General features: G+C 36.1%; 4 protein-coding genes across 4 annotated transcripts in view; 3 read left to right on the top strand and 1 right to left on the bottom strand.

Annotated features, from left to right (window-relative positions):
• The first annotated feature begins 8556 nt into the window (after positions 1-8556).
• LOC131607037 (mitochondrial import inner membrane translocase subunit Tim9-like) lies at positions 8557-11175 on the top strand. The gene is made up of 2 exons (XM_058879091.1): positions 8557-8776; positions 10791-11175. The coding sequence occupies exons 1-2, from the start codon at positions 8682-8684 to the stop codon at positions 10975-10977; spliced, it is 282 nt and encodes a 93-aa protein (XP_058735074.1). The 5' UTR covers positions 8557-8681; the 3' UTR covers positions 10978-11175.
• A 19359-nt stretch (positions 11176-30534) lies between these two features.
• LOC131602000 (probable serine/threonine-protein kinase PBL10) lies at positions 30535-33648 on the top strand. The gene is made up of 6 exons (XM_058873942.1): positions 30535-31209; positions 31307-31644; positions 32283-32418; positions 32536-32678; positions 32781-32898; positions 32994-33648. The coding sequence occupies exons 1-6, from the start codon at positions 31134-31136 to the stop codon at positions 33410-33412; spliced, it is 1230 nt and encodes a 409-aa protein (XP_058729925.1). The 5' UTR covers positions 30535-31133; the 3' UTR covers positions 33413-33648.
• Positions 33649-34031: 383 nt separating this feature from the next.
• On the bottom strand, positions 34032-37101 carry LOC131601998 (serine/threonine-protein kinase PCRK1-like). The gene is made up of 4 exons (XM_058873941.1): positions 36554-37101; positions 36116-36379; positions 35166-35288; positions 34032-34830 (listed from the first exon to the last, which is right to left on the bottom strand). The coding sequence occupies exons 1-4, from the start codon at positions 36941-36943 to the stop codon at positions 34258-34260; spliced, it is 1350 nt and encodes a 449-aa protein (XP_058729924.1). The 5' UTR covers positions 36944-37101; the 3' UTR covers positions 34032-34257.
• Positions 37102-70788: 33687 nt separating this feature from the next.
• The window catches only part of LOC131605160 (uncharacterized), a 1383-nt gene continuing 82 nt past the window's right edge, over positions 70789-72089 (top strand). Inside the window, exons 1-3 of the mRNA XM_058877551.1 lie at positions 70789-70930; positions 71117-71611; positions 71705-72089. The exon at positions 71705-72089 is cut by the window's right edge and continues 82 nt beyond it. Of these exons, the coding sequence (XP_058733534.1) occupies positions 70789-70930; positions 71117-71611; positions 71705-72089 (1022 nt within the window). The remainder of the gene's footprint in view (positions 70931-71116; positions 71612-71704) is intronic.

The following is a 72089-nucleotide window of genomic DNA, read 5'->3' on the forward strand; positions in this document are numbered from 1 at the left end:
CTCAGAACACAAATCACAATTGTGTTTATAACTCAGATCACAAATCACAACAACAAAAGATCCTATACAGAAAGTTGTATATGATGGAACCCTTTTGTTGAACTCACAGAAAAACTCATGACCAAAACAAATGACTTCCCCAGCCCATGTTTTTCTTTGTCTAGACAAACTTTGGCATAGGAACCCATCACAGTACCAAACCCGGTCACAGCTAATTTGAATACACACGAAGGACATATTGAGAGAATTTGATTTCTGCAATCTTGTGGAGACGCCAATTTATAGCCATTTGAGATCATAGGAAATAACGATGGTCTTAGTGTTGTTCAACGATCAAACAATTGATTAGGAAACAGTTCCAAAAGAAGTTACTCTTTCCAAAGCAGTTTTTGACTGTTTCTTTTGATAGGAGTTATCTTTAAAACCAGCACATGCATAGTCATTAATTGAACTTTACACCGTCCACTGATGTGAATAGATAGTATCAAGAAAAATTTCCTAGTTTGACTCAGCAGATACTATGTCTTTAAACATGTCATGACATCCTGTTAGACATTGTCACCTTTTATTGCTTATGCACACAAACCAATCTTCTTCAACTAACCTTGAGAAAACCATCCAAATAAATGACCGCCAAAAAGGACTAATAACTCCTCCTGTCCAAGATAACCTGTGCTTCTTTAAGCAAAAACTTGCATTAATGAATGGAAACATAAGACTCATCTTCATGTTTTCAAGAGCTCACTCTCTATTCAGCAAACCAGTTGAACACACTCATCGTTGCACTCTTTCACCTATTAACCACAGATGCTCTTCACACCCTCCTAAGGGATCTAACAATACAAGTAAGCTCCATATATTTAGATCATCACATCTTCCCTTGACATGAACAAACAATGTTCCTTCTGTAGATGATCACTTGACACCAAACTTTTGTCCAGACATTCATCAGCATCAGCTGAAGACTTCACCATGATAATCTGCCCATTCTCATCCACATTATGTCAAAACTGCCACTTTAGACAATAATGTTGCTTTTTCAACCTTCATATACACAGTCCCAGACATTCTTCCAGGATAATAACACACAGTGTTGTTGTTACATCATGTAGGACAATAGTTTCACATCATAGATAAAAGATCACACAGTCAGTTGATAAGGCCATTTCTGGTTGTCATTCTTTAGAGCACCACATTCAAACTTCTGGAGATGATGTTCCAACATCCCTTGGGACATCCAAACAAAGTACATCTGCCTGAGAAAATATACTACTTCTTTAAAAACTTCCATGTCTGCAGCAGTATACTTTTTCATCAGCTTTCTCCCCTTAACATTATCTGATGCACACGAGGAAGGAAATACAAGCCACTCCCCCTCAAACTGAAAGTTGTCACAACTTACACACCTGAATTATCCATTTTCAAGTATAGAGAACCAGATCTCTACATTGGATGACTAAGAAAACCAGTGTTCGGGACTCAAATACTATCCATAGAGATAACAATCCTCTATAGAATGACTTAGAACACAAGAAACAAATTGTGTTCATGACTCGAAACAAGACTAAAAAAAATATCTTTACAAAACAACTGAAAAGAATGACCTCTGACTAAACAATGTCTGAACACTACCCTTATACCCTATGCTTGTCACAATTTGACAAACATAACCTAGACTTTAGACTTAACTCATATCCGAAAGAAGAACATGAGAGACTCAAACAAGACTCAAAAAAATGAAACAGAAAAAACTCTAGAAACCTGAGCAATTTAAATAACATACCTGGACTTTAACAAATGTCTTGATCAAGAGATGTTATTTGAGAAAGAACTGCATCAGGTGGACTTGTGCAATGGTTGGAATATGCATTATATCAGAACAAGTGATATACACCATCAATACATGTTTTTAGATGATAATACAAAGAATGATCCTTGCTGGTTTTCAAGGATAAAACATGTCTTGAGTTATGTTCTGACATCTTGTATAACATTGTTCTTCTGGCTTAAAGATTAGTCTTTGAGAGACTTTCCATTTGATTAGAAGCAGAAGAACATTGTCCTTGTTGATCTTCATACTCTCTTACTCCCCCTGAGATATACAAATTTAGGACATCTTTGATGTTGGTCCTTGAAGCACCCTTCATTTGGAATTTGTCACAGTTTTCAAATTTAGAATCTTCAGTTTGCTTGCTACACAAGATTCAGATTGCCACACTCTGCAACTTGAAATAGAAGAAACTATAATTGTATAACCATAAATCAATCTTCAGCAGATAAGTCTGAACCTTATCTCTCTGGTGTCTTCAACAGTAGTGATGATGTATTTTCATGTAGAGCTTTTTCTTCATCACATACTTCTTCTCTTCATATAGTTATTGAAAATATCCAGCTCCCATCAAGATATTTAACAGTATCAGTATGCTTCACCAGATACCATTGCCAAACTTTCTAAACTTGTGAAGATAACATTGAACATTAACATTTAGTTCACACTAGTCCTTGAATACACAACTGGAACTTGTATTTGGGCTTCTTATCTATTAAGTACTAAGTCTCCCGTCAAAGTACTCATTAGTTACTCAGTAAGATTTACTACTCACACTAGTTCATCTTGACTGATTTCTTCTTCACAGTCTAGCATCCAGGTTCTACACCTAATAAGTACTAAGTCTCCCGTCAAAGTACTTATCAGTTAGTCAGTTAGAATTTACTACTCACACTAGAATATTCTGACTGATCACCTCCTTGCTTACTCTTGGCAATAAACACTTCAAAAAAACTGAAGACCTTGAGATGATATTGTAGCATCTGATATGACATCATCCTTCATGGTTCTTGGTTAACATCTCTAACATCTAATTCATAGCACTTGGGGTGGAAACAATAGAGTTTAATTATCAGCAACATCCAGACATATCAAGGAATAGAATAGCCAACATCTAAATAAGCTTTTCTTCAGGCTTTCATTCTGATTTTGAGATGATGGATGCCATAGTCTGTACCTATAGAGGAGATTCCCTCATTTAGGTTTCTGAAACAGACTCGGTTATGGCATAACACTGAATTAGTCAGATTCTTCTGAGCCATCTGACTTCCTTGATTCTAAATAATACTACCCTTTATGGATAACAACTAGGGCAATTAACATTCGTGACCATATTTCACTATGGTTGAGACACATTATTCAGCTCCAACAACTGCTCTATGGTTATGAATGAAAATCCACATATCTGGTTCCTTTGATCAGAAGAACCTACCAGATATAAACTCATCTTAATTTAAACATAAAGGATCAGAAAAGAATACCTTCATGAGTTTTCTTTAGCACTGAGCTTTTACTTCTAAACTCCCATAAATTAAGATTTGGAGTAGAAGTGCTTGTTGATCGTGTCCTGATCAACTTATAATCAGATGTCTCCTCTTCTAGGTCAGAAGTAGGTTCCAAACTAATGTACTCACACTACATTAGTTTAGCACCAGAACATTTGTTCTTCAACTGGTAGCTGCATACCGATACTCATGTCCCAACATCCAGTAGGACATCTGTTCCTCCTTCAAGGAACACTTCATCCTTGAAGCTCTTCCAGGTTCACACTTACATATGATTATGAATATCATTGATCAGTTGACATTCATCAACTCTAATAAACCATGTTATTATGAGTGGACTTGAGAGATTACTCAAGTATATTTGACACTTTAATTATAGCTGTAAGGTTCTGCCATACATTCTGTTGAATATAAATAACCCTAGAATCTTTCTTTTACAATAGGGGTTGAACCATAAGCTATGCACCAGAAAATAGCCATACATCAACAGAACTTACACAATGCTCACTCCATGAACCAATTGTAAGCATGACATCCAAGGATGGAATGTAACTCAACCCTGCAAAATGCTTGCTTCTGCACCAAACAACATACTAGACCTAACCAAAGTCCTGACCTGATTAAACAACATAGGCGCAAAGGTTACCTTATTAACATATTCACTCCCGCATGAAGGTTTTGATACTTTTCTTCTTTGTTCATAGATACAGGCTGAACAGTTCAATTCAAATTCTTCACTCCGGCATGAAGGATTTGGATTTAACTCTCTTTGTTCTAGCATCAATATCTCCTTTCATCAAGAAGCCATAACAACTCTGGTCGGGTTGGTCTAATCATCCATATATAGGTCCATCCTCCACTTCAAGGGACCATACAATCTGAACACTTCTTGTTCAGACAATCTTCTACCTCCAGCACAACCAGAACCCATGGATCTCATCCAGAGACAGACAGGATGCCTGCTCTGATACCAATTGAAATTCTGGTATGACAGACTCAGGATGTCACTCACGATGTCAAGACATTTGATCTGTTATCAGCTTAGCTAAGGAAGGATATAATGATCCCCAATTTTTGATTACTCCTTAAGAGGAAGGAGTCCATGAATATTGGGACCATGTTAGTTCAGTCAACATATCTAGATTGTAAACTTCATTGGTTCTGTAATAGAACCCTGAACCTGATGTTATACACGATGTTACGACATCCAAGACCGAACAGATAATACACTGTAGAAGATAAATAACATAATGAATTGTTAACCCAGTTCGATCAAACAACCTACTATGGGGGCTACCAAGCCAGGAAGAAGATTTCACTATCAGTAGTACTATTTTATGTAAACAACCTCTGGTTAACAGATGAACAACCTCTGGTTTACCTAGTCACTACCCAATGTAACCTTTATCTTAGAACTCCATCTAAGATAAGAGAACCTCTACTCACTCCCTAGTGATACCTAACTGTTATAACCCTGTAACATCTATTTAAACAACTACAAGAATACATACATGATATTGTTTCACAACTTCAATCAAGAACCAAAATACTCAACTCTTACCTATAGGTTTCGAGTGAGAACAATACTTCTCTTACCTACTGGTTTCGAGAAGAACATGGCAGCCGTCCCACAACCTGGGTGGTCTACCTTTACAAACCCTAAAGACTACATCTTTTCAATACTCGATTGCTTACAAAACTAGGTTAAAAAGGTTTCTTTTTATAACCTATTCCCAACTGGACGTGGGCTCACAATCGCAGCATTACTAGCTGTTACAAATCAGCAGATATCTTCGGCTAAAAGAAAGGTCTTCAATCATAAGTTTCCTAATTTATCTCCTAAATTAGAAACAGCTGAATCTTCAATGTTCTGATTTGATTCTTCAATATTCTGACTTGATTCTTTTGACCTTTAAATCTGCGCCACATAGGATTACATAATATTCCATAGAATATTCTATATCAGTTGAGTATCAGACTGAATCTTCATGTTCCAGTTCTGGAGGCCCAATGTCATGAGTTGATGTCATGACATTCCATATAACATCTTGCTTTTGTACCTGTTTTGTTCTTTAATATTTGCAAGACTTATACATTCTATTACATATTGTTGCTATTATATTTTAGCTAGACATAAATGCCAATCAGCCAATAAAAACATCAACGGGATACATTCAAGGGAATTCCAGTATACTATATTGTAGGCCTTCTGAAAATCAATTTGCATCATACATCTAGGGGTTCCACCCTTTCTAGCATAACCCTTCATTAATTCAAAAGCTAGAAGAATATGGTTTTGTATAACTTGGCCTGGAACAAATGCTGCCTGACTTTGGTGAATGGCATCTTGTAATACCTTGCCCAGCCTGTTAGTCATCACTTTAGACAAAATCTTATAGAAAGTAGTACAACTTGTAATAGGCCTATACTCCTTCAAAATTTTATCTTGATCAGTCTTTGGGATAAGTGTTACTACCGTGCCATTAAAAGCCCTGAAGAGATTCCCTTTTTCAAAGAATTCCCGTGCCGCAGCTATCACATCATCCTTTATTATGTGCCAACTGGACTTAAAGAATTTAGCCCCATATCCATCTATGCCAGGGGCTTTCAGATTACATATACCCTTCAAAGCAGTGTAAATATTCTCCTTAGTTACCTTTGCAATAAGAGTTTCTCCCTGAATCTTAGTGATTTGCTTCCCATTCCTCATAGCTTCAATGTCTACATGTTTGAGTGTTGAGGCAACAGTCCCCATAATACTCATGTAATAAGTCAGCACCTCTTTCTGAATATCTTCTTTATCAGTCAACACAGTTCCATCACTTTGGTGTAAAACCTGCATACTCTTGTTTTGGATCTTTGTTTTTATGGAGGCATAAAAGTAAGCATTATTACCATCTTGCATTCTCAGCCAGTCTATTTTTGTTCTTTGCTGCGTCATATTCTCTTCCAACTCATTCCACTTCATGACACTATTAGTATGTATCTTAACATTTTCAATAGCCTCAACATCCATCCTGTTTTGAATAAGATTCTTTTGTACTTTCTCTAACTCCTTTCTAGCTTTTTCCAACTCTTATGTTACATTAGAAAGAGATCTACTGAATTTGGTTAGCTCAGGTTTCAATCTCTGAAGCTTACTCCAAAGGACAAACATAGGCTCCCCTTGTAGAGGCTTATTCCAACTCTTTCTTACCACCTCCTCATAAACCAGTCATTCCAGCCAAGTAATTGTAGTATTTGAATCTTCAAATTACTTTACCTCTAGGCGTATTCTCATCCACACAAAGGAGAGTATGATCCGACACACTAGGAGGGAGAATCTTCAAAGTAATTGTGGTAAATAATTTATTAAAATATGAGACGCTTAATATTAATAAATTATTTAATTAAAATAGTTTTTTATATATATAAAGGGTTTGTTAGTGCATCAATAAAGTAAACGTGAGCAGTTAGTTAAGAAATGAGTAGTTAATTTTAAAAAAACATGGGTTATGCTTATTGTGTTTAGTACAAAAATATAATAAATGAATAAAAATAAAAAAATTCAAAAATAATTAAATAAATAAATAAATAAATAAATAAATTATAAATGAATATGTGAAAATACAAAAATATCATTCATTTTGGCGCCAAAAAGCTCCTTAAGAGACTTAACAACTTTAATTAATAAGATAATTATATCAACATCTAGATTTTTTCCCGTTTATAAGTGCTTTGAATCCGTGTGACCATTTATAAACAATATTTTTAACTTATTTCAGTAGTTGAGTTTTTATCGTTTATAAAAATATTGATAATATTTGCGTCTATAAAAATAATTGTAAAACTAAATATTTGTCATATCATCTTAAATTTACTTATTAAATAGCGATGAATACGTTTCTCATATTTAATTATGTTTATAAATAAATATCATTTAATAGTGATAAATATTGAATTCATTATTTTAATGTCTGGTTAATTTGCTGTCAAGTAAATAAATATTATAATTAATTAAAATAAATATTATATAAAAAATGTATTGTCAAACCTAAAAAAATAATAAGCCAATCCAAGCTGAATAAACAATCCAATCCAAGCATATCCCATGACATCAAAGAAAAAATAGATCTAAAGTTTAGCATCTTAATCTCAAAATGCAAAGAAAAAAATTCACAAACATCAAAATTCAGATTGTCGATTTATCAAAATAAAAGGTGATTGCTGATAGTGAGTTCTAAAATGGCATCGTCGATGAACTCAAAATGTTCATAATAAACAACTTCCATCTTTCATATCTTCTCTATGTATTGGAAAGTGATTATTTGAAAAGTGATTTAGAAATAAACAGAAACAAAGGCGAAAGAAGAAGATATCATGAAGCTTGATTCAAAATCTGAAACCCTCACCGTCGACGCTGTTTCATCCGGACTTACAATTAGAGTTCAGACTTGAAACTTGAAAATGAGAAGTTGTGGTTTTTATTGACATTGTTAGGGTTTTTATGGAAGATACCAAGCATAGAAAACAAAAATTTACAATAATGGTATTAAAATAGGAAGTTGTGTGGATTATCAGTTGTAAATGGCCTTTCAATATTCCTTAAACGAGTATACACAAATATGCACTAATATTCTGGTAATCCTTTAAAACTAATAACTTAAATTGGACCTACACCATTCACTAATTTTGTAGATTTCAAAACAGTTTAAAAATGTTCTATATACTACATCTTAGTATTATTGATTGTCAATCTAACTTTCCTTTAAAATCTGTTATACAAAAATAAAGTTTAATTTAAACAAAAATGGTAAGCATCACATATAAGCAGTATTAAATACCAAATGAACGAGGTTAAAATATGATGTTGATTAGTCATTTTTATCCATAGAATCATAAAAATTTAAATATTTTATCAAAATGGTATAATTGGATTTTTCAAATACTTTGATTTTTATAAATCTATATTTAATTTAATTAAAGCATGGTGTTGAATAGTCATTTTTATTCATGAAAAGTTTAAACATTTTATAAAAGGGTATACTTGATTTTTTCAAGTACTTTGATTTTTGTAAAGGATATTAGATAAAAAATCAAATTGCTGAATTTTAAAATAAAAACTAAATAATAAAAAAACCAAAATACTTACCTTGCTAAAAAATAAAAGTGTAAAAAAGTGTAACTAGAACAGTGGCACGTGCAGGTTTAATCTCCAACCAGCACCGTATAAAAGCCCCACACAAAACCATATGTGTAAAGTAGCGGCTGATAGCATTGCGATCTCATCTTCTTCCACACTCTATTAGGGTTTACTTCTAAAGCACAAAAAACCCATTCTCAAAACCCTAGACGGCGTTCGATCCATAATGGACCCAAACATGATTGCTGATATGGCTTCTCTTCCAGCGGAAGATCAACAGAGAATGACTGCCATGATTGATCAGCTCCAAGTCCGTGACAGGTTTTCGAAATCTAACCCCTTTTTCTATTGATGAAAAATTAATATTTATATTTGTTATATCTAGGGTTGCTTTCAATTTGTTCTTTTCTGTTGGTTTGTATTAGTAGCGTTTAGTGTCATGTGTTGAATTTCGCTTCATACTAGTAATTGGCAGCACAATAGTTGTGAATTTTGTGATTGCTTGTTCTGTGAAGCTATAGTGATGTTCTCCTTAAAACCAGTGTGACTCTTTTGAATGTTGCTTCTGGACGTTTTGGGAACTACATTTTTAAATCGGGGTTTATTTCTGTGATTTCTTGTTTAGTAATCAATCAATTGTAGCTGTCAAGTGTTAGTTGTTAGTCCATCTTATTAGAAGCTCTTTCCATATTCCAACTCTTAATATAAACATCACTTGCTATGATTTAAGCTCATGAGGAGAGTGCTACCCTAAAGACTAGTTCATTAGGTGGGTGGGAGAGCTTAATGCTTAATTACCATGTTGATTTTTTCCCCTACTGAATATGGTAACAGTAACATTGTCGCCTCTCAAAGAGTTCATACTCTATCTTGTTTTTCCCTTGTTGGTATCTCTTTTCCCTTTGGCAGGCTATGCACTCTAGTCTTTTTTTTTAAACCCTTCTCTTTTTTTTAAGGGTGCAAATGACAATTCGAAACCTTTTAAGAGTAATATTATATGCTTCATTTTGTTATGTTCTTGCTCACAAACAATCCTTATGTTCTTCCTACCTTTGGTTCAGTTCTGTTATGTTTTTCTTCTTTGTTAAGTTTTATTGCTATATACTTTAGGTTCTTTAATTATTAAGTTCAAGTCTCTAGTTTTTTTTCTTTCTATTTTCCTATTTTTTTTTTGAGTATTTATGTTTATTTTGCACACTGGTTTTTAGTCTTTGCAATAGCGACTATCCTGCTACATCAGTTTAGGGGTTTGGTGCTACACCATGCTATTTGTGATTAATAACATAGTTGCCAGCTTAATTAATCTATCATACGTGATGGTGTACATTAACCCCTTTTTCTTTTTGATAAAGTAATATTTATTTTCTGTTGCTTACGTTACTCCTCAAAGTTGTTACATGGGTTACTTTCAATTCGATTTTTTCTGTTGGTTTGGTTACTTTCAATTTGATTTTTTTCTGTTGGTTTGTATTATATTACTATCATGCGTTGAATTTCGCTTCATACTTCTTTTTAATTTATTGGAAGCACAGTAGTTGCAAATTTTGTGCTTACTTGTTCTATGAAGCCATAATGATGTTCTCCTTAAAACCACTGTGACTTTTGAATGTTGCTTTTGGACCTTTTGGGAACTACATTTTTACCAAGTGATTTATTTCTCTGCAATTTCTTGTTTTTGTAATCAATCACTTGTAGCTGTCATGTGTTAGTTGTTAGTTTCATGTTTGATATTTTAGCACCTCCGGCGAGCTTTGTCTAATGAAGATTGTTATGACCTAAGCTCATGAGAAAAATCTACCCCAAAAGATTAGTTCATTAGGCGGGAGGACCTCATGGCTTAATTACCATATTTATTTTTGTTATCTACTCAATGTGAGACTCGTAACATTTCCACCTCTTTAATAGCCAACATCTACAATGAGTCTCACTTGGTGGTATCTATTTCTTTGTTATCAGCTTTACTTATATTATGATTATTCGGTGATGTACCTTAATCCATCTTATTGGAAGCTCTTTCCATAAAAGCATCACTTTTTGTGATTTAAGCTCATGAGGAGAGTGCTACCCTATTTACTAGTTCATTAGGTGGGATAGATTAATGCTTATTACCATGTTGATTTTTCTTTTCTACTTAATATGGTACTCATGACATTTGTCACTCCCAAGTTGAAGTCTACAATGACTTTTGCCTGTTGGTATCCATTTGGCAGCTTTAATTGTAGTTTTACATGGGATAGCTTAATGTTGTATTTTTGATGTTTAATTATATGGATTGCATTGATTGTCATGTTGTAAGACGAGGTTACCTAATTATAATTTAAAAATTGCGTTGCAGCTTGAGAATGTATAATAACTTGGTGGAGAGATGCTTTCACGATTGTGTTGATACGTTTAAGCATAAATCCCTGCAAAAGCAGGAGGAAACATGTGTTCGAAGATGTGCAGAAAAATTTCTAAAGCACTCTATGCGTGTTGGTATGAGGTTTGCTGAACTCAACCAAGGAGCTGCAACTCAAGATTGAAGTCCTGCTAACATTGGGAAAAACTGTTTTATTTGTTTTCAATTTTTGTTTAGTTATAGTTTTGCTTTTTAAATGCAAGACATTGTAGAACATATATATTTCTTCATTGTTATGATCCACACAAAATTGATGCTAAAATCTAAATAAGTTTATGAAGTTGTATTCATTATGCCTTAGAACACTGATGCTTGATTGACATTATTCGGTATTAGTTATCGATTTTTGTTTGATAATGAGATACACGCCTTTTGGTGTAAATTCATCCTTGCTAATAAGGTCAGTCGCAGACCAAAACCTTCATTCTGTTTATTCTGCCAAGTTCTATGCACCAGAAGTCCTTTTATTTATCTAATTAGTCAGTTATTCTAAAAGTAAAGATCATTAATACCAGGTTACCAATGACTTGAATTACTCATTGAGTTGGGTGTTAACTGTTGAAGGCCTGGGTCATTTTTCACTACTCAAGCTAGGAGGTAACGTGAGCCTGAAGACACATGGCTTGTTAAGACAGACAGCTCTTTTAACTCTTTTAATAAAAGACACAGGTTAGGAGATCTTTGAAAAAATGTGTTTTATTACTTGGTCCATGTAGTTGGTTTGGGTTTCTGTTATTCTAAATTAAACACTAGGTTTCTAAATGTGTGGTGAGCTTATTGTATTTGGAGTACTTATTTTAAGGTGAGCTCCTCAACTTACTAATACAACAAATCTCCAAACTGTGCTATCATGTTCACCCTCAAATTACCAATATAATCAAAATAAATTTATAGTCAAATTAGGAATAAAATCAAAATAAATTAATCATTTTGAAATTAAGTTCACAATCATTTCAAACTTGAATCACCAATTTATCATCCTGAAATTGAAATAAACACAGATAGATAGAACGTAGAACACAATTTATTTTTAATTTTTATAGATCAAATGAAATATAATCTCATCAGATCATGCTAACCCATCATTATGCATGACAACGAGGCCGAACGAAGACGAGTTTTACATTCTCTGTACCCAAGAACGAAGACGAGTTTTACATTCTCTGTACCCAAATTCAAATCTCAGTTAAATACATATTTCCCGACCTAGACCTAAACTCAAACATGAATAAAAATTGAATCCAAAACTACTCCATGGGTTTGGGTTTGGGTATCACCGTTTCTCCCCCGTCTCCGCACAAAAAACAAAATTTTAAATTATTAGTCAATTTTTTCAAATTCATAATTTGTCCCAAACTCTAACAAACATTAACATACTTTAGATAATAAATTAAAATAATCATAAAAAATTCCACACATATATTTCAAATATTTCAAATAACAAATTAAAAATTAAAATATTAATGTATTAATCAAATAATTAATTTTCTAAGTCATCAGAAATATTTTAAATTATCAACAGAGTGAGTTCCACTTACTCGTCTATGCTTGTTTTGACTTGTGTGAAAACAAGCATAAAGTGAGCACTGCAAACTTGTGTGAAAGACCCATAATGATATCCATTCAAAATTAGCATTGGTTCGTAACTCTCACTTCAGCTTCATCCTCCTTTCCTTTCATTTTTAGATGGCATAATGAGATAAGTAAGTTTCTGAAACATTTTATGAGTTGGTGTTGTTAGTGTTACATATAAAAGTTGTATGTTGTTTAAGGTTTATTATTGATGAATGTTGTTGTTAATATTTGTTTAAGATGAGTTTATTATGTGGTTTGAGTGTTTTCCCAACATCTTACACATTTAAATAACCGAGGTCTAAAGTGGTAGCTTTTCATGACGTCCTTCGTTACCTCGCTTCCATAGCCGAGGTTAAATGCATTTCGCGTCTGACGTTAAATGTGATTTTTATAATAGTGAGCACGAAACTTGTAGTGGTGATGTGACTTAAAGAATATTTGATAGTTCATAATTCCTCAAACACGTACAAGTGAAGTGATTTAGAAAATACTTGATGGTTTAACTATCTTGCTATTGAAGTCGTTTAAATGCCTTTTCTTACTTGGCAACAACTTGTAGCATGAATATGTAGAGTTCCACCTTGTTGTCGCATCAAGCGTTATCATTGCCTTTAGGGCCGACCTTTAGGAGGCGCAACAAGAGCTGTAGCTCTGGGCCCCAAAATTTAAGGGGCCCATATATTTTTTTTAATTATAAATACAATACATTTTACACCTATTTCCTTAAATACAGGTATGAAGTAATTACTTTCAAAAACATTTTACACCTGATTTTTAAATTTAGGTGTAAAATCATGTTTTTTTTCAAAACTTCCAAAATCTTTTCAAATTTCTGTATAAAATTTTATTTTTTTTTGTCTATTTTTTAAAATTTAAAACAGGACCCCTAGATTGATTAGGCCGGCCTGATTGCCTTATTACCTATGTTACACACCTTTTAAAGGTAACTAATATAGATGAAGATGACTTAACAAACTTATAGATAATCCTTATTTTGCTAATAGATGTGTCAATTATTTTCAACTCATCATTGACAATCAAGTTTAAAATGTGTGTTGCACACCTCATATGAATGAGCATTACCTTAAAAAAGAGATTAGAAGAACGATGGTGGTGAGTTAGAATATTGGAGGTGATTGGAACAGAGGTACTGAACAACATAATGGTGGTGGCGACTAGATTAGGGGTTGCTTCAACTAGGAAAGATTCTGGTAATGATTCAAGAACGCATTCATACTATTTGTTTACAATGTTTTTTTCTTTCTAATTTCATATTTTTCTTGTGTTTGTAGTGTTTGGGTCAGCCTTCATGGATCATGCTAATGTTGTATTATATGTTGGCTTGCAAGCATGCAACACTTAATTAAACATATCGGTTCGGTTAATAATTCATCGATTTTTCAAAAATGAAAACTGATAGCTGAACAAAACCAATTCTTTTTTGTTGTTTCGATTCAATTTTTAAACCGCACTGGAAGTTTTTTTTAGTTTGATTTGAATTAATTTTTCAATTAAATTTATTTGTTTACACTCTATGATTCAGATTATAATACATTTTTGCAACATTTATTTATTTTTAAATATTTCATTCGACTTTATTTTAAGCTAAAATTTTAATTTTTTTTATCTAAAATGTAAATAAAACTCATCAAATCAACTCTATTTAAAAACAATTTTCAAAGCCCACTTATTAGTTCTTCTATACTTATTTTTCGTCTTAAAAATTCAATAGAGCTTCAATTATTATTATTGTCAATAAAAAAAATTCTATGCCATTCTCTGCTATATTGCGTTCCACTTCATTGTGTTTTGCCTTTGTTGGAAATAATAATTTAGCAAATAAATTATAGAATGGGAACAAAGGATAAGAAAAACGAGGTCTGCGCTCTTTCACCTTCACTTACGTATGTTGTCATCATGTTAAAAGCCAAAAAAGCCCAATAATGATCCACATGCATACAAATATGGAAGCTTACCACTTGCTATAGCCTACTTACTCCTCATCACTATTTATATAGGAATAGAATTAGAGTTTGAGGCTACTCATTTCTATACAATCGATTTGTAATGTTAGAAGTTTATATAATAATAAAATTAGAATTTATCCTCATTTATATAAAACGGATTTGTAAGGTGAAAAATGTTATTCCATATAAATTTTTTTTGTTGATTTTATTTTTAATCATTGTGAGATTTGTTTTTTTTCAATACACTCTCTCACGTTCATCATTTCTTTTGGGGGGGATGATGCACAAATATAAATGACGTGACCTGAATCGGTAGACTCGTGATACCATGTTAGAGTTAGAGTTTGACCTAACTTATGAAACCGACTTGTAAGGTGAAGAGTGTCACTTTATATAAACTCTTTTCGGCTTTTATCTTTAACAAATGTTAATCGATAGACTCGTGGTACCATGATAGAATTAGAATTTTGACATAATTTATCCTTTTAGACTTATAAAATAATGAGTGTCACTCTATATAAACCATTTGTAGACTCTATATTTTAACCAATGTAAAATTTAGGTTAACTCTTAAGCTAGCTGAAAGTGAAACTAAATTGAAGGATGTTAACAACAAAATCCAACGGACAAGGAAACTTTACAAAAACATATTAAGAAGTGGTAATGGATTGTCCAATCCAAATAAAACAAAAAAGGGGTCCATTACACAGTCACCATGATATTATTATTCCCATAGCATTTCATACAAGGAATGTGATATTACATATGTCATTCATTATACTCACCATCCTTCTCCCCCTTCACCTTTCACCTTTCCCACACGTCTTTACTAAGAGAATTTCTTCACCCACCTCCCAACCTTCTTGGTCACCTCCGGTGAATTTACCACAATACCCCTTGTTTCGGAAGTTCATTTTCGAAACTGTACTTTTTTTCTTGAAAAAGGTGTTTTCGGAAATGAACTTCCGAAAACGTGTTTTTTTTAATATAAAATATTGATTTCGGAGATGCATCTCCGAAATAAAGTTACATTTTCAGAAAATGTGGTGTTTCGGAAGTTCATCTCCGGACGCACCCCCCTTGGGGAATTCGAAAATGAACTTCCGAAAATATGTCTGGACAGAAGAAAATGAAAAACAACAACAATTCGCCTTATTTAATCGGGTGAAGATTACAACGATAATATTACATAAAATTTAAGTTACATATTGTTGAACACGGGTAGGTGGGGATGAGAGAGTGGTGGGGAGAAAAAAAGACTTCCAACGAAAATTAAAGTTTCAATTCGCTTTATTTAATCGGGTGAAGATTACAACGATAATATTATCATCTTAGTTTTTGGAAGTGGTAACCCGGGCCGGAACATATGACGGAGGAGGTGGATGTCCGGAGGAAGAAGAACCGGAGGTACGTCCACCGCGACACAAAGGAGCCAATCAATGTAAGCTATAGTTTATCATTATCATCAGGGGACGTCATTACAAAAAATTGGGAAAAAAATCTTATTATTTTTAATCTTGATTTTTTAGAAATGACGTCCCCAGATGATAATGATAAACTATAGCTTACATTGATTGGCTCATTTGTCTCGCGGTGGACGTACCTCCGGTTCTTCTTCCTCCGGACATCCACCTCCTCCGTCATATGTTCCAGCCCCGGTTACCACTTCCAAAAACTAAGATGATAAATCCAATACAAAAACATTATTCGATACAATCCGAAATCAGAACAAAACAAGACACGTCAAACAAAACAAAAACATGTTATTCTGCCCGACGAGCGTTACAAAATACACATCAAACAAAAAAAAACACGTTATTCTTCCCGACGAGCGAACTCCTCCGAATGAAGATAATTATACCAATCCTCATCCCACTCAGTCTCAGAACCATCAGCGTTGATCACGACTCTCACGCCTGAAGACTGAGCTTGAGCATCCGGGCCCCGGGCCCCCTGGGAACGAGAAGTAGAGCCGGTCGAAACCTTCTTCTTCTCCTTCACCTCCTTCACCTCCTTCACCTCTTTCACCTCTTTCTTTGAAGAATCCTTTCTTCCCTTAGCGCCCTCTCTAGAAGACATGTTCCTGTAAACAATTGAAATCGATTAATATGCGCAAAATAAAAAACAAAAAAATTTGAACTTCTGATATATTTCGGAAGTTCATTTCCGAAAACTGGGATGGAGGTGTTTTCGGAAATGAACTTCCGAAACACCCCTGCGATGCAATTTCCTGCAACTTCCATGGCAGACCCCTAAATCAACCTTCAAACCAAATCAAAATGCTTCTAAACAACCTAAATACTACTAACAACCTAGCCATATATCATTTATGCAATTAAAACCCTAAATAACATGCATTTGAATAATAGATCTAAAAATTTCAAAACTTACAAAGTGTTAGGATTGAGGGCTTTTGAATGTTGTTTAGCAGTGTGATTGGAGCCTTGATGCAGCTTTGGAATTCTGTTTGCACAAATTTTCGCCTCTGCCACTTTTTGTTTTGATTTAGGGTAAATGATTGGGGGAGGGAGAGTGTTTTGATAAATCTGCAGAAATCGCAGTATTTCGGAAGTGAACTTCCGAAATATTTGTTTCGGAAATGAACTTCCGAAGTAAGTCAATTTTTTTAAAAAAACACGCTTTCGGAAATGAACTTCCGAAGCAGGGGTAGTTTTAGTTTTTCGCAGGAGGTGACCACCCATAGGGAGGTGGGTAAAGAAATTTTCCTTTACTAATCCATCCAAAACTTTTATACTTTTAGTCAACTTGCTCAAGCTTTTTCAATACTATTATACTCTTATTTTGACTTCACATTCAAGATGCTTACGATATCCGACACTAATATAATACCAATATAAGTATATCAAATCACTTTTATTTTTTAAAATTATTATTTGCATAAACGTATAAGTACCAATTTTATTTCTAAGTACTTCATAGATCTTGCTTATGTGGGCCACTAGATACAATCACCCATATTAGCTTCACACAAATCACAATCTTTTTTCACCTCGCCTCTCCTTTTTTTCTTCTCTATATTTGTCCTTGAACTTCATTACAAATAGGTTCTTGTTGCATCGTAGTTTTGTTTTAGAAGTTTATAATTAATAGTGAGTTGAGTTGTAACTTTAGTCCTAAATATTTGCAACTTGTTTGCTAAAAATGAGTTAGTAGTTAGTTCCTTTAACAGCTGTGCTATCTATACACCCATTTTACCATACACCGTAGCTTACACCCAAAATAAATTATTTTTAAAATAGAACTTATACATACACGTATAAAAATACGGTGTTGGTGTCATAAAATGGTGTAAGTTTATCAATTCTCTTCCTTTAATGGAGAGATGGTTAGTTAGTTAGTACATCAATGTAGTTGAAAATCTCTAGTATATAATCTTCTTAATTTAATGAAATGTATTTCGCTCATCAGCAAACTATTCCTCTCTTATTTTAATCATATTTATCTTACAAAGTGTAATAGCTTAAAACACAAATTACTAAATTTCCTTCTTTTTAAGCATTGCACATAAAATTGCTCAAATAAATTGGTACAGTAGAGTATGGTTCGATACAACCATTAATTCTTGATCAAGATTCCAACGTCAAATCAATTCCATGCAAATATATTATTATTTAAAGATGGGAATTATGATAGATGTTATGTAAAAATGAATCTCGGCAAATGATGAACTTGCAAATTAGAGGAAAATGCAACAAAGGTGCAGAAGACACATCATCGCGAGCAAAGAAAGAAAGATAGAATTTGCACAATTTTGGGAGAACAATAGTAATGCATAAAGATTATTTTTTAGTAGACCTATGATTGTATATCACAAATCTTGAAAGTAAGATATTAAATCTTCACGTAAGTATAAATATAAGACTATTTATAATGGAGGTGTTGATTTTTTTTTCCCAATAGTTGAATTGGTACAATGATGTGTTGAATCATATGTTGAAAGTGATGTGGATTATTTAGTGTTGAAAACATTCAACATGTTGAATGAGAAATTAGTGGGGGCCACATAATATTTTTGGCAAATTATTATTGGTTGTTGTGAGTGTTTATATTTTTATTTCATGATAATTATTTAATGTCATTTATTTTATAGTAAATAAATTTTTTATTTATTTTTATTTTCACCAAAATTCATCATTTTTTTTTGGTCTATAAATAGAGACTTGGTTCATTTGATTTGGACACACCAAAAAATTCCACTTTTTTCATAATTTTTCATAATTTCAATTGATAATAATATTAATATATAATTAATAATATTAAAATTCATCATTTTTCATAATTTCAATTGATAATAATATTAATATATAATTAATTTTAATATATAATCATAAAACAAAAATATAAAAGAAAATAAGAATATGAAATAAAAGTAGTGGGGTAGGGTGTTGAATTTTATTAAATAAAACTATTGTAGTGAGTAAAAGTTGAATGTGTGTTGAATTATTAGGTGGAAGAAAGAGAAGATGATGTGGAGTATAAAAAGTGAAAAAGTAGGGTGTTGAATTTGGAAACCATTGTAAATAGTCTAAGGTGAATTCTTATCTACCCAACTCAAAAAGTTGGGTAAAGTTATGTTCAGTGTAAAATATCTTGGAAACAACAAATAATGATACTATTTTGTAATTAATTAAATATGTTAAAATTAAATAGGATCTTATGATTGATTGAATGTACAATACCCAACTTTTTGGGATGGGTAGAGAAGTTGTCCCCTATGATTAATGTTTATACTTGATTGACTCACCATGAGAATACTACACAGTGTGTTATATAAGTGTCATAAGTTATTTTTATAGTGATAGTGTGTACGCCACCCTTTGATCGGAAGTCACCATGGTTCCTGTTGTGAAAAACGATGTCAAGAACAAAATATAATAGGGAATTATGGAAGATAAGAAGAACACAAGAATTGGTTATAACTGCTATTCTTTTACTTTTTCTTAGGAAACAAGATTACAAGTTTACAAGAATAACCAATAACCTCTCTCACCCTAAATTAGGATTTGCTGTGTACAATGATGAGAGACTAGTATGCTATTTATAATAAAACCTAACATACTAACTAATGAGCTTTTTCCACAAAGCCCATTACACAAGCCAACTTAATAAACAAGCTAACTTAACAAATTAGGGTTTAAACACTAAAGCTAATTTAACATGCTAACAACCCTAACATCTTCGACACAAGCATGTGAACAACCTTCGACTTCATGCTTAATCCTGTCGAATCAAGAAGCTATCTTTCGACCATACTAGAGTTCGATCCAATATCTCACAAATTTCCATCTTAGACCTAACTCTACAGCATCAAGGGAACAAACTAGCTTTCTTCATGCAGCTTTATCAACTGCATACAGTGAAAAAACTTGCAACTCGACAATGTCTTTGTGATCATATCAGCAGCATTGTCCTCAGTCGAATCCTTCAGCACTTGGACTTCTCCACGCTCGATTACTCCTCTGACGAAATGCAGCCCCACATCAATGTGCTTAGTTCGCTCATGATATGCTGAATTCTTCGACATGTGTATTGCATTTTGACTATCACATTTAACAGTGATACCTCGACCTTGACGTTTCAGCTCCTTTGCAAAACCTTCAAGCCACAATGCTTCTTTCACAGCTTCAGTGATGGCAATATATTCTGCTTTAGTGGTTGACAGAGCAACAACCTTCTGAAGTGTTGCTTTCCAACTAATTGATGTGCCAAACATAGTGAAAACATATCCAGAAATAGATTTTCTAGAATCCATACAACCTGCATAATCAGAGTCGACATATCCTTCGATTACTGCTTTACTATCTTCACCCAAGGCTCCACCATAAATTAGGACCCTGTTCAGAGACCCATTTATGTACCTTAAAATCAACTTCAATGCTTGCCAGTGAGCCTTTCCAAGATTCGCCATGTACCTGCTTACAAGACTTATTGCATATGCTATATCGGGTCTAGTACAGACCATAGCATACATCAAACAACCAACTATATTAGCATATGGGATGCTATTCATATAGGCTTTTTCAACATCAGTACTGGGACACTGATCAATACTCAGCTTGAATTGAGGGTTTGTCGGAGTCACAACTGGCTTCGATTTTGACATACCAAACCTTTCGAGAATCTTTCGTAGATATGCCTCTTGAGATAAGCATAACTTCGACTTCTTTCTATCTCTTCGAATGTCAATTCCAAGAATCCTGGAAGCGGCTCCCAGATCCTTCATATCGAACTCCTTATTGAGTTCAGCCTTCACCTTCATTACATCTTCGACATTGTTGCTTGCTATGAGAATATCATCCACATAAAGCAACAAAATGACAAATGAATTACCAGGTCGAAATCTGAAGTAAACACAATGGTCGAACTGACTTCTAATGAAACTTATGCGTGCCATGAACTTGTCGAATCTCTAATTCCACTGTCGAGGAGATTGTTTCAGTCCATATAAAGATCTCTTTAGCTTGCACACATAATCTTCCTTTCCCTTTTCGACATACCCTTCAGGTTGCCTCATCAGGATCGTTTCATCTAAATCACCATACAAGAACGTAGTCTTCATATCCATTTGTTCCAGCTCAAGATCGAACTGTGCCACCATGGCAAGCAACATTCGAATGGACCTATGCTTCACAACAGGAGAAAACACATCATTGAAGTCGACATCTTCTTTCTGAGTGAAACCCCTTGCGACCAACCTTGCCTTGTATCTTTTCGACGTCACTCCTTCAATTCCTTCCTTAACTTTGAAAATCCATTTACAGCTGACTAACCTGGCTCTAGCAGGTTTCTTAATCAGTTTCCAGGTGTGATTATCATGAAGAGATTTCATCTCATCATCCATGGCCTTCAGCCATTCAGTCTTATTTCGACTCCTCATAACTTCCTTATAATCTTTAGGTTCATCATCAAGAACCTCAGTGGCAGAGATTAATGCATAAGCTATAAGATCTGCATACCCAAGTCTCCGAGGTGGCTTGATGACTCTTCTTGACCTATCTCTCGATAATAGGTAGTCATCGACAGTTTCCTCAACTTCTTCAGCATCTTCTGCTTCTTCTTCGACTTCATCAGGGATATGCAATTCAACATCAACTTGCTCCACCTCAACAGTAATCTCTACCTGTTCCAGCTCTTCTGCATTTCGGCCATCATCATCAGTTTTCTTGAAAGCCATCTCACCTTCATTGAAAACTACATCTCGAATGGTGATACACCTCCTGTGACCTGGCTCTAGGCACCATAGTCTATAAGCTTTGACTCCTTCAGGGTATCCCATGAACATGCATTTCAGAGCTCTAGGTTCGACTTTGTCTTGCCTAATGTAAGCATATCTAACATTGTCGAAGGACATCTGTTTATCAGATATGTTGCTGTCGAAACATCCTCAGCCCAGAACACCTTCTTTAACCCCGCACTAGTCAACATGCATCTGACCCTCTCCAAAATAGTTCGATTAAACCTTTCAGCCAAACCATTTTACTGTGGAGTACCTACATTAGTTTTGTGCCTTGCAATACTAGAGGCCGTACAAAAACTGTGGAATGCCTCATTGCAAAATTCAAGGCCATTGTCGGTTCTCAACATCTTGACCTTCCTGCCAGTCTGATTTTCTACCAGAGTCTTCCAACTTTTGAAATTCTCAAAAGTTTCATCCTTAGTCTTCTGGATGAATACCCATAACTTCCTGGAATAATCATCAACTATGGATAGAAAATACCTTGTTCCTGAATGTGATGGACACCTTGCAGGCCCCCAAAGATCAGTATGGATGTAATCAAGGGATCCATGTGTTCTTTGTTTGCCTTTGTTTCACTCTGCAAGATTTTCCAAGTACACAGGGTTCACAAAATTTCAGCTTCTCCACTTTGTCTCCACCAAGCAGATTTTGTTTCCCTAATTCGACCAGGCCCCTTTCACTGACATGGCCCAATCTCATGTGCCAGATTTCTGTCTTCGACAAAGGTTTTGTGGATGCAACATTTGTCGAACCACTTACAACTTCAGCCTCAAGGGTATACACGCCTTGTTTCTTCACGCCTCTCAAGACTTCCTTCGACCCCTTCATGACTCTTAGGACATTTTTCTCTCCTTGGAAAACATATCCTTTCTTGTCGAATTCACCAAGAGAAAGTAGATTTCTCTTCAAATCAGGAACATACCTGACTTCAATCAACAACCTTATTGACTCATCATGGAGCTTGAATCTCACATATCCAACACTTGCAATTTTGCAAGCTTTATTGTTTCCCAGCAGTACTGATCCACCATCTTGATCACATAATCCCTCGAACAAGTCTTTGTTTGGAGTCATGTGCCAAGTGCAACCTGAATCCATAATCCACTCCTTCCTAGAGTCACTGCTCGAAACCACAAGGACATCAGATGATTCGAAAACATCTTGAACAATGGCTGCATTACCATTATCCTTACCTCCATGATCTTTCCGGCGTTCAGGACACACCTTTCTTGTGTGACCCTGATCGGTAGAATAGCAAGTGTACTATTTTTTACCGATGTAGTAATAAGGGAGTTAATTTCCCAAGTATCGAACTCGCGGACTGCGTAGGAATTATATGTTTCTCAATAGTGCAATTGAATAAAAAGTCATTGGGGTGTTTGAATTTGATTTTTAATTTAAATAACAGCTTATGTAAAACGAAAGGATGAAATAGTTTGACTAATGAAAATATGTGAAGACCAGTTAGGATAGATGTGTGAACCACTCTGTAACGAAATAATTACCAATTAACAGATTAACTTAAGAAATTCTCAACTACCAATGCCGATCATTGATTTTTCCTAATTCCTTAGTGAAAAACTTCTTGAGATTAAAACCATCTTTTCATTCTTGATCACGATAATTTTATACCAAGATTCTATAAGACATAGTCCGGATATTATGATCGCTATTCATCAAACCGTTATTCCTAAGTGATTATCAGTGATAACGTTATGATTAAAAAGCATTGAGACGGTTTGTCAGACCAAATCCCAATCGTGAATCAACAAAATACTTTCCAATATAATGAAGCAATAAGAACTTTTAATCATAAACTGAATTTCATAAAGATAATCTGAAAACAAACGGTAAAGGTAATTCGTTACATCACATGATCCAGGGACATCACCTTAACAAGTAATAGTTTAGCTACTCATGGCAAATGTCAAGATAACAGAAATTAAGGATGAAGACATTACAATAAGAGAAGTGTGAATGGATCTTCAATTGCGGATGCTCTTGAAGATTTCTTCGCTGCAAAACCTATCGCTTCCAATCCTTGTTCTATCGTTCTTCGGTAATCAAAAAGTGATTTTCTCCTCTCCAAACAGTGACTAAATATCTCTCAGCAATTATTTTGCTTCGAAAAGTCCATCATGCCCTTCCTTAAGTGACTGATTCAAGGATTTGAAAACAAATATTTTTCTGCGCGCAAGTCTGACACGGTCGTGTCACAGGACACGGGTGGCCGTGTCAGATCTCTGACTTCTTGGCTTTCACAACATTTAAGCATTTCTCTTCGGCAAGTGTGACACGGCCGTGTCACAGCTCTGTCTCACTAAAACTCACTTCTTCTTGTCTCGAATCGTGCCTTGTATCTGCATAACTTGAAACACTACCAACACAAGATCAAAAGCAATGGGAAAACAACAAAAACTAGAAAAGATAACACACAAAATTCAAATACGAGAATAAACAGAACTAACAAAAACTAGACTGAAACAAATTAAAATACCACCGAATGAAGTGCTTTTCCATTGATTCGAACACAGGAACAAGGTGAAATTGCTGGCCGATCAGACCCTCCTTCTTATAATGATAGCATCGAATACCAGATGCTTCGCTACTATAAGACTTCTGCTGACTTTTGCCTTTCTTCTTGTCGAACTTACCATCCTTTCGCAAGAATTTTCCTTTAACGGCCAAACCTTCACCAACAATCGAAGGTTTTTGCTCCTTTCGGTCGTTCAAGTCCTTAGAATACAAGGCTGATTGAACTTCTTCAAACGTCAGGGACTCCCTTCCATACAAGAGAGTTCCTTTGAAGTGAGCATGTGATTGAGGAAAAGAACACAATAGTAACCACGCTTGATCTTCATCATCAATCTTCACATCAATATTTTCAAGATCAAGAATCAGCTTGTTAAACATATCCAACTGCTCAGCTAACACTTTGTCTTCAATCATCTTGAATAAATACAAAGCTTGCTTCAGGTAGAGTCGATTTACCAGCGATTTGGTCATATACAAACTTTCAAGTTTCACCTATAAACCTGATGCCGTCGTCTCCTTTGATACCTGTCTGAGAACCTTATCACCAAGGCTCAACAAAATTGTGTTGTGTGCTTTCTCGATCATATTCGTCTTCTCTGCTGCCGTCAATTCTGCATTCATGGCTGCCTCTCCCTTCAACGCTTCCAAGCAACCTTGCTGAACTAGTAGGGCTTTCATCTTCAAGCGCCACAGACTGAAATCATTCACTCAGGTGAACTTTTCAATCTCATACTTTGTTGAAGGCATCTTCTCCATGCTCACCGCACCAATTTGTTGTGAAAAACGATGTCCAGAACAAAATATAATAGGGAATTAGGGAAGATAAGAAGAACACAAGAATTGGTTATAACTGCTATTCTTTTACTTTCTCTTAGGAAACAAGATTACAAGTTTACAAGAATAACCAATAACCTCTCTCACCCTAAATTAGGATTTGCTGTGTACAGTGATGAGAGACTAGTATGTCATTTATAATAAAACCTAACATACTAACTAATGGGCTTTTTTCCACAAGGCCCATTACACAAGCTAACTTAATAAACAAGCTAACTTAACAAATTAGGGTTTAAACACTAAACCTAATTTAACATGCTAACAATCCTAGCATCTTCGACACAAGCATGTGAACAACCTTCGACTTCATGCTTAATCCTGTCGAACCAAGAAGCTACCCTTCGGCCATACTAGAGTTCGATCCAATATCTCACAGTTCCTACATGAGAAGTGAATCGCTTTAGTACCGTAAAACATTATTTGTAACAAGACAATTATAAAGTTGGCAAACTTGGTGCTCCACGAGTCATATAGATGGACATGAGTGACCTAGATATAATATTCTTGTCCAACACACATTAAGCAATATCTACGGGTCCCTTTATTAGTTATGACTTTACAATGCATGACCAAACTAAAATAAGTCAATATGAAATGTTGATAGTATTTGTTATTAATAAGTATACTTGAGTGTATACTTGAGTGTCAATATATATATAAGGGTAAAAGAGTAATTGTATACATAATCATTACGATAGAAATATTATGTTAGATCACATGACATTATTGTCACTTAGGGGAGCAATGATGTATTGCTAGATACCATTTATTGTTTATAATGTTAAATAGATGATTTAATATTGTTGTTAATGTTACGAGATCCTACAGGATTACACACATAAGAATAAATATATGAGAGACTAAATAAATGAATAAGATTTATCAATAATGTAATGGTGAGTTCTTATGATGCACTAGCACAAATTAGAAAAACACGGGTAAGTTGCAGGGATAATAAGTGGTTCTATAAATAAAACTCCTATTAGGAGGTGATAGTCTCTCATTCATAAATTCTCAAAAACCTAACATCACTTATTTCATGTTCTCTCTAAGAATTTCATTCTATTACAACTAGCACTATAGGTAAAAGGTTCTCGTGTTAGAAATTCTATTCACGTGGAATAAGTAAAGACACTTTTGTTTGTGTGATGCTTATTACCGATCCATTTTTCGAAAATCAATAATTATGTGCTACAAGAGGTACTCTATCAATCTATGACTCATGACTATTCATAAGGATCTATCGCATGAGAGATTCTTATTTTAGTCACTTCATTTACTTTTATAATTCATGATCTCCCTTCAAAAATAACCGCACACCATAAGTAATATGAAAATTTATTAGAAAAAAGTAATTTTAAAGAGGTTCCGATTTTTTTCCATATGCAATTCCATTTTTTTAAGTGAGTTCACATAATGTGGAACTATGTGCTTTCAAGTTTAATCAGGAAGTGATCAAAGTCAAACAAGATGTGTTTAGACTTGTAAACATCATGAAGATGCAATATGAATATGATGACAACTTATGAAGATGCAACTTGAATTTGATGAAAATAACATATAAAGACAAGCAAATGCCAAAACTATATCAAGCGATCAGAGATACACAAGATAGTTTGATCAAGCTCTTCCTCCGAATAAAGCTGAAAAATTAGGGTTTAATGATCACCATTGATATCCTCTAATGATAACGTCCTACTTGAAAATATATCAAGCCTCATCTCTAAGAAGATTCAAGTGAAGTTCTTATGCGATTGATGTACTTAAAAAATACTTGAAGCTTCAAAATGTGAAAGAGAGAAAGTTTGAAAGCTCATCTGATCGTCTCTGAGTGATTAATGTTTTGTGAAAAAATAAGGGAATTTTCATAAAATAATATGGCTAAACAATTCTATTAGTGTTAAACATGTGACTCAATACACAAAAGGGGGGGGGGGGGGGGGTAACTGTGGAGGTTTGAAAAAATATGGTTGAAAACAAAATCATTTGGAAAATCAAAGTTTGAAAACATTTTAAAATACCAGAGATTTATACAGGTTCAGCCTTAAATGACCTACTCTCGTCCCCAAGTATTATTCTAGAGAGTATCCGATAAACTTGAGAGATTTTAGAAGGATATTCCCACAAACCTATTTATACAAGGTAAATTTCTCCAATTTAAGCCTCGTATTATATTTTCGGATCCTCTAAAACACACTGGTTAAATGCTCTTTGTGCAACTCTTCATTGTCGGACTTAATGATCACGTCATTCATGTAGACCTCAAACCTTGGCATATCTCTTCCATGAAGATTTTATTAATCATCCTCTAGTATATTTCCCCTTAATTTTTAAGGACAAAAGGCATGATGTTGTAATAGTAGTTGGCTCCCTCACTCACGAAGGTTGTCTTTTCCTTATCCATCTAGCACATAGGTATATGATTATAGCCAAAGTATGCATCCATGAATGACAATAGCTTGTAATCAAATGAATTATCTACTAGCTTGTCTAGTTCGAGAACAGGATGGAATCTTTAGAGCATTCTCAATTGAGATTGGTGAAATTGACGCACATCATCCGCTTCCACAAAGCTTTCTTGACCAACATAACAATGGACAACATCAAGTATACCTTACTTCGAAGATAAAATTGGCATCCAGCAAGCCATGAACTATCTTTCTAATTTCTTCGACCTTCAAGGGATTGTTGCCTCCTTCGTTAAGCCACATAGTGGATATAGGGGGTCAATGTTCAATTGGTGGAAGGCCATGCTAGGGTCTAGGGATGTAAATGTATATTCATGGGTGCAGATACTATTACATTTGTGTCCGTCCCATTTAATAAATATGATATTCATATTCGTCCCATATCCGTGCAGATATCCGATAAGCGGGTAATCCGCAGATTTTAAGGTACCTGCAGATATTTACAAATATCCTTGGATAACATTTTTTCTTAATTTTGTTCTAATTTTTTTATTGAAGAAGCATATTTTCAACTTCTTCTGAAAACACAAAAAGTTATTATCACATAACATCTATACAATGCACTCTTAATTTAACAACAAAATTTTATCACATTAATTTCCTTATTTTTTAACAAATCATAGTACCATTTAACCATAATATCCATACATTTAATTTTAAACCAAAATAAATGAAAGATATTGTGTTTGTGAGTTATGGTGGAAGAATGGAGAATAAATGAGTAGGAAAGGAGACACTAGTTAGATGGCGGAATGGAGCTACTGGTGAGTTGATGGTGGAATTGTTGAAGTGAGGACTAGAATATATAGAATTTGTATGAAATGTGAAAGGTTTTCTTCAAAGAAAACTGCAATATATATGAAAAGATTAATTTTTTTTAAGATGAAAAGTTAGAGTATAATAAACTAATGATATTTAAATAATTTTATAATTTATTAACGAATACGGATATCCGCAGATATATGTATCATTAAACGTGCATTTGCATCCAATAAAAAACTGGTATTTAAATGTCCATTTATTTTATTCGCGGATATTCATTAAGCTACCCGTCCCGTATCCCTGACGAATTTTATCTGTATATACAAGTTTTTTTTGCCACCCCTATCAAGCATCTCACTAGGAGAAACAAGGAAGAAGTTGACATTAGCTTTGAGGCACTTAATTAGCCCTTTCTTTACCATATACAGTAACTCAACACTTACCCGGGCCGACCATGCTGAATTATCATAGAGTTGGATGATCTCCAAGTTGTCGTCTAGAGTCGACTTTAAGGTTCTCACTTTAACTTCTGTTAGTGGGCCGGGTTCGTTGTTTCACAATGTTATGTCGTGTAACATGTCAAGGTCGACCATATTGATGGCTTAATGAATCTTCTTCCTTCTTCTCTCAGATGCGGCGGCTGTCGTGGAAGTGTTCTTCAATATGGATTCATGTATGAGGTGATCTCCATGCAAATCGGCCAAAATGAAAATTGGTTTTTCTTAATTATTGTGATATTTCATGTTTAAATGGATAAGACATGCCACTGGATCTAATATCACGAGGAAATGCACATTTACAATTCTTTTGTCATTCCTTGACAACTTGATAGTTCTACATGGAAGAGTGGATGAATCATTGAACGCAAACAAATTCCCGCCTTGATAGGGCTTCAAATCTCAATTGTGTAACCCTAATCTCATGAAGATTCCGATGTACATCGGATGCATGGGAGGGTTACTCATACTGAATGATTTGATATGGTGGCAGTTATGTCCAACAAAAATGTCACATTAGGAGTTCCATCTACTTCCTGGAAGTCTTGAGTTCTATAATAGGCCTGTCATCTTCTTGCCTCTCGTTCGTCATTAGTGAATTGAAGGGGCTTTATGGTGGAGGTTCTTTCTCAATAGACGATTCTTCGCTGATTAAATTAACAAAGAGGAAATGGAAAGATCTCTAGGTTGGGATTCTATGGTGTCTTTGGCAGCTGGATTGGTAGTCATCTTCTTCGAGTAAGCTCGTTGTAGTAGTCCGTGATTTTTGAATTAGAGAGATATGAATGTGAAATTAGTAGGAATCGAAAGTCGATTCTCACAGACAATGCCATTGTCTTTTAAGGAAACATAAATGTATGGTAAAGTGACAGAATAAAGTCTTAGTACGACAGAGTAAACTTTCGGTATGGAAGAGAAAGGGAAGACATGCAAGGTTAACAATCCAATGTCCAAATCAGTGAGTGAATAACAAAAGAATAGAGTAAGTTATAATTAGGACATATCTCAGGTATCATGAGGGATATCTTATATATGAAGGACGATTAGAGATGTCCTGTGCTTCCTGGCGTAGAACATGGAGAATCATTAGATGATATCCAACGGTGAATAGTCTTCTGTAGCATGGATCGAGTACGGGTCTCGAGATCGTGAGTGCATTGTACCTTCAACATCTTATAACTTTGAATTGATGACTAAGTCTCCTCATCATTGAACCTCTTGCCAGCTCGAAACAAAATCCATTAAAAGAGACAAAGCTCTTTTAAAGTTATTATTTTGATGCATATCAATAATTTGCACTAAAGTCTAGATAGACATGGAATGGAGATAATTTTTGTTATAATTTTCTTGAAGCATATTATATTGCCAGGAGGTTATTATTATTATTATTATTATTATTATTATTATTATTATTATTATTATTCAAGTTCCAATGTGTATAAATTACTATAGACCAGATAAACATGAAATAAAGCTAATAATTTGAAGCATATTATATTGCCATGAGGTTCATACTATATTAATAATTAATCTACATATATTCACATACCACTAAGACTTAATCATAGAACAAATGGGGACCTTGACCATCTCTTGCGTAGATCTTCCTCAACTCATCATGTTCAAGACAAGTGGATAACTCCAAAAAGGTCCAAATTATACTCAACTTGCATACAAAATTATAGAACCTCCCCACTTGCCAAATGGACCCATATTTCACTCCCTAATCAACTTCGACCAATAATTTAAAACCATACAACTCAAGTAGTTTCAAAAGATCTCCACCAGAAAGTTTGGCAAACCATAGTAAGGATTTTGTAGAAACAAGGGCTTATACCTTTCCAAACAAAACAACAAAACGGGGTCCATTACAGTTACACAATGCTGTTCCTTTAACATTTCATACAAATGAATGTGATGTTTCATGAATCTCCATACTCACCTTCCTTTGTCCCTTCACCTCCCTATATGTCTTTACTAATCCATCCAAAACTTTATACTTTTTAGTCAACTTCAAGGTTTTCAATACCATTTCACTCTTTTTCTTGCACTATATCTTCTCTAATATAACGACATTTTCACACCTAAGGCATGTCGGCTGTCTGACACGTTCGGGTTCGGTTACACTAGGCCAATGAGAAACGGACACATGTTAGTTACATTCAATCACTTTTGTTTTTGTGGGACACCACGGTACACTCAGTTATATTAGTCCCCTTCATATCAAGAATCTTCTTCACCTCTCCTCCTTGGTTTTTCTCTTCTCTATATCCTTTTTACACCACGGTACACTCAGTTATATTAGTCCCCAATCATGGTTAGTTTCCGTTAGTTTCGACCTTCTCGGACTTTTTTGTTGTGATATATAGACAGACAACAAAGCTATGGGAATTAATATTGTTTCTGCCATGGGAGTTTGTTTGGGAAGCCAAGTCAAAGCTGATGGCCAAACTAATTCTGGTATTAATAATCTTACATATGTGTAGTACTAGTATAGAAATAGTAGTATGTTGTTGATGTAAGTTTAGTTTTATTGATCATGTTATTTCGGTTTCAGGGTTAAGTTCAAAGAGTGTGAATCTTGATACAGAAGATATAATTCTCACTAGCCCAACTAGTGAGATTGAGATATCGGCCGGATCGGTGTCTCGGACTGATCCGTGTGTGGGGGAGATTTTGCAGTCATCGAATTTGAAGAGCTTTGCTTTGACAGAACTTCAGGCTGCCACGAGAAATTTTCGTGTAGACAGTGTGTTAGGAGATGGAGGATTTGGATCAGTTTTTAAGGGTTGGATTGATGAAAACTCGGCTTCTGCTGCTAAGCCTGGCAAAGGCATTGCTGTTGCTGTCAAAAAACTTTGTCAGGATGGGCTCAAAGGTCATGAGGAGATGTTGGTAAGTTTAACTTGTCTGATTAAGAAGTAAACAATGCCTCTTTTACATGTTTAGTTATTGTGAGCTGTGTGATTTTCACATTTCAATTCATTGGATGGATTATGGATATTGTTACAAGGTGTCACAATTCATTAACCATCAACTGAGAACAACAGACAGCAATATTTGATGTCATTAACTACAAATTTTAGGTGTTGAAATCTAGATATACTTATTTACTATTACATGGTTTTCAGGTGTTTAAATGTACACTTGAGAATTGTAGTTACTGATGTTCAAAATCGTACTCAGTTGTATTTAGCGAATGGTTAATAAATTATGATTGGAGGTGGTAAAACGATCTCGGCTTGTTAAACCCACCATTTTTGGCGGGCTAAGTCAAAGTTTCAAACATTTTGACGGCCGTCCGGTTTTTTGCAGGCTTTAGCAGGGCAAGCCTAAACAGATTTGGCATGTTTGTCAATGTCAAATTTGTATGTCAAATATAATTTCTCTTAACTATTACTGTTACATGTTTGAGAATATTTTTACTCGTTTTATCTTGTTTGTTTCTTTTCTAAGCTAATTTTATTAGTTGTTGGGAAAGTAAGAGGGGTTTGTTTCATGTTACATCAATCTGTTCTCCATTTCTATTTTAGGCTGATGTCAATTATCTAGGCCAACTTTCACATCCTCATCTAGTGAAACTGATTGGATACTGCCTTGAGGATGAAAACAAGCTTCTGGTCTACGAATTTATGCCGCGTGGCAGCTTGGAGAATCACTTGTTTCTCAGTGAGTTCTTCTCTTTGCATCCTTTCACGTTGTTGTACTTGACAAGGCATGCCTAGCATTACCAATAATGTTGTACTTGACAAGGCATGCCTAACATTATCAATAATGTTGTAACAGGAGGCTCATATTTTCAACCTCTTTCTTGGTGCCTACGTTTGAAGGTTGCTATTGGTGTTGCGAAAGGCCTCGCATTTCTTCACAGTGCGGATAAAAAAGTGATATACCGAAATTTCAAGACTTCAAATGTCTTGCTAGATTCAGTATGTGTCCTTTTGTACAAGCACAGCACAACTCACACACACTAATATATAATGTTTATTTGAGTATCATAACTGAAAATTTCCTTGCTGATTTGATCACAGAATTATAATGCAAAACTTTCTAATTTTGGGCTGGCAAAGGTCGGGTCCGCGGTTGATAAAGGTCGTGTCTCCACCAGACTAACCTATGGATATGCAGCTCCAGAATACGTAGCCACCGGTATTGTGTTGAGTTTATTAACTTACTCAAGAATCAACTATTAACTATCATTTTGGTTAGTGACTAAAATAAGATAAAAACTTTTGTTTTTGAAGGTATTCACAGTGCTAAGAGTGGTGTCTATAGTTTTGGAGTTGTCCTATTGGAAATATTATCAGGGAGGAGAGTTGTTGACAAGAACAGACCACAAAGACAACAGAATTTGGTGGAATGGGCTAAGCCTTATCTGCCCAGCAAGCGTAAGATTTTGCGCGTAATGGATAACCGTCTTGAAGGCCAATATGAACTAGACGATGCATATAAGGTTGCTACACTCTCCCTAAGGTGCCTCGCAACAGAAGCCAAGTTGAGACCAAACATGGATGAGGTTGTCACTAATTTGGAGCTGTTGCAGGTTCAAAATGTAGATGGGTGCAATCAGAATCATTTGCGTAGAAGAAGTGCTGATGATGTTACCCGTGTTAGAACAGCCACGGCTTATCCTCAACGCTCTACGTCTATGCTCTGTACATGACATTTCACATTGCAAAATGCAGATATAGCAGCATCCTTGAGAGTTAACAAAGCTAAATGTACTTGAATGCAGTGAAGCCCATACCATGAAGTGTTACCAAATAAATTGTACATATTTTACTATAGAATAATGTTTCATAACCAAATTTCTCTTGGACATTTTGCTTGTTGAGAAGGCCTATGTCTATGAATAATTGGATCTAGTGTTTGGGCTTTTCTAGAGCTTTTGTATGTTTCTCTGTTTAGCTCAATTATATTGTAATCTATTTGTTATATAGTTTCCTAATTCCTAATTTAATATATGAAACCATAGTTTAATAGTTTGATACAGTTATATTGACTGAATCAACTTCAATCTTATATTTAAAAATATTAGTTCCCTATCATCCAAGTTTGACTATGTCCTTGATTGGCTGCTACTATTAATAACTATCAAAGTAGGTGATTGGTAATTGATTAACAAAAAACGTATACATAGAAGACTTGGAAATTGGAATAGTAGCTAGATTCATACAAGTCAGAGTCTTACAATTCAAGTCTTTCAATGAATTGTATGTAGTTTGATATATACACATAATTTCTTCAATACCTAAACCTTGCTTTCAAGACTGAAATCGTAGTTACGATAAAGGTCAGATAACTTGATATTATATAACTTTGCTCAAAATTATTCTGTACAAGCTTTTATTAATTAATACAAAATTGACTTGGATCAGTATGTTAACCATGTGCTCAACAATGCCGATTTCACTAACTGAAACTAAGTGATTGCCGAACATTGCGATGAACAGGCAGGCACCCATAGGGGAAGATTTTGCTTTCCAAGAAATGAATGCAGATCTCTCATCACCAAGTTCTTACAAGGCCAGGTGCCCAACTTTTCCAATCAAACCTTCCAACGGATTTATTTCTTAAGCTGACCATGTCTCTCAATTCAAAAACCTTCTTCAGATAACTACTCCCCTGTTTAGCTGGTTCCCTCTCGGCATCCTCTACAGATAAATTTACTTCTTTTCCTTCTCCAGTTTCTGCAACAGCTTGGGAAATGCATTCATCCGCAGGAACGGTCTCGTTGATAATGTTGTCAAGAATCTCAACCACCTCGCTCATTTTTGGGCGAGACCTTGGCTGCTTCATTAGACACTTGTTTGCTAGGATTGCAAGTTTTTGAGCTGATTTGGTGCAATCCTGTCCCTCAAGCCGAGGATCGACAATGTGATGGAACTTCTTAGAATCCGATACATAAGATCTTACCCACTCCAAAAGCTTTTGTTCGTTTCTTGGTAAGTTTCTTTCTACGGCTCTCCTCCCAGTGATAAGCTCATAAAGAACTACGCCAAAGCTCCAGACATCACTCTTAGCAGTCAGCTTACCGGTATGAACATACTCTGGTGCAGCATATCCTATGGTGCCAACAACCTTTGTAAAGAGAAAATAAGTCATTCATTTTGCATATCAGTAGAATATCCGGATTGGATTACAAACTAAGGTTTAGAGTTCAGAATTCCAACCAGCAATATGAACTCATAAAACTCAAGTCAACAAAGAATATAGTTAAAAATATATGAATCTGTTCAAGATAACCTTCCCAGCATGTTCTTGCAATCATCTAATGTTATCATGCAATATTGTCAATTTTCTATCATTATGGTATACTTAAAAGTAGCGTATAACTCTATTTTTTAATTTTTCCTGTCAAAATAAAAAGTACAGTATAATGACTTTTTCTCTACAAGATATAGACATTTACTTACTGCTGTTGAAACATAGCCAGACCCTTCTGAGGGTCCTTGCCTAGCAAGTCCAAAATCTGAAAGCTTTGCATTGAAGTCCTCATCCAGCAAGATGTTGGATGTTTTAAAATCTCGAAATATTAGCTGCATCAGATACAAAGGAAATCAGTATTTTATTACTACCAGAATCGTCTAGAGATATTAGCTGGCGAGAGTGGCCAGATAAAAAAGACATCCAAAGCATGACCATGAATCAAAATTAAAATGAGTTAAGTTATGGCAGGAGCATAAGGACTCTTTTCTAAAGAGCACAGTTAAAAATCCAAATGAGAAAGCCAAGTAACATGCTTTTGTTAACTGTTCCACATTTCTAATTTCAACGCAGAAGCTACTTAAAACACACAGATTCACAGTGATCCCACACATGAAATGATTGCTTTACTCACCAAAAATTCACAGAGAGGTTTTAAAAACCCATTTATTGTAAATCCTCATCAATTATTTTCAGCTTGATTGGTTGGTTGTGCATTTCGTAGTACACCCACAAAGAATTTTTCCCCCTTAAAAGAGATTCTGGTATAGTGGTGTTTGGCTTTACCTTAAAACCAATTTTAAAAACTGATTCTCTGCCCAAACGGAAAAACCCAAACCACCTCCATTTGGTCTAAAGCAATATCCTAACTTTGATAATTCTTGTCAAAAGTTCTTTACCAACTATATCATCTTCTATTAAACTTTCGAAACATAAATCAGCCCACTTTAAATTCACTTTTAACTTACAAATAGCTTAGCACAATCAAAAATCACCCGTCAAACATTGACCCTAACCAAACATCCACTACACATTGCATACCGACCCGTATCATTGGCAAGAAAACAAATGAACATAGACCTAAAACCTACAAGCCAAACCAACTGCTCGCACAATCACGGTATCAAACCAAGCAAATGTACAATTTATTCTACTATACCTGAAAGTCCATTTCTTCATGCAGGTAAGCCAAACCACGAGCAGCATCTTGAGCAATCTTCAATCTCGTAATCCAAGAAAGAACCGAGGAAGGAACACGAGCCAAAAGATGATCCTCCAAGCTCTTATTAGGCATAAACTCATAAACCAAAAGCCTCTGAATCCCTCTCTCATCATCTTCAGCACAATAACCAACCAACCTCACCAAATTCGGATGCTTAATCACCCCTAACAAATTCACTTCATTAATCCACTCCTTATGCCCCTGAAAACTAGAAATTCAACACAAACAAAAAAAAAGCCCCATTATAACCACAAAACACATCAAACTAAAAAAACAAAGTCAGTTCAGTTGATAACTATACAGGAACATCGTAGTCCGGGATCGAGCCCGACGGCCTAAATCATTATTGAACAAAGAGGGATAAATTGAACATGCCTGATGACCGTTACGATTCAATTGTTTAACAGCAACATCAATTTGGGAACGGTGAGAGTGATGATTTAGGGTTCCTCTATAGACAGACCCGAAGCCACCTTCGCCAATCAAGAGAGCTCTATTGAAGCCGCGAGTGGCGGTTTTAAGGTCAGAGAAAGAGAAGAGAACGAGGTGATTGGCACGGCGTTGAGAGAGAAACTCGTGGAAGCCGATCGTGTCGGAGAAGTCTCTTGAATCGGAGTCGTATTCGGAACGGCGAGAGTCCATTAAGCTTAGGGAACGCGCCCATGAGACGCGTGAGCCTCTTGAGCTTGAGGCTGAACCTTCTTCGTCTTCGGCTACGACTCCTCGTTTCTCTGATCCTCCGTTGGAGAAATGGAAGCACTTCATTTTGTGGAGAAGGAAGAACACGGAAGGGAAGAAGCGTGAAGTTGGTAGTCAAGAAAAGGCAACAGAAGAGAATAGAATTACATTGTCTTCCTTCGACTTCAATCTTCAATGATAATAACGGCTTGTTGTTCAATAATGTTGTTTTCTTCATTCATTAACTAGGATTTTTTTTCAAAATAGACTAAATCTCAAAAATTGAAATTATAATATTCATGTTTAGTCAGTAAATTAGTTTCTATATTTATAAAATATTTTAATTTAAATTTTAAAATAAAAATAAATGAATTAAAATATTTAGAAGTATGAAATTATAGATGGTTAGTTGTTATTCTCATAGGAATTAAAAGATTTTCATCCTATAACATAGGAATAAAAAGTGATGAAACTATGTGCAAAATAAATTTTTAGGAAAAAAAAAAATTTCGGCATTATTTTTTAAAACTTAAAACAAACATTGGAATGAAAAATATTTCACCCTATCTTAAAAGTAAAAACAAATGCCTCCTTAGATATTGAAATTGCAAGACATGGTTTAATGAAATTATAATTAAAAAATAAACTTAGTTGTCTACTAAAATTTAGGGATGGCAATTTAATCCATACTCAATGAGTATCGTCAAAAATCTCATTACGGATAGGGTAAAATTTTGAAAAATGAGTACAAATACTAGTAGTTATTCATTAAAACAAAGGGGTATGAGTGTGGACGGACATAAGTATCTTACTACTCACCATATCTTATACATACACTAATATTTATATAATATTATTTATATTATTATATAAAAAAATATACTTTTATCAATTTTCAAAAAACATATTGTTATTGTACTATTATACATTTTAAAAATGTGTTTATTTATTTTCTAATTCAACAGCAACATTCATAATTTTTTTAATATTATTATAAAATATAAAACTATATGATATTTTATAATTAATTAATTTAATTTTACTATAAATACCAATAAATAAATACAAATATATATATATATATATATATATATATATATATATATATATATATATATATATATATATATATATATATATATATATATATATATATATAAAATTGGTGCTTATGCAAGTATGAAAACTTTTTCAAACTGCACATATGAAAACGGATACTATAGTATCTGGCTCAAATTCTTTTTATTATCATACTTATTGAAATTTGAGTAAGGGTGGAAAAACATTATTGACATTTCTTATTTAACTTAAACACACATTTTGATTAAGCCTCAAAAAAAAAAAGATGAATAAATTGAGTCAATTTAGGTAATTGAATTTAAAATTCCACCATATTTTATTTATTTGTATATTAGCGAGTTGATAGATCGACTCGTCAAACAAAAATCTTTTATTATATATTTTCTAATTAAATTTTAAATTTTAAATTTTGAAAAAAAATTAAACATGTATTAGCAAAGATAATAAATAAATATTTTTGTGTTGACTAACTTTAATTCATATTTTAGACTCTTTCTTTCATATTGATAATGATATGGAGTATCCAAAAACAAATGATTAAAAATCCCTATCGAGTAAAATAAACATATAAATATAATATATTGTGAAATAATTTAACATCATCAACAAATTTAACATTATAATTAATAAATTTTAAAAATAAATAAATCCTCCAACATAAACTTATAATTAAAATAAAATTAAAAAAAATTAAATAAATCCTCCAACATAAATCTATAATTAAAATAAAATTCAACAAAACTAAAAACTCCCTCCAACATAAAATAAATTCAATAACATTAACACTGTGTTTGGTTTGAGAGAAGTTGTAAAGAGAGACTTAGCAAAGAGAAAAGTTGAAGAGAAATACTATATTTCTCTTGCTTGGTGAACAAAGAAAGAGAAGAGACAGATTTAAAAAACGTGCGGCCCACAGCTTTTTGCAATCTCCTCTATTTAGAGAAGAAATGAAACAGATGCTTGTTATCTTTTTATCTTTCCATTTATACCCTCGTTTTCTTTCCATAACAATTAAGCTACAAATATACTACTGTGTAAAAATAGATCATGTGAGCAGTAAAATTAAACAAAAGTTGACTAATCAGTAATAAATACATAATTGTATGATAAATATTAAATATAACAAGACTGTAACAATAAACTGCTAATCAAAATTTGACAAAAATTATTTTTAAAATAAATGTTGCAAACGATTATTTGGTAATCAAAGTAATAATTAATTTTTAAAAAGTGGATAATAAGAAAAACTAATTAAATTATCAAGTAAAATTTTGACAACTTTTTTTGAGTTTTTTTTTTGAAAAAATCATTACAAAGATTAAATTTTTAATTAGGGGCTTTTCTGTCAATTTATTAAATCATTCAACTTCTCTCTTTCCTTTTTCTCTTCTATCTCTCTTATACCAATCAATATATTAAATCTATCTAATTTCTCTCATACTTCTCTCTTTCTCATCTCTTTCTTATCTCTTTCTCTCTTTCCAATCTCTTCTCGCAACCAAACACACTATAAAAGAATCTAAAAGTAAAACAAATTTTAAAATAAATCCAACAATAAAATCTATATAAAACAATTATTTTTATTTTATTTAACTCCTCAATCGGCTCTTTCCTGCCCCGCATAAAACTATTTTATCTATACGCTAAACGAGACGAGTTAATTAATAAAATCGAGTTGAAAACTTTCATTCAATCTACTTAAAATGGCAAGTTAAATGGGTCAGTTTGGGATAGGGGTGTTCAAAACCAAACCAACCCAATAAAAAACTGCAAACTAAACCAAACCAAACCGAAACCACAAAAAACCGCATTTAGTTCGGATTAGTTTGAGTCATCTTTTAACAAAATCGCACGGTTCGATCCGGTTTGCGGTTTGTATTTTGCAAACCGAATCAAATCGCATTATGTTACAACCTAACTTTTACTTAACTCACATTCGATCCAAACTTAAATCTATTATACCTTAACCTTATGATAATATGATTACGAACAATTTTCTCATCCTTACACATATGATTTCAGTCCCGATCTTCTCAAATCTCTGATAGCATTATCGCGCCTTCTTTGTCACATACATCTTCTCTCTTCTTCTATAATCTCTACTATCTTATATTCTTTCTTTTTCTCCTTCTCATTTTTATGCAAATATTCTCTATTTCAGTTTCGTTTTTATCGCACATCTTCTTCTTTAATCTCTCAACTCTTTTATTTTTTCTTTTTCACATTCACTAATCTCTCGTCTCTTCTAATTTTTTTGTTTTATTATAATAATTTATATATTGTTTTATGCTAGTATTTTATGTTTATTATTCTACTTTTGTCTAATTTAATTTTTACATATTAAATGGAAAGTTGTTGTCAAAATATATCGAGTTTTGTTGTTATTTGATAGTATATGAATGTCTAAATACAAAGTTATGTTGTCATCTATATGTGTATGTATGGCTCAATAAATATTTGTAGAAAAACCGAACCAATCGAACCGATCCAAATCGCATTAGTTTGGTTTGGTTCAGATTTCTTTTAAAAGTCAACCAAACCAAACCAAACCGCGCAATTTTTTTTCTTGCGGTTCGGATGATTTTTTTTATCAAAACCGCTCAAACCGCACCGCGAATACCCCTAAGTTGAGAGATCCAACCCATTTACCAAATGTGTTAAAATAGATATGAAATCATCATCTTGAAGTTTAACAAATATATGCAACTTATTTTCCATAACGTGTTATTTATAACTACTACATTAAATTTTGAGGACCTTTTTTCCTCTAAACTTTTGAAGAGGAAGCACGTTGAAAGAGGGAGCTCATTGACTAACAATTGAACAACATCGAGAAGCATTTTGATATTCTCTAACTTAAGGTTCTAAATTGTCAAATTGCCAGTGTTAAAGTGACTCACAAATCTAGTTCAGACATAAATGTTGTAGCCCTCGATTTCAGTTTCAAGCAAATATTGTGTAGCATGGACTCTAATTACACTTCGTCATTATTCGTTTACAAATTTTGCAACACAATTGTTTATCACAAAGTCTATATAAAGCTCATAGGGTGTCTTTATGAAAACATAGCTGATACCATTATATTTGGTATCCACACATGATAGGATAAATTTTGTCCTTTCTATATCATATTTTATTTTTATTCCATTTTATATCCTATCACCGCACCAAACGGTCTCTTAGACTTTACAAAAAATTTCTAACATCATATACCCAAATACTCTTTTGGTCTAATATTATAAGCAAATTCTTCCTATTTAAATATTTTTAAAAAATTTAAAATTAATAAAAAATTAATAATTTTATATAATTTAAAAAAATTCATTGACACAGCTAAGTAAACAAAATACCATGAATTCTATTATATATATTAGGTAAGCAAAATAAAAATATGCATAAATAATATGTAAATGACAAAATTACCCTTACAAGAAAATATATTTAATTTGATAAAAATTAAAATTAGTATTCATTTTTTAAAATTTCAATAATTATTTTATTTTTAAATATTTCAATTTATTAGCTTTTAATTTTTTATATTCTATAAAGTTACAAAATTTCCCCTTTGACAATATCATACATATTTTTTTTAAATTATTTTTTAATATTTTTTATTTAATATCAAATTAATCTTTATTTATATTTTATCGGGGATAAATTAGTAAATTATTTTCTTATCCTTTACTGAAGTTGTTGCGGTTTCCCGCCATGGCAAGCCTTTTTGTCTTCCTTACGGAAGACTTTTGTTTTGTTATCCTTTAGTTTAGTACTTATTTTGTCTCTTAGTACTTATTGTAACTCTGGGGTTGCATGTATCACCACTTATCTTGAGTGGTTGTGTATCTGGTTTTTGTAGTAATGGAATATATTTTAACTTCAAATCTTTGCTTACTTTATGTTACAAACCTTATTTAAGGATAACGCCATTTTGGCGAAACATTCGCCATTTTAGCCCACGACACATATTTTAATATCTACGTTTTTGCAATTTTTACTTCGCCATTTTGGCTTGTATCTTTTCAGATATTTTCCATTTACTCTTAAGATCCTACGATCTTCTGCCAGTTTTTCTATCTCATAGGCATTATTTGAGAATACCTTTAAAATTCGAAAGGGGCCTTCCCAATGTGGAGACCATTTGCCTAAAGCTTGGTTCTTTCGATCTATAGGCAAAATAACTTTCCAAACTAAATCATTGTTAACAAATACTTTACCTTTCACCTTTTTGTTATATGCTCTTGACACTCTTTCTTTTTGCCTTTTTATCATCTCTAATGCTCGAAGCCTTTCTTCATCCAAGTCGACTAGTTCATTCATCATCATTTCCTAGTATATATTTGGGGGAATCTCCTCTTATCTCTAAATCCTGACTGATTGCAGGTATATCTCGACTGGAAGCACCGCATCATGTCCAAACGTAAGTTAGAATGGTGTAGTGTTGGTAGCTTCTTTGGGTGATGTTCGACAAGCCCAAAGTGCCTGGTCTAAAGTTTTGTGCCAATTCTTAGGTTTCTTTCCTACATGCTTCTTTATCAGACCAATTATTACTTTATTAGCTGCTTCGACTTGTCCGTTTGCTTGAGCATAATAAGGTGTGAAAGTGAATAACTTGAATCCCATCTCTTTCGCAAAATCTTGCATCTTTCGACCAGTAAACACTGATCCCTGATCTGTGGTTATGCTTTCTGGGATTCCAAACCTATACAATATATGTTTTTTAATAAACTCAATCACAGCCTCTTGGTCTACATTGGCTAGTGGTATTGCTTCGACCCACTTTGTAAAGTAGTCTATTCCTACCAATATATACCTCTGGCCTTTAGATGATGTGGGTCGAATTTCTCCGATTAAGTCTAGTGCCCAACCTCTAAAAGGCCATGGTTTGATGATTGAACTTAATTCGTTAGCAGGAGCGTGTTGAATACTTGCGTGTTCCTGACATTCCTGACAACCCTTGGTGAACTTTATGCAATCTTTTAACATAGTGGGCCAATACATTCCATAACGAAACAACAGCCATTTCATTTTGTGTCCCGCTTGATGAGCACCACATGCCCCACTGTGTACATTCGAGAGTGCCAAGTAAGCTTCTGCTTCGCCAAGACATTTTAGTAAAACCCCTTCAGGGGTTTTCTTGAACAATTTGTTTCCCATCAAGAAGTATGATAATGCTCTGTATTTTATTTTTCTATCTGTATCTATCGAAGGATCTCTTAAGTAGTTTACAATTGGACTCCTCCAATTAGTATATGCTAAAGAATCTATATTTAATACTTCGAATTCCTCTTCATTGGCGAAGCCTGATTGTGAATTTTCCAGGTCGCTTGGAGACAATTTTGTAGCCATTGCCTTTCCTCTTACCTCAATCAACTCTTCTAATTTTTCCTTCGATACTTTATATCCTGAGGCTAATTGTGCCAAATCATTTGCTTCTTAATTGTTTACTCTTGAGATGTGTTTCAAATCTACGTATTCGAATTTTTTGAGCAGCCTATTTGTCATGACAAAATACATGATCAAATTCTCTTTGATGCATTTGTACTCTTTTGTCAGTTGCTTTATTACTAATTCTGAGTCTCCTTTAATTTCGACTTTGGTTGCCCCCAATTCCAACAAGGCCTCAAGTCCTGCAAGTAATGCTTCGTACTCAGCTTCATTGTTGGAACACATGGGGCCCTCAATTTTATACTTGAGCTTTGTTGGAATTCCTTCAAGGGAAATGATAAGTATACCAACTCCACTCCCTTCTTTGTGTGTTGAACCATCGAAAAATAACTTCCAAGGTTTCAAATCCACATATTATTGTGGGTTCTCGACCACTGCATGGTCTACAATAAAATCTGATACAACTTGTCCTTTCACTGCCTTAAGAGTTTGAAAGGTTAAAGAATACTCAGTAAGGGCTAAAGCCCATTTGCCAATTCGACTATGCAATATTGGTTTAGATAGCATGTGTTTAATAACATCGAAATGAGATGAAACATAAACTGGCTTTATATAATACTTAAGTTTTATACAAGAGAAATATAAACAAAGGCAGAGTTTTTCTATGGCGGTATACCTAATCTCTTCATCATTTAGTACTCTACTTAAATAATAAATGGCTCTTTCGATGCCATTTTCATCTTCTTGTGCTAACATGCTACCTATCGTGGTATCAGAAGCTGAGATATAAAGTTTCATATGCTTCTTTCCATTTGGAGGTGACAAGATGGGTGGGTGCATCAAATACTGCTTGATTTTATCAAAATCTTAATAATGCTCTGCGTGCCATTCGAACCTTCCTTGCTTCAGGCGAAGTAAAGGGGAGAAAGCTTGCGTACGCCCACTCAAATTAGAGATAAATCTTCTCAAGAAGTTTACCTTTCCCAATAACGATTGCAACTCCTTCTTCGTGGATGGAGGCTTTATTTCCATAATAGCCTTTGTTTTATTTTGGTTAATTTCTATTCCTTTCTTATGGACTACGAAGCCTAGAAAATCTCCAGCCTGCACAAAGAAAGCACACTTAAGGGGATTCATCTTCAAGCCATGTTTTCTCATTCTTTCGAATGATTGGCTAAGATGACCAAGATGACTTCCATCTAAAACGGATTTTATAACAATATCATCTATGTACACCTGCATGAACGTTTCTATAAAATTGTAACATATAGAGTTCATTGCTCTCTGATAGGTTGCCCTAACATTTTTTAAACCAAAAGGCATAACGACCCATTCGTAGGTACCTATTGCCCCAGGATAACGAAAAGCTATTTTAGACACATCTTCTTCTGCAATAAAAATTTGGTTGTATCCTGAATATCCATCTAGCTGTTAGCTGAAGATTTCGTTTAGAAAGAATATCCTTTGAAGAGTTACAATTCGAAGGAAGATGGTTACTGATGACCATTTCTGAGTTTAAAAAATGGCTACTGATGGCCATGTTTCGAGAATGTTTGTTTGAGTTGGAGTAAAGATGGTTAGACTTGGAGCTAATTCGAAGAAGATTATCTTTAAAGACAAACGTTTTTTGTGAAATACGTAAGGTATTGAAGCTTAACGTGTTTTCGTGGCATTCTCAATTCTGATCACGTTGCCACGCGTCGAAAGAGGATTCAGGCGGGAGGATTTGAATTTCGAAGTAGTTTGTGTAACTGCACAAAGACAGATGGCATCCCAGGGATTCTTGTGGGCAACGTGGCATCAGATTAGTGTAGGACCGTTAGGGTCGAATTTAGTATAAATAAGGGTCTTAATGTTAGGATTCCGTGTGTTCATTTTGTACAAATCACTCATAAACCACTCAAGTATCAAGTGTTTAGAGAACGAGTTCGCTGAGAAATGTACATATGACACCAACACCAGTTTAATACATTTGTATTTTTCTTTATTCAAGAATCTTTTCATTATTACTGCTTTCGTTTGCTTCCTGTTATTTACATTCCTGCACTTCTTTATTTCGTCTAACTTTCATTTCGAAGCACTTTATATTTCTGCATTTTACATTCTTGCACGTTACATTCCTGCACTTTACATTTCTGCAGTTTATACGCTTTTATTTATATTTCTTTGTCGAAAGACATACTTATGTGTATAACAAGTGTTGTTTTTAAGTAAACATTCACATGATCATATCATAAATAAGTTTTCTCGAAGCCAGAACAAACAAGCATGAATCAAATCATATCGAAAGACAATTGTTTGACTATGTCCTAGGATCAATCTAGTCGATCCTGCGAGTAACCAAAGTATACTTTATAGTTTGGAGGACTAGCGGTTGTTTACCGGAAATCACCGTAAACAAATTGGCACGCCCAGTGCGACAGTGTCAAACAGATTGTTATTAATTGATTGTTTTGTTTTGTCTAGAAAATATCAAGACCTTGTATGAACCTTAGGAACGGTAAGTTAACCAACAGTGCACAACCGATTCCTAAACGAAGGTACAACAAGAAAATGGTCAATGCGGCCAGTGGAGGGGGAGATCAGGATCCCCCACAAGGGTCAGGAACAGTAGCGGCAAATTCTACACATGTTTTGACTTCTACTCAAGAGGCGCAGGCTATACCGGTTTCGACAGGATCTGAAACTATAGGTAGTTCCCAGGCGATACCCGAAAATACTACAGGGACGACAGGGACTGTACCAGTTTCGAGTTCGACCACCGCGCCTCCATTCATCAGCGCGAGCGAGATACCACCTTTCTCGACAAACGCTGCAAGTCAATTATTTTCCCTAGGACCATCATCCACCTTCGAAGGATGAAGACCCAACAATCCATATGGAATGCCATATTCATATATGACAGGATTACGAGGACCAGGGCCTACATACACTACAACTAACCCGACGACATTTTCGCTGAATGTCAGTTCGATAGGTCGAAGCGCACAGAATACTGGTTCCTCTGCCCAAATACCCCCTTTCACTACAAATAGTCAAGCAGCATTTCGGCAAGAAATGGATGCAAGTAACCATGATATGTTAGGAACCCTTGCTAAAGAATTGGGGTCGATTTTGAATCCATTAGCAACAAACATTGCCAGGACTAACCAGGATAATATGGAAACTTTCCAGAAAATATCATCTCAAATAAATCGAATGGCGGATTTTTTAGGAGTTCCACAAAATAGGCGAAGAAACAACCAATCAACCTATAAGGAAGGGGAACCCATTCTAGAACCAGTTCGAACCGCAATACAGCCACCTAGGCCAACACCAGTCGAACGAAACCAAGTGATAGATTTAGAAACTCGAAGTCAAACGACTAACGTTGGCCAACAAGCAGTTGCCCAGCAACAACCTAATGTAGTTGTAGTAAGAAGGAACGAGCATCCTGACGAAGTTGTGCATAGGGTTAGGAGAGACAATTTGGCAACAGAGAACAATCTCACTGCCATGATAGAGAGAATAATGGCTAACAATGGCCTCAATACTGGACTCCGACGTCCAAATTATACATCCCCCATAGCAGAATATGTTATGCAAACAGAATTGCTAAGGGGTTCCAAAGTACCAAAATTCACTAAATTTTCAGGGGACACAAATGAATCAACGGTGGAACACATAGCCAAATATCTAACAGAAGCAGGGGATCTAGCAGGGAACGAAGATTTGAGAATTAAATACTTCCCTAGTTTGCTAACAAAGAATGCTTTTGTTTGGTTCACCACCTTACCCCCAAATTCCATAGATGCATGGGCACAGTTGGAGAGATTATTCCATGAACAGTTTTACATGGGTCAAACCAAGATAAGTCTGAAAGAACTGGCTAGCATCAAGAGGAAGTTCACGGAGAATATAGATGATTACTTAAATAGGTTCCGTTTGTTGAAATCAAGATGCTTCACGACTGTCCCAGAGCATTAATTAGTCGAAATGGCTGCAGGCGGTTTAGATTATTCAATTCGAAAGAAATTGGATACTCAATACCTAAGGGACATGGCCCAGTTGGCAGACAGGGTTCGACAAGTCGAACGACTAAAAGCAGAAAAGGCCAGAGCAAATAAAAGTTACAAGAAAGAAAAAATAGCATACGTCGAGGCTGAAGACGTCGACGGTGAATCTTTCGAAGATTCATACAGCATGGAAGAGGTCGAAATAGACCTAGCGGAGTTAAAAGAAGCGCCACCATATTCTTGCAAATTGCTCACACCGGCCAATGGAAAAAATCCAGTAGAGAATGATAAAAGCGATGATTTCCTAAGAAAACTTATACATTTGACGTCACTAAATGTGACGAAATATTTGATTTGTTAGTAAAAGATGGCCAGATGATAGTGCCTCATAATTCCAAAGTTCCTCCGTTAGAACAACGGAAGAAACGAGGCTTTAGCAAATATCATGGTTTTTTAGGCCATAAAACCTCACAATGTTTTCTTTTCAGGGATCTAATTCAGAATGCTATCAAGGACGAACGTCTGAAATTCGCTGACAAAACCAAGAGTCATATGAAGGTTGACACAAACCCTTTGAATGTTGCTGCCACTAACCTGTGTGAACCACTCGACGTCAACATGGTGGAAGTGTCTGAAGTAGATGTTGCTGAATCGGAGACAATTTCAACTTGAAAGCAGGCTACTGAAAGCCTAAATGACAACAAAGTCTTCAATACTGATGTTGAAGAATCTTTCGATGCAGCTATGACTGAAGATCTGAAAGGAAAAACTAGCGAGGCCACTGAAGACCTCAGGGTGAAACTTCAGCAGATACAAATTTTTGAAGCTCCTCCAGCAGTTGTTAACATGGTCAATGTTAGGCGTCCTTTGACTAAAATAGAAGAACTAGAAAAATGGCTGATAAGGGAGAAAGGAAACATTGAAATCCCACCAAGAGGGGAAAGCTTGAAAGATTATCTCTGGAATTGTCATGAGAAAAACGATGGAAAAATGCTGATGTGCCCAAGATGTTCAATCATGTTGAATCAAAGGGTTCAGGCTAATTTCGAAAGGGCCTTACGAGAAAGATTGGAACAACCCTGGAGAGGAGGAAACCCATTACTAAAGGTGTATCCAAGGATGGAAGAAAGCTTGGTGGGTTTCTTGGTCAAGTGTCATAAGGAAAACACTGAGATTGCATTGTGTCCCAGATGTGGAGCAGTCTATGACGAATTGCTAGCACGATCATTCGAAAGGGTATATTTCTACATGGGTCGAGAAACCCAGGGGCTTCGTCCCAACCTGTATGGGTTCGACATATGGACCCCATCGAAGAGGCCTGACAGCCCACACCCTAGAGCTCGAAGAGTCACGTTCAAAGTCCCTGCAGACATACCCAGGGATAGATGGATGCAAGCTGGTGCGAGAACCAACAAATGGCGAAGTTGGGAACAAGGGGGAAGGACTGCAATGGCATACAGGAAGCAATTTCACACCTCAAATCGAGAGATGTACAGGTTGGAGAATTACAAAGGCAAAAATCTTATGTCCAGATCTCAATGGAGAAGGCATCAGAGGATGAAGAAGGCCCAAAGAGAATACAAACCAAGGGAGATTGGAGAGTCTAGTAGCAACCAAGTCCAAACCCAGGGGGCAAGGATAAGTAAACCTCCAGTAGAACGCAAATTGTTCGACTCTGAAAATGAGAAGGAAGAAGAGAAGATGCATTCCAGCCCTTGGAAAGAAGACGATAGAATGACAAACGATTTCGACTCAGATGGAGTATCGTCCATAAACCTCAATTGCAATGTTGTGTCAGTGCTCCCTCATGAGTTTAATCAAGAAACAGAAGCTGAAGATTGTGAGGAAGCTGATATGGAAGAGATGGCAAGACACAAACCTGTGTGTTATTATGTGCTAAACAACGGGGCAATTGAAGAGCAGAATGCATTCTTCGAGAGGCCAGATGAAGGTATGAGAAATCATCTAAAACCACTCTTCATAAGGGCTAAAATTGAAAATGTTGGCATTAACAAATTCCTGGTATATGGAGGGGCAGCAGTGAACCTAATGCCCCAGTACATGTTGAAGAGAATTTGTATGTTCGACACTGATATAAGGCCACATAATATGGTCTTGTCTAACTACGAAGGCAAAATCGGGAAAACTCTCGGTGTCATTCAAGTGAATTTAACTGTGGGTTCGGTCACTAGACCAACGATGTTCATGGTGATACCAGCGAAGGCAAACTACAATCTTTTGCTAGGAAGAGAGTGGATCCACGGAGTTGCTGCGGTGCCTTCGACAATGCATCAAAGATTAACCATTTGGAGGGAAGATGGTATAGTAGAGAACATTGAAGGGGATCAGAGTTACTACATGGCTGAAGTTAATCAAGTCAATAAAACCAGTTTCGACAGGAATTTGGCAAACATAGGGCCTTGCCATGCTGCAGAAGATATATACACCTCAAATAAGAATGCTTTATACTATTTGTCTTTGCACCCAAATGGGTTCCAATGGAATAGAGAAATAATGGACGTTCCAGAAGATACCGCACCAATAGAGCATTTTCCAACAATATGGCCAACAGGCTGGGACGACGACGTTGATGATGCCTGAATCATCCTTCTTCGAAAATATTTCAGCTTACATAGCCGAGAACAACAGAAAGACTGCTCTCGAAGCCGAATTATCAAACATGATTGTTGATACAATTTCAAGAAAGGAAGTGTTATACCCCAAAATTTGCCCGCATCTTTTTCAAAAAAGAAGGCAACAGACTTTTGTCTAAAAATTGAGAGTTTCATATAATCTTGGATTTTATTTCATAAATATCCTGATTTTATGAATACTCGGTTTTTAGAATTTTTCTTATACGGTATTTTGGTTCGCTGTTGAATTTATTCTTACACAAACGCTAATTACTGTTTATCACTTCACACACGCTGTTTATTTGAGATTTATTTGCAGATAAATAGTACTGACGCAATTGGTACAGAATTAAATTTTTTGCAGGCGCAGAGTCCGGGGATTCAGACTGTACTGGTAACGAGTAAATTATTATTAGTTTTTGTTTCCCACTAATTTTTGTACTATATTCTATTATTTTCAAAATCTTTTCCTTTCTTTTCAAATCTCTTTCTTTCAAAATCAAATCCTAACCTTATTCTATACATCTCTCTTTTCAAACCCTACCATACACTTTCTTTCAAATCCTACTACCACTCAAATTTTCCTTTTTGTACGGAATCACTTCATTCCCTAACGTCTCTATCCTTCTTTTCACTCTATAAATACCTCTCATTTTTTTCATAAATTCTCACATCAAATTTCAACTCATCTCTCAAATTTCTACCTCATATTTATTTTCTCTTCTTCCCCGACAAAAATGGCGAAGTGGATGGATACGTGTTTTCTTATGGTCATCACCGTCGTGGTGGTAATCATGTCCTTTTTCTGTCTGCATAGTCTTGAGAAATGCGGACCTGGGTTGTTTACACTCCCAATCATCTATATGTTGCTATTTATAGCATGGGTTTTTAATCGTCATTTTTAAAGTTTGTCGTATCTTTCACTTTCAAATAATGTACCGTTTATTTGTCGTACTGTTCATTATATTATGTAATATTTGTACTGTCAGTATTAAATGTCGTACTATTTGTCGTACTGTAGTTTAATTATCCAGATAATATTTTGTGTGTTTTCTGCCAGTTAAATATTTATTTTTCTGTGCATTAAAGGTTATTATCGGTAATTTTGTTCGCGTACAGTATATTTTATTTATTTATTATGTTTTGTGTTTTTCTAACAACTCATGTAAATAAATTTTCACCATTAACACAACATAAAAAAACAAAAAGGAAAAATTAACTTTAACTGTTGAATTTTCACTTTAACTGTTACGTTAATGCCTGAACAGCCAGTTGACAGTCAAACCCGCTGACAGTGCAATTCTCCGTGTTTTTCACCATCAATCAAATCAATCTTTTGCATTTCAAAATTCCAAGATTTTTGATCTAGAAGTCTTCTGATAATCACATGATCAACAGAGACTCAACACTGCACAAAAATCAGGTACGCTTAACTGTCTCCTACACGAACAGTCCCTAACTAGGGTTTTTGTTTTTTCAGGAGAACAAGTTTTTTGAGACCTCAAATGGATTTCATGGAACTCCATATATCTCAAAGTACCACCATTCAAATTTTCAAACTTCAATTCGCTCAGACGCGCAGTCAGCAGCTCAAACAGTCAACAGACGACCAGTTTGACCGAAAAGTCAACAGACAGTCAAAAATGAAATTTTTTGTCAACATCCATATTTTGTCAAAATATTCATCATTTGGTCATTGGTTGATCATAATTCATCAAGGAAAGATAAAAAATCAACAAAACCCTAAGTTTCAAAATTAGGGTTTTTTCCTAAAAGTCAACTGAACTTTGACCGGCCATAACTCTCTCCTCGTTCATTCAAAAAATTCCAACCAAAGCTTGTTTTGAAGGAAATTCAATTATATTTCAAATGCAATTGATCCCATGGTCATTGGATTCACCATTTGAAAAATATGAGCTCAGACATTACAGGTCATTTTCAAAGTCAACAAAAAGTGGTTTTTTGTCAAAGGCCATAACATCAAGATAACTTCTCCAAATGAAAAAAATTTTCCAAAGTGGCTTGTAGAGGACATCTTGAGGTTTCTAAAAAGTACAAGAACTCCTTCATATGATAATAATTGAGGGATTTATGCCTTGTTGAAGTTGGCTATATTTTGGGAAAATGCATGGAAACAACATTGATCAAAAATGTTTTTTTTCCAAAAGGGGCCAAGTTTTCATGATCCACACATGATTCTAACAATGTTAAGGGCCTCCCACGACCAACCAAAGGCCCATAACATTTTTTATTTCTTTTTTTGGTTTAATTTTATTACATTTAAAGTTAAATTGAAAAAGAAATGGTGCAAGATCATTATCCAATGCTTTGTCTCTTGTTTGAGTCATCAAGATAGCTTATTTTCTGCAGCAAAGGGAAGTACAAAGCAGGCCTAGAGCAAGAGAGACCAAGAAGAGCAAGCCATGGTCAAAAATTCAAAGATTTTTAATATAAAAAAATCAAAAGTTCAACAAAGCAATCAGTGCTGCTTAGCTTCAATTTTAAGCACCTCTTTGCTTATAAATGAAGTAGTATGCTTCATCAACAAGGAGACACGAAAATATAGCAAGAGAATAGCAAAGAGATTCATAAAATTCTCAAAAAACACCAAAACTTTGTAATTTTCGTTTTATACTTTCCAACCATTATCAATACAAACAAACACTTTCAATCATCTTCTAAAGTGGTATAGAGTAAGAATAAACTCTTAATATGGTCCCATGAGAGTCATAACTCATGCATAATGTTTTCCATGAACATACATATGTAACTTTCGTTTTATTATGCATGCTTGGTTATAGTGAAAACTAACCACTTGAATGGACTCATGGCATGATATAGAGTAGATTTGAGTAATTACATGCAAGCTTTAACGTGGTTTTGAAGCTCCACCATTTTTGAGCTTCAAACATGTGAAGCTTTCGTTCTCCATGATGCAAGCTCCAAATGGCAAAACTAACAACGCTATCATGCTTAGAAGGGTCCAATTAGGTGATCTGGGTGGCCCTTGTTCTTTTTTATTTTCATTTTGTAGGTCGTTCAAAAGATTGAAGATTTGAAGGAAAAATCCGCAGGAAAATCCGCAGGTAAGTTTGCAGGAAATTCCGCAGGTACCAAGGAAGAAGATGATGAATAGTGGAGGAGACCTTTTGACCAGCACGCGTGGCAATTTCTCTCCATTCCATCCGCCAGTCATCAAACATGGGTCCCACGTTGGACTTTTAAATTCTGAGTGATCCAATGATACACCTCTATCCATGTGCATCATGTGTCCTATAATCTAAGCCACTGAATTGATCTGACAACACATCCAACGCATCAAAACACACAACCATACCATAGACCTTCAAAGTAACCACACAGGATCACAGCTTTATTTTATTTTCTATTTTTATTTGATTTAACTTCTAAAATTATAAAAAATAGTTTTAAAAATCAAAAAATATAATAAAAATATTTTTAGGTTTATAAAATAATCTATTAATTTTTGACACAAAAATATTTTATTTTTTTAATAATTAAAATATTCTGTTTAATTAATTAGTATATATTTATATATTTGCTTTTTAATTATTTCAACCTATCAAAAAAATCAGAAAAAATTTGTTCTTTTTATTAAATTTAGTTTATATATTATAGACTAATTTTATACATATTTAGAATATTTTTCTATATGTTAATTAGCTTAATAAATTTTCAAAACAACTTCAAAAAAATCCAAAAAAATTAGTTTTATTTTAAAATTAATTAATAAGCAATATGAACATATTTTAGGCTTAATTTTTAGGTTTAAATTTTATTTCTACCTTTTTCTCATTTTAATTAAATTAATTATGCATTAATTCTAATTAAAATCAACCATGCAAAAAATCAAAAAAACACTTTCCTTTATCTTATTGCAATTTAAATTCCTAGATAAGGTGTATAGGTTGTCAAAATCATGTAAATAGCGTAGTTTACATTTCCCGCACAATCAATGTAATAGCGTAGATTTACTTTCCGCATTTTACATTCTCGCACTTTAAATTTCTGTACATATAAAACTGCGTGTATGTCAAAGATAATAACTGAAGCGTTAAGTCACTAACTTCAAAGATAAAAATATCTGAATCAAAACACAATCACACTTGCACCTCTTAGGGTAATCCCTCTGTTACTCTTTTCAAAATCAAATTCTACTGTTTCAAATACAAATCTAAACTTTTGTTTACATCCGGTAAAAGGAGAATTTTCTAAAAGAAATAGGAAAGGACCTTATAAACTTAGGGTAGATCTCCTAATTGCTTGCTCAAATCAAAACAAACAAATGTCTCATATATCATTGTTTTTCAAAATAAAACTTTCAAAAAAGACAATACTTAGTATATATCCAAACAAGGATCATTACGAAGTTAAAACTCTTTTTTCAAAACATCTTTCGAAAGATAAAACACTTTGTATACATCCGCACAAGGATCATTACAAAGCCAATTTACAAAGGTATTTTAAAACCACATACAAGCATTTCAAGGCAAGACAAATGATTTAAAACAAGTGAGCTAAGCAATTAAGAGCCCATGGATAACCATGGATACAAAGGGGTGCTAATACCTTCCCTTTGTATAACCTACCCCCGAACCCAAAATCTCTTAAAGGTCTTTTTCTGTTTCTTTTATAAACCTTTCCTTAATTGGATAAAATAAAAGTCGGTGGCGACTCTCTAATTTTCAAAACTCAAAAACAAAAGAAGAGTCAGTTCGTATCTCTCTCACGAGAGATAGAAAAAACCGAGGGCGACAGAACTGGCGACTCTGCTGGGGATTTCAAAAAAACAAAATGTTTTCAAAAGGGGTTACCTTAGAGTTTAGATCACTTCGATGTTTTCAATTGCTTGTCTTGATTGTTCTATTTTTCAAAGGTTTGTTTGGGTATTTACTTGTGTGAAAGATTCTAACCCGAATCTCGAGATACCTTAAGTATGTGACAATAGACCAAGGAAACTGTACGGCATGTACCGATACGGTTGATCTGGTAGTCACCGTTAGTGCGACACTTTGGTATGTACTGATATCCCTTGAAAACGATCAAGGAGTATGTTAGGCTTCCAAAATGTCATTAAACACTAATTTGTCTTAGAACCTTTAGTTGAACTTGACTTGTGGCCTATTAAGTGACTGGCTTTGAAATTGATCGAAGTTAGTTATCCTCGAGGAATATTTTGATCGGCCGTCCGAGCGCCGTATTGAGATGTTGTCTCCAAGGATCATAGAACCCGAATACTATTTTAAGACAGGTTTTAACCAACTCAACTTCAGTGGGGAGGGTATCACCTATGAACCTCATGCAAGCCTTTAAACCTAAGGCTATTGTTTGATTTGTTTGTGTTTGCCACATGTTTGACATCATGACATCATAAGCATCATAAACATATCATTTTCTCACTAATCATTTCAAGGATCGAAGAGTTTACCTTTGTTCTGTTGTTACAGGTAATGGCTCCCGCTACCAAAGATTATGCCGGATCAACATTTCAACAATACCATCTGAGTTTAAGGACTTAATATCAGAATTTCCCAGAAATGCTCAATTCACCGAAAAGCACGGTCACCTACTCCATTTGGTTACCTCAAAATTTGAAGAAGACATGATACGGGTCCTGTTCCAGTTCTTTGATCCCAAACATCATTGTTTTACATTTCCTGATTACCAGTTAGTACCCACTTTGGAAGAGTTCTCTAAACTGATTGGATTGCCTGTTCGAGATCAATTACCTTTCACTGGTTTAGAAAAGATTCCAAAACCTGAAATCATTGCTGCTGCCTTACATTTGCGAAAGTAAGAAATCGAGTCCAATTGGGAAACAAAGAGTGGAGTCAAGGGTTTGCTTGCTAAGTTCTTATTGGAAAAGGCTCGATTACTACTAAAAAACAGAAGTTACCTAGCTTTTGAAGAAGTTGTGGCTCTTTTGATTTGTGGGTTGGTTTTATTCCCTAATCCCGACCAGTTCATAAGTGTGCACATTATCAACATTTTCCTAACCCGCAACCCGGTACCTACCTTGCTGGGAGACATACTACATTCTTTACACACTCGTACCATGAAGAAACGAGGAACTCTTATGTGCTGTGTACCACTACTGGCTAGATGGTTTACATTACACCTTCCCCAATCAGTGTTGAGAAATGAACAAAGAATGCAATGGTCTCGCAGGATTATGTCTTTGTCTAATTCAGATATCCGGTGGAACAACTTCTTTCAAAGAGACATTACTATCATTGACCATTGTGGAGAGTACCCTAATGTGCCACTCCTTGGCATCAAGGGAGGCATCACTTACAACCCCTCTTTAGCTTTGCGCCAATTTGGATATGCACGAAGAAACGGTCCTCACGACATGATTATCCGTGGCATTGTGTTCGACTACGAAGATGATTCCCAACGACATCAACGAAGGTTTATACATGCGTGGGGCAGTGTCTACAAAGTAGAAAGCAAAACTTTAGGACAATGGAACTCTATTCCTATGGAGCCTTACCTCAAATGGGTGCGTGCTCATGCTCAGAAGTTCATCATGCCATATCCCGCTATTCTACCTGTGACTATTGAGCCAGAAGTCGAAGGGGGCGAACCTCGAGTTATTCTACATCCGGACATGCCAACTGACCTAGAAGAACTGCAGAAATCTTGGCTTCAACTAAGAGGAGAAAGAGACACCTTCAAAGCACACTGTCAAAACTATGAGAGGAAAGTGTTGGAGCTCACCAGACAACTCCGGGAAGAACAGCAGATCAACACGTTCCTAGGTGCGAAGAGAAATCGTCCATGGGAGGCTTGAGGAATCCTTTATTTTCTTTATTTTATCTTGTAAGCCCGAAAGAGGCAAAGAAAAGAAAAAGAAAAAAGAAAAAAAAGAGAAAAAGAAATAAATTGTTTGACTAATAAATGTTTGTTTCTCTTTTGTTTTAACAAATCTAAATTCTAAGATCATTGAAAACATTGCATATGCATTTCATTCATAAACATTGCATAACAGGTTCACATAACAGGTATCTCATCTCCTCGCTGTTTGTTTCAGTTAGAAGAGATGGATTCCGAAACAAGCGTCAAGAATCTCGAAGCACAGAACGCCCAAGTTCAGGTAGAATTCTGGAGCTAGCAAAGGGGCAACAGGAACTGAAAGCCCTGATAATCAAGAAGAAAAAGAAGCCCAAAGGATCTGTAGGTTTAAGTCACCTGACAAGAAAGGTCAAAATCCCAGTCAAAAGGTCCAAAAAGGCACCGATCCCTGAAATAGTCGGTGAAGGTGAAGGAGACAATCACAGCAACCAGGGTTCTGCCAAACCCTCTCTCTCTTCTAACGAAGAAGATTATCATTCCGAATACGAACAGGGTGATGACAAATACCAGCAGTTGGAAGAACGCATGAAAGCTATGGAGATACAAAAAATACCTGGTTTAGACTTCAAAGATCTTGGACTCGTCTCAGATATTGTTATTCCTCCAAAGTTCAAAGTTCCTGTCTTTGCAAAGTATGATGGTGTTTCTTGCCCAAAACTACATCTGAGGTCCTATGTAAGGAAGATACTACCCCATACAGCAGATAACAAATTGTGGATTCATTTCTTCCAGGAAAGTCTGTCGGGTACACAACTCGAGTGGTACTACCAACTAGAAAGTACAAAAGTTCACACCTGGGAAGATTTGGCTGCTGCTTTCTACAAACAATATCAATATAACGCTGACCTTGCACCAACCCGTACTCAACTGTGGGGCATGTCTATGGCACCAAAAGAAAGTTTCAAAGGGTATGCACAAAAGTGGAGAGATCTGGCTGGAAGGGTTCAACCACCCTTATCTGATCACGAGCTGGTCGACATGTTCATGGGCACTTTAACTGGCCCTTTCTACAGTCATTTGCTGGGAAGCTCATCATCAGGTTTCACTGACCTGATATTAACTGGAGAGCGTGTCGAAAGCGGTATTCAAAGTGGAAAAATTCAAATAGGCTCCTCCTCTGGTACTACAAAGAGGCCCATCAGTGGGAGAAATGAAGTCAATACAATGCACAGTCAGAAAGGTCGCAAAAGTGAGCATCACCAGTCTGTAGGGGCTGTTCTGATCTCTGCATCTGCACCTCAAAAAGATCAACCGCCGAAGTATACGCGTCGACCAGATGCACCAAGAAGAAATTTCACCAGAATCATTATGCCAATCTCTCAAGCATTGCAGCACTTGTTAAAAGCAGATCTAATCACATTGAAAGATCCTCCAAAGAATGTCAACACTTCCTCTCCGAGTTATCGCCCCGATGCAACATGTGGATATCATTCCAACTATCCAAGACACGATGCAGATCACTGTTGGGCCCTGAAAAATAAAATCCAAGACATGATAGATGCTGGGGAAATTGAATTCGATCCTCCAGAGACTCCAAATGTCATCACTGCACCTATGCCAAAACACGACAAGACCATTAATGCTATCATAGACACTGTTTATATCTATGATGTGAGAGAATTGTAAACTCCGCTCCTTGAAGTCAAAAGAAAGCTAATCCGAGCTGGTTACTTTCCAGGTTGTGACCCTGATTGCTTTTATTGTGCACACCTACCCAATGGTTGTGAGAATCTGAAAATAGGAATTCAAAAGTGGATGGATCGTCGTATCATTATGTTTGAGAGGCTCCCTTCTATGGACGATTTATGCAAAGTTTTTTCAAATGGGATGAGAATAGAGGACGTCTCAGTGGTTTCTAACATACCATTGAAAATCCCTACCAAAACTCCTTTCAAAATTTCTGCTGCACCCAAAGTGGCATCTGTAATCATCACCAGTCCGGCTCCATTTCCATACTCCTCAAACAAAGCTGTCCCGTGGAGTTATGACACTAATGTTTATGTCCATGGAGTTAAGCAAGATACCTTGACTGAAGAGGCCATGAATTTTACTACTCCAACTGTTGATAATATTGTGGGTACTAGTAAGATTACGAGAAACGGAAGGATCTTTTCACCAGAAATTTCTCCAAATGTTGCTACTAATCCAGTCCAGGTCCCAGTTCCTAATCAAGATATCAACGCTTGAGGCAAAGAGCCGCTAGTTGAACCAGTTCAAGTACCGGTGGAAGTCACTGTTGAAGATCCGTCGAAACAAGAAATGGAGGAAATATTGAAAATCATCTGCAAAAGTGATTATAATATTGTCGAACAACTGGGGCACACTGCTTCAAAAATCTCAATGCTGGCTCTGCTAAAGTATTCAGAAGCTCATGCCAAGGCCCTGATGAAGTTCCTGAAAGCTGCACATGTACCACAGGAGATTTCAGTCGATCAATTTGAAAATTGTGTTGCCAATCTAACAGTGAATAACGGTCTTGGTTTCTCTGATGTTGATTTAACCCCTGCTGGGAAAAATCACAATAAAGCCCTGCACATCTCCATTGAATGTAACGGCACCACTTTGTCTCATGTGCTGGTGGACAACGGTTCCTCTTTGAACGTGTTACCAAAAGCAATACTGGAAAAACTTGACTTCGAAGGAATTGTATTACAACCAAGCGATGTTGTAGTAAGAGCCTTCGACGGGTCAACAAGAACAGTGTACGGAAAAGTGAAGCTCCCAATCAGAGTGGGCTCTCAGATCTTTGATTCTACCTTTTACGTTATGGAAATTCACCCAGCATATTCCTGTTTACTAGGACGCCCTTGGATACATGGGGCAAATGCTGTAACTTCTACCCTGCATCAGAAGTTAAAGTATCCGGTAAAAGGCAAGGTCGTCACAGTTTATGACGAAGAAGAGTATGTGGTTAGCCACCTAAGCAACTCCAAGTATGTTGAGATGGATGGAGAATTCATCGAAACTCCCTGCCAATCTTTTGAGGTGGTCCCTCCAGATGTCTCTACTACCAAACATATTTCTGCTACTCCCGCTACAAAAATAACTCCAACTATGGCTTCTCTCAAAGATGCCAAAGCTGTGATCGAAGAAGGTGGTTGCACAGTATGGGGACATCTCCTTGATGTGCCTTACAAGTTCGATAAGCTAGGCCTGGGCTATGCTAATGGAAATCAGAAGAACGATCAAAGTCCTCGTTCTGGAGGATTAATGTCACATTTCATCAGCCAAGGAGTGAATGCTATTGAAGATGATGGAGTGTTTTTGAATCATATTATTCATCAATATCCAAATGAAATTCCACGTGTTTCCGAGGAAGTTTAGGATACTTTGGGAGAACCAAGCGGCGGGTATGATTTTCTAGTAAAGTACACTGCACCTCAGAGTTCTTTTATTGCCATGGAAGACATTGTCCCAACTGGATGGGGTGATCAGTTTGAAGATTGCAAAAGTTTTACAAGTTCCATCACTGAGCAATACCAAAGTCCACCTAGTCCAAAAGAAGTCTGGGATACACTAGGAGAACCAAGTGGTAAGTATGACTATATGGTGAAGTATTCTGCTCCCCTGAGCTTGCAGATCGCTAATGAAGACATCACCCCAACTGGATGGGGCAACCATTTCGAAGACAATATGACATTCACAAGCCCTGTCGCTCCTGAAGAAGTCTGGGAAACACCAAATAACAAGAATGATTTCCTGACACAATACACTACTCCCTAGAATGCACAAGTCTCCCTCAAAGACATCATTCCAACTGGATGGGACGATCTTATCGGGTACCTCGCTCAGCCAACAGAAGTATCTCAGCATGGGCTCTCGTATCCAGCAGAGTATCTTGCTCATCCCGAAGGATCAACAACTCATTTCCCCACTAAAGAAATCAATGCTGTGGAAGACGAAGAAGACAACTGCAACTGGAGCAGCTGGATACTCCCTGCTCACAACAATGGATTGAACAACTGGGAAGCTGAGGATGTGATCTCCTTTGATCAGGAGTAAATGCAATTTCCTGTTTTCGTTGTTTATATGTTCAAAGATAAAAATGGTTCCTGTACTATCGAACCATGAACTTAAAAGCCAGGTGCCTTGCCCGAAGCACACTGGTCCTTTTTATAAGGGTTTGTCATATCATGATCATGTTCATTCAATAAAATCATGGGACGTTTGCATATTCAAATTTTGTGATCCTTTTTCTTTCTTTGCTTTCATTCATTTTCAAATAGCTATGTGTTCTTACACACACCCACATAATAAATGCAGATTCACATTCACTCTGGATCCTGTTGATAACGATTCTGCTATTGCCAGTCATGACTTTGAAAATCCGATCTACCAAACTGAGGACGAAAGTGAGGAAGATTGTGAAGTACCAAGGGAACTTGCAAGGCTGTTAGAACAAGAGGAAAAGACTATACAGCCGCATGAAGAACCAATTGAAGTTATCAACTTGGGCAGTGACGAAGAAAAGAAAGAAGTCAAGATAGGGGCTGATCTAGAAGACAATCTCAAACAAAGACTGATTCAAATGTTACAAGACTACGTTGAGATATTCGCCTGATCCTATGAAGATATGCCCGGCCTTGACACGGATATTGTGGTTCATCGCCTGCCGATCAAAGAAGGTAGCACTCCAGTTAAGCAGAAACTGCGGAGGAGTAGGCCCGATATGTCAAAGAAGATCAAAGACGAGGTTGAGAAGCAATTCAATGATGGCTTTCTGAAAGTTGTGAGTTATCCTCCTTGGATAGCTAACATAGTGCCTGTGCCTAAAAAGGATGGGAAAGTCAGAATGTGTGTAGACTACAGAGATCTGAATCGGGCAAGCCCCAAAGATGATTTCCCTTTACCTCACATCGATGTACTAGTTGACAATACTGCACAATGCAAGGTATTCTCCTTTATGGATGGATTCTCAGGGTACAATCAAATCAAGATGGCACCCGAAGACATGGAAAAAACAACCTTCACAACACCTTGGGGAACCTTTTGTTATAAAGTAATGCCCTTTGGTTTAAAGAATGCAGGAGCAACCTATCAACGCGCAATGGTAGCTCTGTTCCATGATATGATTCATCAAGAAATAGAGGTTTACGTGGATGATATGATTGCAAAGTCCAACACCGAAGAAGAACATCTAGGTCATCTGCACAAACTGTTTGACAGACTCAAGAAGTACAGGTTGCGACTAAATCCGAACAAATGTACCTTTGGAGTAAGATCCGGTAAACTCTTAGGTTTCATCGTCAGCAGCAAAGGTATTGAAGTTGATCCTGCCAAGGTCAAAGCCATTCAAGAAATGCCCATACCCCGTACCGAGAAACAAGTTAGAGGATTCTTGGGACGTCTGAATTACATAGCCAGATTTATTGCCCACATGACTACTACTTGTGTGCCAATCTTCAAAATGTTGAAGAAAGATCAAGTGGAAAGATGGAATGACAAATGCCAATTAGCCTTTGATAAGATCAAAGAATATCTCCAAAAACCGCCAATCTTGTTACCACCAGTGGAAGGAAGACCTCTGATAATGTACCTAACTGTGTTAGAAGATTCAATGGGGTGTGTACTGGGGCAACATGACGAGTCTGGCCGAAAGGAGCATGCAATATACTATCTTAGCAAAAAGTTTACCGATTGTGAAACAAGATACTCACTGCTCGAGAAAACTTGCTGTGCCTTAGCATGGGCGGCTCGCCGACTAAGACAGTATATGCTAAACCATACCACTTTCCTGATCTCCAAAATGGATCCTATCAAGTATGTGTTCGAAAAACCTACTCTCTCTGGAAGAATAGCAAGATGGCAAATGATCTTAACAGAGTATGACATCCAGTACACTTCGCAAAAAGCGATCAAAGGAAGTGTGGTAGCTGATCATCTGGCTCATCAAGCAGTGGATGATTATCAAGCGTTGAACTTTGACTTCCCAGATGAAGACATTATGCTAGTTACTGACTATGAACAACCAGGACCGGAGGAAGGACCCGAGCCAGGATCCCGATGGACTATGGTTTTTGATGGAGCTTCTAATGCACTTGGCATTGGCATCGGAGCTGTGATCATTTCTCCTGCAGGAGGACATACACCATTCACTGCCAGATTATGTTTCAACTGCACTAACAATATAGTCGAGTATGAAGCATGTATTCTGGGTCTCAAAGCTGCAATCGATCTAAGAATCAAGTTCCTGGAGGTCTACGGAGACTCGGCACTTGTAATTTATCAAGTCAAAGAGGAATGGGACACGAAGCACCCGAATCTAATTCCTTACAAAGAATATGTGCTGAGTTTGATTCCTTATTTTGAAGAAATCACTTTTGAACATATCCCGCGCGAAGAAAATCAACTGGCTGATGCCTTAGTTACCATGTCATCTATGTTCAAAGTCAGGTGGGACAATGAGGCGCCAATGGTCACCATTTACAGACAGGATGAACCAGCCTATTGCAATGAGATCGATATCGAAGGAATGGAAGAAAAACCATGGTTCCATGAAGTAAAAAGATATCTCGAAGCTCAGGAGTACCCTGAAGGGGCATCCATTAACGATAGAAAGTTTCTAAGAAGATTTGCTGCTAAATTCTTTCTAAGTAATGGAATCCTGTACAAACGCAACCATGACTCGACTTTGCTTGGTTGTGTAAACAAGAAGGAAGCAGAACAGATTATGGAAGACATACACGATGGTGCTTTTGGTACTCATTCAAGTGGACATACAATGGCTAAAAAGATCTTAAGAGCAGGTTATTACTGGTCTACCATGGAGACAGACTGCCATCATCACTCCAGAACTTGTCACAAATGCCAGATATATGCTGACAAAGTACATGTACCTCCAGTCCCGTTAAACGTCCTAACGGCTCCTTGGCCTTTTGCAATGTGGGGTATTGATATGATTGGAGAAATCAAGCCTACTGCCTCCAACGGACATCGTTTTATCCTGGTCGCTATCGATTACTTCACCAAATGGGTAGAAGCAGCTTCATTTGCTTCTGTCACCAAGAACGTGGTGGCCCGATTTATCAAGCACAATCTCATTTGTCGGTATGGCATCCCTGAAAGGATCATCACAGACAATGGCACAAATTTAAACAACAGAATGATTACTGAACTCTGCACACAGTTCAAGATCAAACATCATAATTCCTCTCCATATCGACCAAAGATGAATGGCGCGGTGGAAGCTGCCAACAAGAACATCAAGAAGATCATACAAAAGATGACAGTAACCTACAAACACTAGCATGAGATGTTACCTTTTGCTCTTCATGGTTATCGCACATCAGCGCGTACTTCAACAGGGGCAACTCCATTCTCTTTAGTCTATGGTATGGAGGCAGTTCTTCCAATTGAACTTCAGATTCCTTCCCTAAGGATTATGAAAGAAGCTGATCTAGACGAAGACGATTGGATTCAGACTCGGTTGGACCAGATAAACTTGATTGATGAGAAGAGGCTCGCAGCTATTTGTCATGGTCAGTTGTACCAGAAACGTATGATTAAAGCCTTCAACAAGAAAGTCAAAAGTCAGGCATATCAAACCGGTGATTTGGTTGTCAAACGCATCATCTTACCACAAGGTGACCCCAGAGGCAAGTGGACTCCCACTTATGAGGGACCATTTGTAATCAAGAAAATATTCTCCGGCGGAGCCATGTTGCTTACCACTATGGATGGCGAGGATTTCCCACACCCTGTAAATGCGGACATAGTCAAAAAGTACTTCGCTTAAAAGCTCGCTAAGTTGAAAACCTGAAAGGGCGACTTAGGCAAAAAAAATGATCGTCTCGGTGGATTGAAAACCTGAAAGGGCGATCCAGGAAAAAATTAGAGACTAAATAATAATCATCCCGGTAGGCTGAAAACCTGAAAAGGCAGCCTAGGCAAAAGTTAGGGAATAAAGCGTACGACTATGTCCTGTTTAGCTACCTACTCACCTTCAAGATTCAACACATCAAAGGTACCAATCAGTCCAATCACTTTCTTCCAACAAGTGAGGGATGAGATGCTCGAAGGCAGATTGGCAATAGCAGAATTGAAACTTGACTGGATTGTTTTCACATAGCTATTTCTCTTTATAAATACTTTTCAAAGCTTTATGACAATTTCCTACTACTAGGATTTTTGTCTCCTTGTACTAATCAACCTATTATGGCTCTTTTTCAAAAATCAATGCAGCTCATGCTCAAAATCAACGTTTTCACTTTTTCTGTTTTGAATACGTAAACGTCCCAATGATAATTTTGAATGAACATATGCATTTGAAAATGATTGATGTTTATAAGAAAAACAGGAATAACATTCATGTAATGTCCCAATCATCTGGACATCATCCCGAAACCAGCATCAGAAGAAAAATCCCCAACAGAGATGCATTTCTCAGCAAATTCCTCAATGAAATTTTTTCTCCAACAAAGTGATTCGAGAAATCTTATCCCCCAGCAGGACTGCTCAAGGTCACTATCCCCAGAAGGTTTGATCCTCCATGTCATACCCCAAATTTGTCCTACCCTATTCATACGGCTTATGATTCATGTACATACATCACTTAGGTCATAACTCTCACTCATGCATTCATATCATGGGTGCTATTCGAAGGCTAGCAAGAAAAAGCTCTGTTGCAAAGAATTTTGATCAGAGAATAAGGAGACTGAGGTATAATCATGTGGTTCTATGTTCAAGGAAGTCCCCCTGGATTGGGGTTTCTCTCTGTCTCAAGTCAAGGCATTGGTTGAAGGATACTGGCTTGCAAATCATCCGGTTCTTTAAATCAGGGTTTCTTTGACCAAAGTCAACCAGTTGACTTTCTGGTCAACATTTAATCAGGAATGGTTTCTATGGGTGAAAAGCTTCTCATACTAACTATGTGGATGTGTTTGTTTGACTAGATTTGACTGGAGGAGATTTAATCAAGAATCCCATCAATGATAAAAAAAAATCAGAACAGTTGACTTCTGGGTCAAAATCAGAAGAATCAGTCAAATGTCGACTTTTGGTGGAAAATCAGTCAAGAAAAGTCAAAGGATGGATAAAATCAAGAGTTTGACAAAAGTTGCCAAAAATAGAAAAAAAGGGAAGGTTTTCATACTTAGAAAAATTTTGGTACATTTCAAGTGTGATGATCAGTCAACTTCACAGCATAATTACACGTGGCGAATGACATTTTTTGGAAGAATTTCCAACATCAGAGTTGTTCCTCTCATGGAGGAGAACAACTTTGTAGTTGGATACTTTTTCATTTGAAGCTTGGTTAGAGAAGTATTGAAGCATGAAGTTTCTGAAAACTCATTTCATCTAAGTCACAATCCAAGTCATGGGCCAAGTCATGACCAGACATTTTATCAAGCATGTGGCGTGCTAAATTACAAGCTGATTCCAGAGATGTACAAATGTGATAAAGACCCACACTTGGTATCATTCTATTCCTCTCCATGTGATCTATCCAAGAAGTCAAGAATCAATCCAATTGGGTAAGTATTGAAGCAATTACAAAGCTCTAAAGTCAAGCCCTTACCAAGTCATGCATTGACGTATTACCAAGCAAAACCCTGGGCAGCATGCATGCATTACATCAAACACGTGGTGTTCCATGTTTGAAGCTAATTTCAGAAAAGTAGAAGCAACATTTGGAGTTAATTATAATGTCAATCTCCTCTCCTCCATGCCCTCTTTCCAAAGAGCTACGTATTGTGATAATTAAGTGCACATGAACTAAGATAGAGAGTTCTAAAGTTGTGCCCTGACCAAGTCACGTTTAACCAAGGTATAAGCCAGAAGTGAGGCATACGCATGCAGCCATTGTCCAGTTGTGCACCATCATGTTCCAATGCATTTTTAAGGGATTGTAGACATTATCCCATGATCATATCAACACAGAACATGCTCTATCATATGCCCTCTTCCATTAGAGAGAATGTTGGTGCCAATTGGTTGATTGTGCATGGAGTTACACAAGCATAAAGTTCCCTATTTAGAATGATGAGAATGGTTGGTGTCTACCACATTATGCACATGAAAGTAATCTTGCACTTACTCTAAAAAGCCATGCATCGTTGCAGAAACAAAAAACACGTGGAAAACATGCCATCAGTGATTACTTGCTTGCTAAGATTTATGGGAAAGATTCACTACATCACACTCCCACCATAACAACCATACACGCCCACCCTCCATATATAAGAACAACACCTTCACAACTCAAGCTCTCTCTCACTTTTTTTCACTTTCTCCTTCTTTCAGTTTCGACTCTCCTCTCTCTCTCTCTCTCTCTCTCACCACCATCCAACCACCGTAACAACCTCTCTCTCTCTCACCACCATCCAACCACCGTAACAACCTCTCTCTCTCTCTCTCTCTCTCTCTCTCTCTCTCTCTCTCTCTCTCTCTCTCTCTCTCTCTCACTACCACCCAACCTCCATAACAAACTTCTCAACAAACTCATCACCACCATAACCTTGCAACGATAACCACCACCAACCACCATCTGCAACCTCTAGCAACATCTTTCCATTCCTCTTTTCAGAGTCATTGCAAACCATTGCCAATCACTTCGGGTTCAGAAGCATCGTCATCACTTGCTACGTTCACAAGGATTCATGAATCATTATCGTTAAGCATCGGTTCTGAGGAAGGCTCTTGAGTATATGCACCGCTTCTGAGCTTATTTCTCAAGAAGTTTAGAAGTACCTCACTGCGAATCATCACCAACACGTTGATCCGGGAGCTTGTAGAGTCTTTCGAAGATCGTTTTGCGGTTCGACGCTAGGTAAGTCTCTTAACCTTCATCTCAGCATACTAGCCATATATGATAGGTCATGAAGTATTTGTGTTGCATTCTTGCGCGTTTTGCGTTCTTGATGATTGAATTCGACATGCTTGAAATAACTGTTGTTAGAATGTTTGAATCGCTTATTTTTGAGTTCTATGAGTGATTAGGAGTGCGTTGATATGCTTAGAGCAGGTTTTGGTAAGATTAGTTCATGATAGGATTTAAAAAGGTATTCGGTTTGAACATTAGAAGGAGAACTAAATGAATCTAAGACCAGATCTGTAATCAACGTTGAAAACCGAGTGGAGTGATGTAGGTTTCGTGATTTTCTGGACATAGTGTTGGCCTCCGGTGCGGTGAAACCGCCGGAGAAGATGACTGGCGAGGTAGGGGTCCGGCGAAGGTTTTCTTTCTCTTTCTCCATGCTGAGCTTACGTGGCATGCTTTGAATGGCTCAGGCTCCCATTTATTTTGATGTTTTGTTTTATTCCAATGATTAGCTGATGAGGTGGCCGAATCGGATTTGATGAAGCCTTCTTTTGTCATTTTGCGACTTAAATTTTGAGTGCCCAATTGATACGTAGTGTGTGACATTTATTCCATTAATCAAACCATGCTGATATGATAATAAAACCATATGTTAAATATGATGCATGCTGAGCCATATAATGAAATAAGTGTTGACAAATAAGAGTGAAATAAAAATGGAAATGAGTGGCTTGTGTGGCTGGGCCACGAAATTACTTGGGCTTTGTTTTTCTGAATCACACTCCCATGTTACTAACACACCGCCATCTCTTGTAACTGGGCCTGAGCGCCCTTACTGTTTCCACCCCCTATTTGTGGCCCAGTTTTGCTTGTAAATGATTTTAGTTCATTAGAAAACTACTGATACACCCCCTGCAGCTTAGATTTTCTTTTTAATTTTTGTTTTGCTCATAATTCCAATTTTAATTCACATAAAAAAGGTATAAAAAATGATTTTAGGTATTTTAGGGTGTGTAATTAATTGTCATGATTTTTGTTAATTTTTCTTAATTGTTTTAATCCTTTTAATAAATCTTTTTCTCCACAATATATTTGAATTTCCTTTGATTAATACTTCCTTGTAAATAATTCTTCAATAGACTTAGGAATTGATTTTTAGTCTCGATTTTTGTATAGAATTAATAGATGCATGTGTGCTTGTGAATATCTTTTGTTGGCTATAGTTCTCAACTTTATTCGCCATATATTGATTTCCTTTACCTATTCCATGTATAGTTTTTGTTAATAAATTGTATAGTTCATCATTTTAAATCCCTTGTATAGACAACTTAGACTAGAATTTAGGAATAGTTCCCTTATCATTTTCTTTTTCTTTTCAACTTTTAAAATACTTAATAAATACCGATGAAGATCATACCGTTACTATATTTCATAGTAGGAAAGAAATGATTGGGGCGTAGGCCCCGATGTATGTTCTTTCCTACTTAGCGGAGAAGAAATGATTGAGGTGTGAGGCCTCGATGTATTTCTTAACCGTTATTTAGAGAAACGATTGTGGCGTAGGCCTCGATGTGCATTCTCTAAATATTCATAAAAAACTTCTTTTTGTATCTCTTTTACTTAGCGGAAAGGAAATGATTGAGGTGTGAAGCCTCGATGTATTTCTTAATCGCTATTTAGAGAAACGATTGTGGCGTAGGCCTCGATGTGCGTTCTCTAAATATGCAAAACAAAACTCTTTTTGGTATGATCTAAGTCACAAATAAATCCCCTTAAAAAACACCAACCAAAAACACATAAAACACTAATAAATGGTCAGATTTAAAACAAAGTAAGGAAGTGATGCGAGACCTTGTAGTGGGTTTCGTCATCATGGAATTACCCTAAAAGACACAAACCAATCATTTCTTTTTCTTTTGCCTCGTTGGCACCTAAGGGCACTGTTATTTCCGCTCGTACGCATCGTAGGCGATCCCTTATGCAAGAGCGCGAACGTTAACTCCGCCCAATTAAAAAACACAAAAACAAACAGAAAATCGTGAGCCGAGCTACGGTAACTCTGATTCCTGAAAAGGATACGTAGGCAGCGGGGTAGGGCCCGTGCGAGTACAATTCTTTATTTTCCCTACATTTTGCATTCATTTCGCATATAGACATAGACATAGCACACACCCTTTAGATAGAAACAAGCATAGGTGGATACCATCGAGTACGATGGGCGCGAGGGGTGCTAATACCTTCCCCTTGCGTAACCGACTCCCGTACCTTGATTCTCTGGTCGCAAGACCCTGTTCCTTCCTTTGCTAGGTTTTCTGATATTCCTTTCCCTTATGGGATAAATATATTGGTGGCGACTCTGTTCATTTTTCGCGAGCGTGCGACAGCTGGCGACTCTGCTGGGGATGTTATTAGACCTATTGCGGGTCCATACTTAGCGAGTCGATCCTAGCCTTTGTTTGTTTTGGTTTACTGGGTGTTTATTTATTTGTTTATGTGTTTACATTTTGTATGTACGCTTGCATATCATGTTTATTTCCTGCTTGCATATCATGTTTACTTTCCGCATGCATCTGGACAATATTATGGGTCCCCGTGGGGACCACATATTTTCTCTGTTTGCAGGTTGGGTGGGATGATTCTATGAGGTAAAAGGCCCAATACCCAGACCAGAGTAGACACATAGGATACCTAGGATAGAGTGGATAGTCATGACGCCAACAGAATGTCAGGTTCTGTTGATTGCGATCATGAGACCCACGACCAGCTGAGACTCGAATGGGATACCATTGTTGGCATGTATTTGCAACGATGATGGTGTTTCAGGAGAGTTGTTAACGCTGGAGACCTTTTGACCTACCCTGACCTAGATTCACCTGTGAGTGGGGAGGGATATACATGACAGGTACCGTTGGTGACTATTCTGCTCTGTTGGTGACTATTGTTCTTATGGCTGTGTGGCACCTATGCCAGACCTTTGACCTTATGACATTCGATTCTTCTCAGAGGCAACACAACAACTCTCTCACATTGGGAGAATCTCCATTGCATCATTTTCATCATGGCATATTTATTTTCAAAAAAAAAAGAGAAAGAAAAGATGTAATAAAAAAAAAAAGAAGGAAAAAAAGAAAGAAAAAAAATAGTATTATTTCTCATATGCATGCCATTTTTCAGGGTATCTGAGGTTATTACTTTTCATCCAGGATGGCTAACAACGTGACCGCTACCAGAGAAACTACAAGGCGTACTCACACTTACAGTTTCCATCGTGAGGGCATGACTCAGTTGGGACAGTTGGGTGGATTGATTACTGGTCACAATAAAACAGTGTTCACTGAGAATTATGGCAACATCTTGACTCTTTTGTACTCACATGTCGACGAATGGGCTTTATCTACTCTTCTCCAGTTCTATGATCCTGACTTGCGTTGTTTCACCTTCTCAGGCTATCAGTTGGCTCCCACTCTCGAGGAGTACTCTCACTTTCTCAATATCAAGATTCAACACAAGGTTCCTTTCGTTTGTGTCCCAGAGAAGCCTGATTTGGACTACATCGCCAACGCTCTTTATTTGAGCATAGGAGACGTTCATGGAAATTGGAAGAAGAATGGTAACACTCATGGTTTCTACATGAGTTTCTTGATTGAAAAGGCCCAAGAGTCGGCTAACAAAAAGATGTGGGAAGCCTTCAACGCCCTTCTGGCCGTTCTGATCTATGGGATCGTGATGTTCCCTAACATTCACAAGTTCGTTGATCTGGCTGCTATATGTCTTTTTGTGGATAAGAATCCGGTCCCTACTTTGCTAGCTGATACGTACTATTCCGTTCACTCTCGATATGGGAAAGGAGGAGCCATAAGAAATTGTTTGCCGTTGTTATACACCTGGTTTAAGTCCCACCTACCTACAAGTGGTCCTTTCGTTACTTCTACTCAGAAATGGCCTCAAAGGATCATGGGGCTTACCGGAAATGACATTGTCTGGTGTCCCACTGGAATGAACGTGGAGAAAGTTATAACTAGCTGTGGTACTTTTGACAACATTCCTCTCATAGGAACAAAAGGTGTTATCAATTATAATCCTAAGCTAGCGCTGCGTCAGTTGGGTTTTGCACTTGAAGACAAGCCTTTGGACAAAGAGATATTCAAATCCGTTTGCTTTGAAAAGGGAACCGATCCGAAGGGTCTAGAAAAAGTGAGGAGTGCCTGGAATAGCATCCATACAAATGATCAGATTTCTCTAGGTGAAAAGAATGCCGTTGCCAAACAAACCTACACAGATTGGGTTGAAGATAGAGTTAAAGATCGCCTGTTGCCTTTCCCGAAGGTTAACCCATTGTACGAGCAACCACCTAAGATTCCAATTGCCACTGTGCCTGCTGAGAATCGTATCCAGGTAGATATGGAATGCACCCAATTGCACGAAAAGAAGTCGGATGCGCAACCGAAACATTGTCTTGTGGACCAGAAAAGAGTTGAGTTGACACACGAAGCCAAAATGCTGAA

This window comes from Vicia villosa, linkage group LG5 (genome assembly GCF_029867415.1).
Source record: "Vicia villosa cultivar HV-30 ecotype Madison, WI linkage group LG5, Vvil1.0, whole genome shotgun sequence".
Classification (NCBI taxonomy): Eukaryota; Viridiplantae; Streptophyta; class Magnoliopsida; order Fabales; family Fabaceae; genus Vicia; species Vicia villosa.

What these genes read in the sequence shown, in the direction of transcription:
- LOC131607037 (XM_058879091.1), top strand. Translation starts at nt 8,682, where the DNA reads ATGGACCCAAACATGATTGCTGATATGGCTTCTCTTCCAGCGGAAGAT. An exon ending in CAGCTCCAAGTCCGTGACAG is followed by an intron (nt 8,777 to 10,790) that starts GTTTTCGAAATC and finishes ATTGCGTTGCAG; the next exon opens with CTTGAGAATGTATAATAACT.
- LOC131602000 (XM_058873942.1), top strand. Translation starts at nt 31,134, where the DNA reads ATGGGAATTAATATTGTTTCTGCCATGGGAGTTTGTTTGGGAAGCCAA. An exon ending in CAAATGTCTTGCTAGATTCA is followed by an intron (nt 32,679 to 32,780) that starts GTATGTGTCCTT and finishes ATTTGATCACAG; the next exon opens with AATTATAATGCAAAACTTTC. An exon ending in TCCAGAATACGTAGCCACCG is followed by an intron (nt 32,899 to 32,993) that starts GTATTGTGTTGA and finishes TTGTTTTTGAAG; the next exon opens with GTATTCACAGTGCTAAGAGT.
- LOC131601998 (XM_058873941.1), bottom strand. Translation starts at nt 36,943, where the DNA reads ATGAAGTGCTTCCATTTCTCCAACGGAGGATCAGAGAAACGAGGAGTC. An exon ending in ATGAAGAAATGGACTTTCAG is followed by an intron (nt 35,289 to 36,115) that starts GTATAGTAGAAT and finishes TATCTGATGCAG; the next exon opens with CTAATATTTCGAGATTTTAA. An exon ending in CTGGCTATGTTTCAACAGCA is followed by an intron (nt 34,831 to 35,165) that starts GTAAGTAAATGT and finishes CTCTTTACAAAG; the next exon opens with GTTGTTGGCACCATAGGATA.